Raw genomic sequence first — 72089 nt, forward strand, 5'->3', positions numbered from 1 at the left:
ATGAAAGTGTAGCCTCTATAGATGAAAGTGTAGCCTCTATAGATGATATAAAGTGTAGCCTCTATAGGTGATAGAAAGTGTAGGCTCTATAGGTGATAGTGTAGCCTCTATAGATGATATAAAGTGTAGCCTCTATAGGTGATAGAAAGTGTAGTCTCTATAGATGAAAGTGTAGCCTCTATAGGTGATAGAAAGTGAAGTCTCTATAGGTGATAGTGTAGCCTCTATAGATGATATAAAGTGTAGCCTCTATAGATGATATAAAGTGTAGCCTCTATAGATGATAGAAAGTGTAGCCTCTATAGGTGATAGTGTAGCCTCTATAGATGATATAAAGTGTATCCTCTATAGGTGATAGAAAGTGTAGTCTCTATAGGTGATAGTGTAGTCTCTATAGATGATATAAAGTGTAGCCTCTATAGGTGATAGAAAGTGTAGCCTCTATAGATAATAGAAAGTGTAGCCTCTATAGATGAAAGTGTGGCCTCTATAGATGATAGAAAGTGTAGCCTCTATAGATGAAAGTGTAGCCTCTATAGATGAAAGTGTAGCCTCTATAGATGATATAAAGTGTAGCCTCTATAGGTAATAGAAAGTGTAGGCTCTATAGGTGATAGTGTAGCCTCTATAGATGATATAAAGTGTAGCCTCTATAGGTGATAGAAAGTGTAGCCTCTATAGATAATATAAAGTGTGGCCTCTATAGATGAAAGTGTAGCCTCTATAGATGAAAGTGTAGCCTCTATAGATGATAGAAAGTGTAGCTTCTATAGATGATAGTGTAGCCTCTATAGATGAAAGTGTGGCCTCTATAGATGATAGAAAGTGTAACCTCTATAGGTGATAGAAACGGTAGGCTCTATAGATGAAAGTGTAGCCTCTATAGATGATAGAAAGTGTAGCCTCTATAGGTGATAGAAAGTGTAGGCTCTATAGATGAAAGTGTAGCCTCTATAGGTGATAGAAAGTGTAACCTCTATAGATGATATAAAGTGTAGCCTCTATAGGTGATAGAAAGTGTAGCCTCTATAGATAATAGAAAGTGTGGCCTCTATAGATGAAAGTGTGGCCTCTATAGATGATAGTGTAGCCTCTATAGATGATATAAAGTGTAGCCTCTATAGATGAAAGTGTAGCCTCTATAGATGAAAGTGTGGCCTCTATAGATGAAAGTGTGGCCTCTATAGATGATAGAAAGTGTAACCTCTATAGGTGATAGAAAGTGTAGCCTCTATAGATGAAAGTGTAGTCTCTATAGATGATAGAAAGTGTAGCCTCTAAAGATGATAGTGTAGCCTCTATAGATGATAGAAAGTGTAGGCTCTATAGATGAAAGTGTAGCCTCTATAGATGATAGAAAGTGTAGCTTCTATAGATGATAGTGTAGCCTCTATAGATGAAAGTGTGGCCTCTATAGATGATAGAAAGTGTAGCTTCTATAGATGACAGTGTAGCTTCTATAGATGAAAGTGTGGCCTCTATAGATGATAGAAAGTGTGGCCTCTATAGGTGATAGAAACGGTAGGCTCTATAGATGAAAGTGTAGCCTCTATAGATGATAGAAAGTGTAGCTTCTATAGATTATAGTGTAGGCTCTATAGATGATAGAATGTGTAGCCTCTATAGATGAAAGTGTAGCCTATATAGGTGATAGAATGTGTAACCTCTATAGATGATAGAAAGTGTAGGCTCTATAGGTGATAGAAAGTGTAGACTCTATAGATGAAAGTGTAGTCTCTATAGATGATAGTGTAGTCTCTATAGATGATAGTGTAGCCTCTATAGATGATAGTGTAGCCTCTATAGGTGATAGAAAGTGTAGCTTCTATAGATGATAGTGTAGCCTCTATAGATGAAAGTGTGGCCTCTATAGATGATAGAAAGTGTAGCTTCTATAGATGACAGTGTAGACTCTATAGATGAAAGTGTGGCCTCTATAGATGATAGAAAGTGTAACCTCTATAGGTGATAGAAACGGTAGGCTCTATAGATGAAAGTGTAGCCTCTATAGATGATAGAAAGTGTAGCTTCTATAGATTATAGTGTAGGCTCTATAGATGATAGAATGTGTAGCCTCTATAGATGAAAGTGTAGCCTATATAGGTGATAGAATGTGTAACCTCTATAGATGATAGAAAGTGTAGGCTCTATAGGTGATAGAAAGTGTAGACTCTATAGATGAAAGTGTAGTCTCTATAGATGATAGTGTAGTCTCTATAGATGATAGTGTAGCCTCTATAGATGATAGTGTAGCCTCTATAGGTGATAGTGTAGCCTCTATAGATGAAAGTGTAGCCTCTCTAGGTGATAGTGTAGCCTCTATAGATTATAGTGTAGCCTCTATAGATGGTAGAAAGTGTGGCCTCTATAGATGAAAGTGTATCCTCTATAGGTGATAGTGTAGCCTCTATAGATGATATAAAGTGTGGCCTCTATAGATGATAGTGTAGCCTCTATAGATGATAGTGTAGCCTCTATAGATGAAAGTGTGGCCTCTATAGATGATAGTGTAGCCTCTATAGATGATAGAAAGTGTGGCCTCTATAGATGATATAAAGTGTAGCCTCTATAGGTGATAGTGTAGCCTCTATAGGTGATAGTGTAGCCTCTATAGGTGATATAAAGTGTAGCCTCTATAGATGATATATACTGCTCAAAAAAATAAAGGGAACACTTAAACAACACATTCTAGATCTGAATGAAAGAAACAATCTCATTAAATACTTTTTTCTTTACATAGTTGAATGTGCTGACAACAAAATCACACAAAAATAATGAATGGAAATCCAATTTATCAACCCATGGAGGTCTGGATTTGGAGTCACACTCAAAATTAAAGTGGAAAACCACACTACAGGCTGATCCAACTTTGATGTCCTTAAAACAAGTCAAAATGAGGCCCAGTAGTGTGTGTGGCCTCCACGTGCCTGTATGACCTCCTTACAACGCCTGGACATGCTCCTGATGAGCTGGCGGATGGTCTCCTGAGGGATCTCCTCCCAGACCTGGACTAAAGCATCCGCCAACTCCTGGACAGTCTGTGGTGCAACGTGGCGTTGGTGGATGGAGCGAGACATGATGTCCCAGATGTGCTCAATTGGATTCAGGTCTGGGGAACGGGCGGGCCAGTCCATAGCATCAATGCCTTCCTCTTGCAGGAACTGCTGACACACTCCAGCCACATGAGGTCTAGCATTGTCTTGCATTAGGAGGAACCCAGGGCCAACCGCACCAGCATATGGTCTCACAAGGGGTCTGAGGATCTCATCTCGGTACCTAATGGCAGTCAGGCTACCTCTGGTGAGCACATGGAGGGGTGTGCGGCCCCCCAAAGAAATGCCACCCCACACCATGACTGACCCACCGCCAAACCGGTCATGCTGGAGGATGTTGCAGGCAGCAGAACATTCTCCACGGCGTCTCCAGACTCTGTCACGTCTGTCACGTGCTCAGTGTGAACCTGCTTTCATCTGTGAAGAGCACAGGGCGCCAGTGGCGAATTTGCCAATCTTGGTGTTCTCTGGCAAATGCCAAACGTCCTGCACGGTGTTGGGCTGTAAGCACAACCACCACCTGTGGACGTCGGGCCCTCATACCACCCTCATGGAGTCTGTTTCTGACCGTTTGAGCAGACACATGCACATTTGTGGCATGCTGGAGGTCATTTTGCAGGGCTCTGGCAGTGCTTCTCCTGCTCCTCCTTGCACAAAGGCGGAGGTAGCGGTCCTGCTGCTGGGTTGTTGCCCTCCTACGGCCTCCTCCACGTCTCCTGATGTACTGGCTTGTCTCCTGGTAGCGCCTCCATGCTCTGGACACTACGCTGACAGACACAGCAAACCTTCTTGCCACAGCTCGCATTGATGTGCCATCCTGGATGAGCTGCACTACCTGAGCCACTTGTGTGGGTTGTAGACTCCGTCTCATGCTACCACTAGAGTGAAAGCACCGCCAGCATTCAAAAGTGACCAAAACATCAGCCAGGAAGCATAGGAACTGAGAAGTGGTCTGTGGTCCCCACCTGCAGAACCACTCCTTTATTGGGGGTGTGTTGCTAATTGCCTATAATTTCCACCTGTTGTCTATTCCATTTGCACAACAGCATGTGAAATTTATTGTCAATCAGTGTTGCTTCCTAAATGGACAGTTTGATTTCATAGAAGTGTGATTGACTTGGAGTTACATTGTGTTGTTTAAGTGTTCCCTTTATTTTTTTGAGCAGTGTATATATATATATATTTTTTTACTTATTTATTTGTAATAATGACAATTACAACAATACTGAATGAACACTTTTATTTTAACTTAATATTATACATCAATAAAATCTATTTAGCCTCAAATAAATAATGAAACATGTTCAATTTGGTTTAAATAATGCAAAAACAAAGTGTTGGAGAAAAAAGTAAAAGTGCAATATGTGCCATGTTAGAAAGCTAACGTTTAAGTTCCTTGCTCAGAACATGAGAACATATGAAAGCTGGTGGTTCCTTTTAACATGAGTCTTCAATATTCCCAGGTAAGAAGTTTTAGGTTGTAGTTATTATAGGAATTATAGGACTATTTCTCTCTATACGATTTGTATTTCATATACCTTTGACTATTGGATGTTCTTATAGGCACTATAGTATTGCCAGTGTAACAATATAGCTTCCGTCCCTCTCCTCGCTCCTACCTGGGCTCGAACCAGGGACACATCGACAACAGCCACACTCGAAGCATCATTACCCATCATTACCCTGTCCCAGACCTGCTGTTTTCAACTCTCTAGAGACAGCAGGAGCGGTAGAGATACTCTCAATGATCAGCTATGAAAAGCCAACTGACATTTACTCCTGAGGTGCTGACCTGTTGCACCCTTTCAACAACTACTATGATTATTATTATTTGACCATGCTGGTCATTTATGAACATTTGAACATCTTGGCCATGTTCTGTTATAATCTCCACCCGGCACAGCCAGAAGAGGACTGACCACCCCTCAGAGCCTGGTTCCTCTCTAGGTTTCTTCCAAGGTTCTGGCCTTTCTAGGGAGTTTTTCCTAGCCATCCCTCATAGCCTGGTTCCTCTCTAGGTTTCTTCCTAGGTTTTGGCCTTTCTAGGGAGTTTTTCCTAGCCACCGTGCTTCTACACCTGTATTGCTTGCTGTTTGGGGGTTTTAGGCTGGGTTTCTGTACAACACTTTGAGACATCAGCTGATGTAAGAAGGGCTTTATAAATACATTTGATTTGATACAGAAACAGACTGGCACCCTGTTTGGATAGTAGTTGTAGTAGTAATGTTGTCTTGTCCTGCTTGGTATTGTTGGGTCAAGACAACCATACATTTCGTACCATACACATCGTTTGATCCAAGATGGCGTAGCAGTTCAGACGTCCTGTTGTGTCCCGTGTATATATATATATATATATTTACATATTTTTTCTTCACTTATCTTTTTACATTTTTTTATTCTAAATACTCAACCTCAAAGCACTCTCCTGCAACCCGCCTCATCAATTTAAAAAAAAAAAAAAAAAGTATTATTTACCTCATCTGAATTCCACGACAGAAGCTAGCCAGAGGTTAGCCATTTTCACTGGCTAACGTTGAAGTTCAGCTAGCTACGGTTAGCTGTCCTCAGCTATCCATTAGCTCGAAAAGCTATCGCCAGTTTTTGTACAGCGCGACTCAGACCAGAGCATATCGGACCTATTCTCTCTCCTTTCCTCGATTTCTACCGCAGGCTCTGGACATTTACACCTGGATCTTGCAGCTAACTAGCTGCTACCTGAGTGACTATTGGCAACGTCGGTCTCGGAATTAACACACTATTACGGAGCTAGCTAGCTAGCCAGCTGAAGAATTCCGTCAGCCACTCGTGGGCTACTCCTGAGCTAGCCAGCTGAAGTGTCTCCTGGGCTACAACTCACCTATCCTGACCCGTTTTACTGCCGATGCGGAGCCCCATTGGGTCTTCACGACTGGATCACCGACGTTATCTGCCCGAGGGATTTGTCCAACTGGCCCCTCCGTCGCGACGTAACCTGATCGCCCATCTGCGGCCAGCTAATCGTTAGCTGTCTTTTCGGCTGCGATCTGAATAGGTCTGTCAGACACTTTTCTTGGGCCACTATAACTAACTATTTTGCCAACTTGGACAGGTCCCCCCTTCCACATGGAACCCCACTAACCCACAGACGGAAACGCACGAGGCGGCTAAAAACAGACCTCCCTCCCATCTTCCACCAGCTTGCTACCTATGGCCCGGCTAGCTGTCTGATTCTCACTGGACCCTCTGATCACTCGGCTAAGCATGCCTCTCCTTAATGTCAATATGCCTTGTCCATTGCTGTTCTGGTTAGTGTTTATTGGCTTATTTCACTGTAGAGCCTCTAGCCCTGCTCATTATACCTTATCCAACCTCTCAGTTCCTCCACCCACACATGCTATGACATCTTCTGGTTTCAATGATATTTCTAGAGACAATATCTCTCTCATAATCACTAAATGCCTAGGTTTACCTCCTCTGTACTCACATCCCACCATACCTTTGTCTGTACATTATACCTTGAAGCTATTTTATCGCCCCCAGATACCTGCTCCTTTTTCTCTCTATTCTGGACGTCACAGACGACCAATTCTTATAGCTTTTAGCCGTACCCTCATACTTATCCTTCTCTGCTCCGCTGGGGATGTAGAGGTGAATCCAGGCCCTTCAGTGCCTGGCTCCACACCTACTCCCCAGGCGCTCTCTTTTGATGACTTCTGTAACCGTAATAGCCTTGGTTTCATGCATGTTAACATTAGAAGCCTCCTCCCTAAGTTTGTTTTATTCACAGCTTTAGCACACTCTGCCAACCCGGATGTCCTAGCTGTGTCTGAATCTTGGCTTAGGAAGTCCACCAAAAACTGTGAAATCTTCATCCCTAACTACAACGTTTTCAGACAAGATAGAACGACCAAAGGGGGCGGTGTTGCAATCTACTGCAGAGATAGCTTGCAGAGTTCTGTCCTGCTATCCAGGTCTGTACCCAAACAATTTGAACTTCTACTTTTAAAAATCCACTTCTCCAAAAACAAGTCTCTCACCGTTGCCGCCTGCTATAGACCCCCCTCGGCCCCTAGCTGTGCTCTGGACACCATATGTGAACTGATTGCCCCCCATCTATCTTCAGAGCTCGTGCTACTAGGCGACCTAAACTGGGACATGCTTAACACCCCAGCCATTCTACAATCCAAGCTTGATGCCCTCAATCTCACACAAATTATTAATGAACCCACCAGGTACAACCCCAAAGCCGCAAACACTGGCACCCTCATAGATATCATCCTAACCAATGTGCCCTCTAATTACACCTCTGCTGTTTTCAACCAAGATCTCAGCGATCACTGCCTCTTTGCCTGCACCCGTAATGGGTCAGCGGTCAAACGACCTCCACTCATCACTGTCAAACGCTCCCTGAAACATTTCAACGAGCAAGCCTTTCTAATCGACCTGGCCCTGGTATCCTGGAAGGATATTGACCTCATCCCGTCAGTAGAGGATGCCTGGTTATTTTTTAAAAATGCCTTCCTCTCCATCTTAAATAAGCATGCCCCTTTCAAGAAATTTAGAACCAGGAACAGATATAGCCCTTGGTTCTCCCCAGACCTGACTGCCCTTAACCAACACAAAAATATCCTGTGGCGTTCTGCATTAGCATCGAACTGCCCCCGCGATATGCAACTTTTTAGGGAAGTTAGAAACCAATACACACAGGCAGTTAGAAACGCCAAGGCTAGCTTTTTCAAACAGAGATTTGCTCCGTGCAACTCCAACTCTAAAAAGTTCTGGGACATTGTAAAGTCCATGGAGAATAAGAACACCTCCTCCCAACTGCCCACTGCACTGAGGATAGGAAACTCTGTCACCACCGATAAGCCCACTATAATTGAGAATTTCAATAAGCATTTTTCTACGGCTGGCCATGCTTTCCACCTAACTACCCCTACTGCATTCAACAGCACTGCACCCCCCACAGCTACTCGCCCAAACCTCCCCCATTTCTCCTTCTCCCAAATCCATTCAGCTGATGTTCTGAAAGAGCTGCAAAATCTGGACCCCTACAAATCAGCTGGGCTTGACAATCTGGACCCTTTCTTTCTAAAATTATCTGCCGAAATTATTGCAACCCCTATTACTAGCCTGTTCAACCTCTCTTTCGTGTCGTCTGAGATTCCCATAGATTGGAAAGCAGCTGCTGTCATCCCCCTCTTCAAAGGAGGTGACACTCTTGACCCAAGTTGCTACAGACCTATATCCATCCTACCCTGCCTTTCTAAGGTCTTCGAAAGCCAAGTCAACAAACAGATTACCGACTATTTTGAATCCCACCGCACCCTCTCCGCTATGCAATCTGGTTTCAGAGCTGGTCATGGGTGCACCTCAGCCACGCTCAAGGTCCTAAACGACATCGTAACCGCCATCGATAAGAAACATTACTGTGCTGCCGTATTCATTGACCTGGCCAAAGCTTTTGACTCTGTTAACCTGTCTGGGGTATGTGGGACGATTTCGTCCCACCTACGTAACAGCTACTGATATTCCAGTGGCGCGATTTTTGAATCGTTAGAAATACTATTACTTCAATTTCTCAAACATATGACTATTTTACAGCTATTTAAAGACAAGAATCTCGTTAATCTAACCCCACTGTCCGATTTCAAAAAGGCTTTACAATGAAAGCAAAACATTAGATTATGTCAGCAGAGTGCCCAGCCAGAAAAAATCAGACAGCCATTTTTCAAGCTAGCATATCATGTCACATAAACCCAAACCACAGCTAAATGCAGCACTAACCTTTGATGATCTTCATCAGATGACACACCTAGGACATTGTGTTATACAATACATGCATGTCTGTTCAATCAAGTTCATATTTATATCAAAAAACAGCTTTTTGCATTAGCATGTGACGTTCAGAAAACGCATAACCCCCGGCAAACTTCCGTTGAATTTACTAACAGTTTGCTAAATTACTCACGATAAACGTTCACAAAAAGCATAACAATTATTTTAAGAATTATAGATACATTACTCCTCTATGCACTCGATATGTCCGATTTTAAAATAGCTTTTCGGATGAAGCACATTTTGCAATAATCTAAGTACATAGCCCGGCATTACAGGGCTAGCTATTTAGATACCCACCCAGGTCAGCATCCACCAAAATCACATTTCCTATAAGAAAAATGTTCTTACCTTGCTTGTTCTTCATCAGAATACACTGCCAGGACTTCTACTTCAATAACAAATGTTGGTTTGGTCCCAAATAATCCATCGTTATATCCAAACAGCGACGTTTTGTTCGTGAGTTCTAGAATGCTTCTTCCCGGTTTCGCGCATGGCGCATTGGCGTGTCAAAAATGTCTAAATATTCCATTACCGTACTTCGAAGCATGTCAACCGCTGTTTAAAACCAATTTTTATGCCATTTATGTCGTAGAGAAGTGATAATATTCGGACCGGGAGTATGCATTGAGCCTAAACAGCCGAATAAAATTTCTCCTCAGAAGCGACTCATGCACGCGCATCATTCAAAGGTCCTCGGAGCATCCACTTACAAAAGGCGATAATATGTTTCAACCTGAGGCTCCCTCGTAAACCTTCAGTTATTTCGCGGGTTCTGAGAGCCTATTGGAGCCCTGGGAATTGTCACGTTACAGCTAAGATCCTTACTTTTCAATAAAAAGATGCAAGACGCACGACTCCTTGTCAGACAGGGTACTTCCTGCTTGAAACCTTGTCAGGTTTTTGCCTGCCATAGGAGTTCTGTTATACTCACAGACACCATTCAAACAGTTTTAGAAAATTCAGAGTGTTTTCTATCCAAACCTGAACAATAATATGCATATTCTAGCTTCTGAGTTGGTGTAGGAGGCAGTTAAAAATGGGAACATATTTTTCCAAAATTCTCAATACTGCCCCCTAGCCCAGACAGGTTAATCACCACATCCTCATTCGGCAGACTTAGTAGCCTTGGTTTCTCAAACGATTGCGTCGCCTGGTTCACCAACTACTTCTCTGACAGAGTTCAGTGTGTCAAATCGGAGGGCCTACTGTCTGGACCTCTGGCAGTCTCTATGGGGGTACCACAGGGTTCAATTCTTGGGCCAACTCTTTTCTCTGTATACATAAATGATGTCGCTCTTGCTGCTGGTGAATCTCTGATCCACCTCTACGCAGACGACACCATTCTGTATACTTCTGGCCCTTCTTTGGACACTGTGTTAACAACCCTCCAGACGAGCTTCAATGCCATTCAACTCTCCTTCCGTGGTCTCCAACTGCTCCTAAACACAAGTAAAACTAAATGCATGCTCTTCAACCGATCGCTGCCTTCACCTGCCCGCCCATCCAGCATAACTTCTCTGGACGGTTCTAACTTAGAATTTGTGGACAACTACAAATACCTAGGTGTCTGGTTAGACTGTAAACTCTCCTTCCAGACTCACATCAATCATCTCCAATCCAAAGTGAAATCTAGAATTGGCTTCCTATTTCGCAACAAAGCATCCTTCACTCATGCTGCCAAACATACCCTCGTAAAACTGACCATCCTACCAATCCTCGACTTCGGCGATGTCATTTACAAAATAGCCTCCAATACCCTACTCAACAAGCTGGATGCAGTCTATCACAGTGCCATCCGTTTTGTCACCAAAGCCCCATATACAACCCACCACTGCGACCTGTATGCTCTCGTTGGCTGGCCTTCACTTCATCATCGTCGCCAAACACATTGGCTCCAGGTCATCTACAAGACCCTGCTAGGTAAAGTCCCCCCTTATCTCCGCTCACTGGTCACCATAGCAGCACCCACCTGTAGCACGCGCTCCAGCAGGTATATCTCTCTGGTCACCCCTAAAGCCAACTCCTCCTTTGGTCGTCTCTCCTTCCAGTTCTCAGCTGCCAATGATTGGAACGAACTACAAAAATCTATAAAACTGGAAACACTTATCTCCCTCACTAGCTTTAAGCACCAGCTGTCAGAGCAGCTCACAGATCTCTGCACCTGTACATAGCCCATCTTTAATTGAGCCCAAACTACTACCTTTTCCCCTACTGTATTTATTTATTTTATTTATTTTGCTCCTTTGCACCATATTATTTATATTTTAACTTTTAACTTTCTTCAAACTACAAATCTACCATTCCAGTGTTTTTTCTTGCCATACTTTATTTACTTTGCCACCATGGCATTTTTTTGCCTTTACCTCCATTATCTCACATCATTTGCTCACATTGTATATAGTCTTATTTTTTTTCTACTGCATCATTGATTGTATGTTGTTTTACTCCATGTGTAACTCTGTGTTTTTGTATGTTGTCGAACTGCTTTGCTTTATCTTGGCCAGGTCGCAATTGTAAATGAGAACTTGTTCTCAACTTGCCTACCTGGTTAAATAAAGGTGAAATAAAAATAAATAAATAAAAAACATTGGCTGAAACAGAACCAGACTAGACTGTCTGGTATTGTTGGGTCAAGACAAGCATACATTGTCTGAAACAGAAACAGACTAGACTGTCTGGTATTGTTGGGTCAAGACAACCATAAATGGGCTGAAACAGAAACAGACTGGCACTCTGTCTGGCTAGTAGTTGTAATCAGTCCTAATTGTGTAATGGATTGCATTTACTGTATATAGCTATGAATGTACATAGTATGTTTCCAGTATTTTTGCTAATGCCATGGTTATCTATCTAACAGTATGTAACCTGTTTGCCTGTTCCCAGGACCCTGCGGTCGCAGCAGAGACCAGAGCATGTGTGCATCAACGACTGTAACTGCTACACAGCCTCAGTGAGCCCTGTGTGCGGCTCCGACGGAATCACCTACCTCTCTGCCTGCTTCGCTGGCTGCCTCACACCTGTAAGTCCCTGGTCTCCTGGCAGCTGCTTCGCTGGCTGCCTCACACCTGTAAGTCCCTGGCCTCCTGGCAGCTGCTTCGCTGGCTGTCTCACACCTGTAAGTCCCTGGTCTCCTGGCAGCTGCTTCGCTGGCTGCCTCACACCTGTAAGTCCCTGGTCTCCTGGCAGCTGCTTCGCTGGCTGCCTCACACCTGTAAGTCCCTGGTCTCCTGGCAGCTGCTTCGCTGGCTGCCTCATACCTGTAAGTCCCTGGTCTCCTGGCAGCTGCTTCGCTGGCTGCCTCACACCTGTAAGTCCCTGGTCTCCTGCCAGCTGCTTCGCTGGCTGCCTCACACCTGTAAGTCCCTAGTCTCCTGGCAGGACCTTGACAGCTAGCTGCGTCGTCATCGACATCCGTAGTAGAATAATGTTCTAAAAGTCTCTATGCATTATAGAGTCCTGTACAGCTGCCTCAAGGCTGTCCCATGGATTACTGCATCACCATTCACATGATAGTAGATCACATAAACCCATAGGGTACATCATGTCAGGGTCACCTAAACTGTAGGAGCGAGCTATATTAGTCATGTAGGTGATATATAGAAGTCTGTGTTTGAGTCCCAAATGGCACCCTATTCCCTATATAGTGCACCACTTTTGACCAGGATCCAATGATTCCTATAGTTTATATATTGTATCCACTCCTCCTCCAGAACCAGCTGTCTATCTATAGGTGATATCCTCTCCTGTCCTCCAGAACCAGCTGTCTATCTATAGGTGATGTCCTTTCCTGTCCTCCTCCAGAACCAGCTGTCTATCTATAGGTGATGTCCTTTCCTGTCCTCCTCCAGAACCAGCTGTCTATCTATAGGTGATGTCCTCTCCTGTCCTCCTCCAGAACCAGCTGTCTATCTATAGGTGATGTCCTCTCCTGTCCTCCTCTAGAACCAGCTGTCTATCTATAGGTGATGTCCTCTCCTGTCCTCCAGAACCAGCTGTCTATCTATAGGTGATGTCCTCTCCTGTCCTCCAGAACCAGCTGTCTATCTATAGGTGATGTCCTCTCCTGTCCTCCAGAACCAGCTGTCTATCTATAGGTGATGTCCTCTCCTGTCCTCCTCTAGAACCAGCTGTCTATCTATAGGTGATGTCCTCTCCTGTCCTCCAGAACCAGCTGTTTATCTATAGGTGATGTCCTCTCCTGTCCTCCAGAACCAGCTGTCTATCTATAGGTGATATCCTCTCCTGTCCTCCAGAACCAGCTGTCTATCTATAGGTGATGTCCTCTCCTGTCCTCCAGAACCAGCTGTCTATCTATAGGTGATGTCCTCTCCTGTCCTCCTCCAGAACCAGCTGTCTATCTATAGGTGATATCCTCTCCTGTCCTCCAGAACCAGCTGTCTATCTATAGGTGATGTCCTCTCCTGTCCTCCTCTAGAACCAGCTGTCTATCTATATGTGATGTCCTCTCCTGTCCTCCTCTAGAACCAGCTGTCTATCTATAGGTGATGTCCTCTCCTGTCCTCCAGAACCAGCTGTCTATCTATAGGTGATGTCCTCTCCTGTCCTCCTCTAGAACCAGCTGTCTATCTATAGGTGATGTCCTCTCCTGTCCTCCAGAACCAGCTGTCTATCTATAGGTGATGTCCTCTCCTGTCCTCCAGAACCAGCTGTCTATCTATAGGTGATGTCCTCTCCTGTCCTCCAGAACCAGCTGTCTATCTATAGGTGATGTCCTCTCCTGTCCTCCTCTAGAACCAGCTGTCTATCTATAGGTGATGTCCTCTCCTGTCCTCCAGAACCAGCTGTTTATCTATAGGTGATGTCCTCTCCTGTCCTCCAGAACCAGCTGTCTATCTATAGGTGATATCCTCTCCTGTCCTCCAGAACCAGCTGTCTATCTATAGGTGATGTCCTCTCCTGTCCTCCAGAACCAGCTGTCTATCTATAGGTGATGTCCTCTCCTGTCCTCCTCCAGAACCAGCTGTCTATCTATAGGTGATATCCTCTCCTGTCCTCCAGAACCAGCTGTCTATCTATAGGTGATGTCCTCTCCTGTCCTCCTCTAGAACCAGCTGTCTATCTATAGGTGATGTCCTCTCCTGTCCTCCAGAACCAGCTGTCTATCTATAGGTGATGTCCTCTCCTGTCCTCCAGAACCAGCTGTCTATCTATAGGTGATGTCCTCTCCTGTCCTCCAGAACCAGCTGTCTATCTATAGGTGATGTCCTCTCCTGTCCTCCTCTAGAACCAGCTGTCTATCTATAGGTGATGTCCTCTCCTGTCCTCCAGAACCAGCTGTTTATCTATAGGTGATGTCCTCTCCTGTCCTCCAGAACCAGCTGTCTATCTATAGGTGATATCCTCTCCTGTCCTCCAGAACCAGCTGTCTATCTATAGGTGATGTCCTCTCCTGTCCTCCAGAACCAGCTGTCTATCTATAGGTGATGTCCTCTCCTGTCCTCCTCCAGAACCAGCTGTCTATCTATAGGTGATATCCTCTCCTGTCCTCCAGAACCAGCTGTCTATCTATAGGTGATGTCCTCTCCTGTCCTCCTCCAGAACCAGCTGTCTATCTATAGGTGATGTCCTCTCCTGTCCTCCTCCAGAACCAGCTGTCTATCTATAGGTGATACCCTCTCCTGTCCTCCTCCAGAACCAGCTGTCTATCTATAGGTGATGTCCTCTCCTGTCCTCCAGAACCAGCTGTCTATCTATAGGTGATATCCTCTCCTGTCCTCCTCCAGAACCAGCTGTCTATCTATAGGTGATGTCCTCTCCTGTCCTCCAGAACCAGCTATCTATCTATAGGTGATGTCCTCTCCTGTCCTCCTCCAGAACCAGCTGTCTATCTATAGGTGATGTCCTCTCCTGTCCTCCAGAACCAGCTGTCTATCTATAGGTGATGTCCTCTCCTGTCCTCCTCCAGAACCAGCTGTCTATCTATAGGTGATATCCTCTCCTGTCCTCCAGAACCAGCTGTCTATCTATAGGTGATGTCCTCTCCTGTCCTCCAGAACCAGCTGTCTATCTATAGGTGATGTCCTCTCCTGTCCTCCTCCAGAACCAGCTGTCTATCTATAGGTGATGTCCTCTCCTGTCCTCCTCCAGAACCAGCTGTCTATCTATAGGTGATGTCCTTTCCTGTCCTCCTCCAGAACCAGCTGTCTATCTATAGGTGATGTCCTCTCCTGTCCTCCAGAACCAGCTGTCTATCTATAGGTGATATCCTCTCCTGTCCTCCGGAACCAGATGTCTATCTATAGGTGATGTCCTCTCCTGTCCTCCAGAACCAGCTGTCTATCTATAGGTGATGTCCTCTCCTGTCCTCCAGAACCAGCTGTCTATCTATAGGTGATGTCCTCTCCTGTCCTCCCCCAGAACCAGCTGTCTGTCTATAGGTGATGTCCTCTCCTGTCCTCCTCCAGAACCAGCTGTCTATCTATAGGTGATGTCCTCTCCTGTCCTCCCCCAGAACCTGACCAGCTGTATGTGTATCAGCAGTAAGGAGGAGGAAGCGGTGGCGTTGCCCGGGAAATGCCCCAGTCCAGGCTGCCAACAGGCCTTTCTCACCTTCCTTTGTGTCATCTGTGTGTGCAGCATGATCGGCGCCATGGCCCAGACACCCTCCGTCGTCATCCTTATCAGGTAGGCTCTATCCCTGACCTTTAACCCTGACCTCTATCCCTGACCTCTATCCCTGACCTCTATCCCTGACCTCTATCCCTGACTTCTAACCCTGACCTCTAACCCTGACCTCTATGCCTGACCTCTAACCCTGACCTCTAACCCTGACCTCTAACCCAGACACCCTCCGTCGTCATCCTTATCAGGTAGCCTCTATCCCTGACCTCTATCCCTGACCTTTAACCCTGACCTCTATCCCTGACCTCTAACCCAGACACCCTCCGTCGTCATCCTTATCAGGTAGCTTCTATCCCTGACCTCTATCCCTGACCTCTATCCCCGACCTCTATCCCCGACCTCTATCCCCTGACATCTAACCCTGACCTCTATCCCTGACCTCTAGCCCTAACCTCTAGCCCTGACCTCTATCCCCTGACCTCTATCCCTGATCTCTATCCCTGACCTCTATCCCTGACCTCTATCCCTGACCTCTATCCCTGACCTCTATCCCTGACCTTTAATCCTGACCTCTATCCCTGACCGCTATCCCCTGACCTCTATCCCTGACCTCTACCCTGACCTCTATCCCTGACCTCTAACCCTGACCCCCTCTGTTATCATACTCGTCAGGTAAACTCTAACTCAGACCCCCTCTGTTATCATACTCATCAGGTAACCTCTAACCCTGACCCCCTCTGTTATCATACTCATCAGGTATCCTCTAACCCTGACCCCCTCTGTTATCATACTCATCAGGTAACCTCTAACCCTGACCCCCTCTGTTATCATACTCATCAGGTAACCTCTAACCCTGACCCCCTCTGTTATCATACTCATCAGGTAACCTCTAACCCTGACCCCCTCTGTTATCATACTCATCAGGTAACCTCTAACCCAGACCCCCTCTGTTATCATACTCATCAGGTAACCTCTAACCCTGACCCCCTCTGTTATCATACTCATCAGGTAACCTCTAACCCTGACCCCCTCTGTTATCATACTCATCAGGTAACCTCTAACCCTGACCCCCTCTGTTATCATACTCATCAGGTAACCTCTAACCTAGACCCCCTCTGTTATCATACTCATCAGGTATCCTCTAACCCTGACCCCCTCTGTTATCATACTCATCAGGTAACCTCTAACCCTGACCCCCTCTGTTATCATACTCATCAGGTAACCTCTAACCCTGACCCCCTCTGTTATCATACTCATCAGGTAACCTCTAACCCAGACCCCCTCTGTTATCATACTCATCAGGTAACCTCTAACCCAGACCCCCTCTGTTATCATACTCATCAGGTAACCTCTAACCCAGACCCCCTCTGTTATCATACTCATCAGGTAACCTCTAACCCAGACCCCCTCTGTTATCATACTCATCAGGTAACCTCTAACCCAGACCCCCTCTGTTATCATACTCATCAGGTAACCTCTAACCCTGACCCCCTCTGTTATCATACTCATCAGGTATCCTCTAACCCAGACCCCCTCTGTTATCATACTCATCAGGTAACCTCTAATCCAGACCCCCTCTGTTATCATACTCATCAGGTAACCTCTAACCCAGACCCCCTCTGTTATCATACTCATCAGGTAACCTCTAACCCAGACCCCCTCTGTTATCATACTCATCAGGTAACCTCTAATCCAGACCCCCTCTGTTATCATACTCATCAGGTAACCTCTAACCCTGACCCCCTCTGTTATCATACTCATCAGGTAACCTCTAACCCTGACCCCCTCTGTTATCATACTCATCAGGTAACCTCTAACCCTGACCCCCTCTGTTATCATACTCATCAGGTAACCTCTAACCCAGACCCCTCTCTGTTATCATTCTCATCAGGTAATCTCTAACCATCTGTTACGGCTTGCTGCTGCTGTAACGGCTTGCTGCTGCTGTAACTGCTTGCTGCTGCTGTAACGGCTTTCTGCTGCTGTAAATGCTTGCTGCTGCTGTAACAGCTTGCTGCTGCTGTTACGTCTTTCTGCTGCTGTAACGGCTTGCTGCTGTAACGGCTTGCTGCTGCTGTAACTGCTTGCTGCTGTAACGGCTTGCTGCTGTAACGGCTTGTTGCTGCTGTAACGGCTTGCTGCTGCTGTAACTGCTTGCTGCTGCTGTAATGGCTTTCTGCTGCTGTAACGGCTTGCTGCTGTAACGGCTTGCTGCTGTAACGGCTTGCTGCTGCTGTAACGGCTTGCCTCTGCTGTTACTATGCTGCTGTAACGGCTTGCTGCTGCTGTAACGGCTTGCTGCTGCTGTAACGGCTTGCTGCTGCTGTTACTATGCTGCTGTAACGGCTTGCTGCTGCTGTAACGGCTTGCTGCTGCTGTAACTGCTTGCTGCTGCTGTTACGGCTTGCTGCTGCTGTAACGGCTTGCTGCTGCTGTAACTGCTTGCTGCTGCTGTAACGGCTTGCTGCTGCTGTTACGGCTTGCTGCTGCTGTAACGGTTTGCTGCTGCTGTAACGGCTTGCTGCTGCTGTTACGGCTTGCTGCTGCTGTAACGGCTTGCTGCTGCTGTAACTGCTTGCTGCTGCTGTTACTGTGCTGCTGTAATTGCTTGCTGCTGCTGTAACGGCTTGCTGCTGTTACTATGCTGCTGTTACGGCTTGCTGCTGCTCTAACGGCTTGATGCTGCTGTAACTGCTTGATGCTGCTGTAACTGCTTGCTGCTGCTGTAACGGCTTGCTGCTGCTGTTACGGCTTGCTGCTGCTGTAACGGCTTGCTGCTGCTGTAACGGCTTGCTGCTGCTTTTACGGCTTGCTGCTTCTGTTACGGCTTGCTGCTGCTTTTACGGCTTGCTGCTGCTGTAACGGCTTGCTGCTGCTGTAACGGCTTGCTGCTGCTGTAACGGCTTGCTGCTGCTGTAACTGCTTGCTGCTGCTGTAACGGCTTGCTGCTGCTGTTACTATGCTGCTGTAACGGCTTGCTGCTGCTGTAACGGCTTGCTGCTGCTGTAACCGCTTGCTGCTGCTGTAACCGCTTGCTGCTGCTGTAACGGCTTGCTGCTGCTGTTACTATGCTGCTGTAACGGCTTGCTGCTGCTGTAACGGCTTGGTGCTGCTGTTACTGTGCTGCTGTAACTGCTTGCTGCTGCTGTAACGGCTTGCTGCTGCTGTAACGGCTTTCTGCTGCTGTAATGGCTTGGTGCTGCTGTTACTGTGCTGCTGTAACTGCTTTCTGCTGCTGTAACGGCTTGCTGCTGCTGTAACTGCTTGCTGCTGCTGTAACTGCTTGCTGCTGCTGTTACGGCTTGCTGCTGCTGTAACGGCTTGCTGCTGCTGTAACTGCTTGCTGCTGCTGTAACGGCTTGCTGCTGCTGTAACGGCTTGCTGCTGCTGTTACGGCTTGCTGCTTCTGTTACGGCTTGCTGCTGCTGTAACGGCTTGCTGCTGCTGTAACGGCTTGCTGCTGCTGTAACGGCTTGCTGCTGCTGTAACGGCTTGCTGCTTCTGTTACTGTGCTGCTGTAACTGCTTGCTGCTGCTGTAATGGCTTGCTGCTGCTGTAACGGCTTGCTGCTGCTGTAACGGCTTGCTGCTGCTGTAACGGCTTGCTGCTGCTGTAACGGCTTGTTGCTGCTGTAAAGGCTTGCTGCTGCTGTTACTATGCTGCTGTAATGGCTTGCTACTGCTGTTACGGCTTGCTGCTGCTGTTACTGTGCTACTGTAACTGCTTGCTGCTTGCTGCTGCTGTAACGCTTGCTGCTGCTGTAACGGCTTGCTGCTGCTGTAACTGCTTGCTGCTGCTGTAACGGCTTGCTGCTGCTGTAACTGCTTGCTGCTGCTGTAACTGCTTGCTGCTGCTGTTACGGCTTGATGCTGCAGTTACGCCTTGCTGCTGCTGTTACTGTGCTGCTGTAACTGCTTGCTGCTGCTGTAACGGCTTGCTGCTGCTGTAACGGCTTGCTGCTGCTGTTACTGTGCTGCTGTAATTGCTTGCTGCTGCTGTAACGGCTTGCTGCTGTTACTATGCTGCTGTTACGGCTTGCTGCTGCTCTAACGGCTTGATGCTGCTGTAACTGCTTGATGCTGCTGTAACTGCTTGCTGCTGCTGTAACGGCTTGCTGCTGCTGTTACGGCTTGCTGCTGCTGTAACGGCTTGCTGCTGCTGTAACGGCTTGCTGCTGCTTTTACGGCTTGCTGCTTCTGTTACGGCTTGCTGCTGCTTTTACGGCTTGCTGCTGCTGTAACGGCTTGCTGCTGCTGTAACGGCTTGCTGCTGCTGTAACGGCTTGCTGCTGCTGTAACGGCTTGCTGCTGCTGTAACGGCTTGCTGCTGCTGTAACGGCTTGCTGCTGCTGTTACTATGCTGCTGTAACGGCTTGCTGCTGCTGTAACGGCTTGGTGCTGCTGTTACTGTGCTGCTGTAACTGCTTGCTGCTGCTGTAACGGCTTGCTGCTGCTGTAACGGCTTGCTGCTGCTGTAACGGCTTGCTGCTGCTGTAACGGCTTGCTGCTGCTGTAACGGCTTGTTGCTGCTGTAAAGGCTTGCTGCTGCTGTTACTATGCTGCTGTAATGGCTTGCTACTGCTGTTACGGCTTGCTGCTGCTGTTACTGTGCTACTGTAACTGCTTGCTGCTTGCTGCTGCTGTAACGCTTGCTGCTGCTGTAACGGCTTGCTGCTGCTGTAACTGCTTGCTGCTGCTGTAACGGCTTGCTGCTGCTGTAACTGCTTGCTGCTGCTGTAACTGCTTGCTGCTGCTGTTACGGCTTGATGCTGCAGTTACGCCTTGCTGCTGCTGTTACTGTGCTGCTGTAACTGCTTGCTGCTGCTGTAACGGCTTGCTGCTGCTGTAACGGCTTGCTGCTGCTGTTACTGTGCTGCTGTAATTGCTTGCTGCTGCTGTAACGGCTTGCTGCTGTTACTATGCTGCTGTTACGGCTTGCTGCTGCTCTAACGGCTTGATGCTGCTGTAACTGCTTGATGCTGCTGTAACTGCTTGCTGCTGCTGTAACGGCTTGCTGCTGCTGTTACGGCTTGCTGCTGCTGTAACGGCTTGCTGCTGCTGTAACGGCTTGCTGCTGCTTTTACGGCTTGCTGCTTCTGTTACGGCTTGCTGCTGCTTTTACGGCTTGCTGCTGCTGTAACGGCTTGCTGCTGCTGTAACGGCTTGCTGCTGCTGTAACGGCTTGCTGCTGCTGTAACGGCTTGCTGCTGCTTTTACGGCTTGCTGCTGCTGTAACGGCTTGCTGCTGCTGTAACGGCTTGCTGCTGCTGTTACTATGCTGCTGTAACGGCTTGCTGCTGCTGTAACGGCTTGGTGCTGCTGTTACTGTGCTGCTGTAACTGCTTGCTGCTGCTGTAACGGCTTGCTGCTGCTGTAACGGCTTTCTGCTGCTGTAATGGCTTGGTGCTGCTGTTACTGTGCTGCTGTAACTGCTTTCTGCTGCTGTAACGGCTTGCTGCTGCTGTAACTGCTTGCTGCTGCTGTAACTGCTTGCTGCTTTGCATTTTGACTGTTTTCTATAGTGTGTTTCTTTGTGTTTCAGAACAGTGAGCCCTGAGCTAAAATCCTACGCTCTTGGAGTTCTGTTTCTGGGCCTGAGACTTCTAGGTAGGAGATCACTGTCATCAATAACATGTTTCTGGGCCTGAGACTACTGTCATCAACAACATGTTTCTGGGCCTGAGACTACTAGGTAGGAGAGACTGTCATCAATAACATGTTTCTGGGCCTGAGACTACTAGGTAGGAGATGACTGTCATCAATAACATGTTTCTGGGCCTGAGACTACTAGGTAGGAGATGACTGTCATCAATAACATGTTTCTGGGCCTGAGACTACTAGGTAGGAGATGACTGTCATCAAAAACATGTTTTGGGCCTGAGACTACTAGGTAGGAGATGACTGTCATCAATAACATGGCTTTTATTCCATTGTTTGTGTACAATACAAACCAAGCTGAATCCATTCAAGGTAATGTTAGCTGTACTGTATGTGTTTAAGTATGATGGCTGATCTATTGTTTGCATTTACAAGCCACAATGAACCAAGAAAACCAGACAATCACAGCATCTAAGGTTTGGGTCTAATGTCTGATCTATATTCCCTCTCCTCCCAGGTTTTATTCCTCCTCCTCTGATCTTATGTTATCTATATGGGTTTGGGTCTGATCTATATTCCCTCTCCTCCCAGGTTTTATTCCTCCTCCTCTGATCTTCGGCATGGGCATCGACTCCACCTGCCTGTTCTGGTCCACGGTCTGTGGAGACAAGGGAGCCTGCATGCTCTACGACAACGTGGCCTATCGACACCTCTACGTGAGTATCGCCATCGCTCTCAAGTCCACCGCCTTCATCCTTTACGCCACCACTTGGCAGTGTCTCCGGACCAACTATAAGAAATACATTAAGAACAGTGAAGGCTACCTGACTCCCACCCAGCTGTTTGCCTCCAACGTGACTCTGGACAACCTGGGCAAGGAGATCACCCAGAACCCAGGCAAGCGGACCAAGTTTATATATAACCTGGAGGAACCAGAGATGAGTTATAACATGGAGTCTGTTTTATAGTTTCTCCAAGACCAGGGGTACGACTAACTGGCTCACTGCCTGACTGGCAAGCTGGCTGGCTGCCTGACTGGCAAGCTGGCTGGCTGCCTGACTGGCAAGCTGGCTGGCTGCCTGACTGGCAAGCTGGCTGACTGCCTGCCTGGCAATCTGGCTGTCTGGCTGGCTGACTGGCAAGCTAACTGGCTGCCTGACTGGCAAGCTAACTAACTGGCTGGCTGCCTGACTGGCAAGCTAACTGGCTGGCTGGCTGACTGGCAAGATAACTAACTGTCTGGCTGGCTGACTGGCAAGCTAACTGTCTGGCTGGCTGACTGGCAAGCTAACTGTCTGGCTGGCTGACTGGCAAGCTAACTGTCTGGCTGCCTGACTGGCAAGCTACCTGTCTGGCTGGCTGACTGGCAAGCTAACTGGCTGGCTTGCTGGCTGACTGGCAAGCTAACTAACTGGCTGGCTGCCTGACTGGCAGGCTAACTGTCTGGCTGCCTGACTGGCAGGCTAACTGGCTGGCTGCCTGACTGGTAAGCTAACTGGCTGGCTGGCTGGCTGGCAAGCTAACTGGCTGGCTGACTGGCAAGCTAACTGGCTGGCTGACTGGCAAGCTAACTGGCTGGCTGGCTGGCTGGCTGACTGGCTGGCTGGTTGGCAAGCTAACTGGCTGGCTGACTGGCTGGCTGGCTGGCAAGCTAACTGGCTGGCTGACTGGCAAGCTAACTGGCTGGCTGGTTGGCAAGCTAACTGGCTGGCTGACTGGCTGGCTGGCTGGCAAGCTAACTGGCTGGCTGGCTGGCAAGCTAACTGGCTGGCTGACTGGCAAGCTAACTGGCTGGCTGGCTGGCTGACTGGCTGGCTGGTTGGCAAGCTAACTGGCTGGCTGGCTGGCTGACTGGCTGGCTGGTTGGCAAGCTAACTGGCTGGCTGGCTGGCTGGCTGGCTGACTGCTGTTGTCGTCACAACACACTACTATTCACTCTTTATTCTGGTCTTTAATAGACATTTCTGATCAGTTTTATCCACATTAACAGGTCTCCTCCAGCCTGGGATGATTGTTCTGAGCCAGACAACACAGTGGTAGTACTGGCTGGGTAGAATTCAGGGGTTTTGGTCAGGACCACAGGAGGTGGAGTTGTTGTCGTCCGTCATGTGTCGTCCTCTCTGGGTGCAGATAGACAGGGTCAGACCTGACCTGATCCACCTCAGACTGTCTGTCTGTCTGTTCTCCTCAGCTCTACATCTCATAGGAAATCTCTTTCAGTTCCAACCAGTCCCAATCAACATATGAAAGCATCCCCGCTAGATCATCTGAATGATTTAGGCTTATGATTGTCTTTAGATTCTGACTGGTTGTTTGGTCCTAGTCCATCCTCTTAAAGGAGGGGCTAGTTGAACCTGCCATTAAACCAATGTTTCATTTGATAGACAGGTTTACCAGCAGGCTAGTGGATTAGCATGTTAGAGTTCCACCACAGATGATAGACAGGTTTACCTGCAGGCTAGTGGGTTAGCAGGTTAGAGTTCCACCACAGATGATAGACAGGTTTACCAGCAGGCTAGTGGGTTAGCAGGTTAGAGTTCCACCACAGATGATAGACAGGTTTACCAGCAGGCTAGTGGGTTAGCAGGTTAGAGTTCCACCACAGATGATAGACAGGTTTACCAGCAGGCTAGTGGGTTAGCAGGTTAGAGTTCCACCACAGATGATAGACAGGTTTACCAGCAGGCTAGTGGGTTGGCAGGTTAGAGTTCCACCACAGATGATAGACAGGTTTACCAGCAGGCTAGTGGGTTAGCAGGTTAGAGTTCCACCACAGATGATAGACAGGTTTACCAGCAGGCTAGTGGGTTAGCAGGTTAGAGTTCCACCACAGATGATAGACAGGTTTACCAGCAGGCTAGTGGGTTAGCAGGTTAGAGTTCCACCACAGATGAGTTGGAGATAGGGTTGCAAAATTCCAGTAAACCTAGTTAGAGTTAAAGATATATTGAAGATAGTGATAACACCCATAGAGAGATCATGTCTAGATCATGTTTTAATGTCTAGAATGTTCTGGCACTACATATCGCTGGTTGTCAGTTCAACTGTATCTCTGGCTGTTTGGCAACGATATTGTTCTGCTTATAATATGAATGTATTTTATTTGTTAATTTAGAATGTTTTTCCTTGATAGACTTTCATAAATTGCCATCAAGAGAAAGCTATAACCTCCAAAAGCATATTTTTAAAAAACTTGCTGATTTATGCATGTAAAATATATTCAGTATGTCACTTGCACGGACATGGGAGTGGCTGATGACTTACCATGGGTTAAATCTATATTGAGCAGTTATTAGCCTTCAGTTCCAGATTGTTCCAGAAGACTTTATCAAAACGCATTGTGACCAAGACTAAACAGTTCAGGGTACCAAGGGATGTAGGACCAGGTTATGGTAGGACCAGGTTATAGTAGGACCAGGTTATAGTAGGTCCAGGTTATAGTAGGACCAGGTTATAGTAGGACCAGGTTATAGTAGGACAAGGTTATAGTAGGACAAGGTTATAGTAGAACCAGGTTATAGTAGGACCAGGTTATAGTTGGACCAGGTTATAGTAGGACCATGTTATAGTAGGACCAGGTTATAGTAGGTCAGAGGGATGTAGGACCAGGTTATAGTAGGACCAGGTTATAATAGGTCCAGGTTATAGTAGGACCAGGTTATAGTAGGACCAGGTTATGGTAGGACCAGGTTATAGTAGGTCCAGGTTATAGTAGGACCAGGTTATGGTAGGACCAGGTTATAGTAGGACCAGGTTATAGTAGGACCAGGTTATAGTTGGACCAGGTTATAGTTGGACCAGGTTATAGTAGGACCAGGTTATAGTAGGACCAGGTTATAGTTGGACCAGGTTATAGTTGGACCAGGTTATAGTAGGACCAGGTTATAGGAGGACCAGGTTATAGTAGGACCAGGTTATAGTTGGACCAGGTTATAGTAGGTCCAGGTTATAGTAGGTCAGAGGGATGTAGGACCAGGTTATAGTAGGACCAGGTTATAGTAGGACCAGGTTATAGTAGGTCCAGGTAATAGTAGGACCAGGTTATAGTAGGTCAGAGGGATGTAGGACCAGGTTATAGTAGGACCAGGTTATAGTAGGTCCAGGTTATAGTAGGACCAGGTTATAGTAGGACCAGGTTATAGGAGGACCAGGTTATAGGAGGACCAGGTTATAGTTGGACCAGGTTATAGTAGGTCAGTGTACCAAGAGATGTAGGACCAGGTAATAGTAGGTCAGGGTACTAAGGGATGTAGGACCAGGTTATAGTAGGACCAGGTTATAGTTGGACCAGGTTATAGTAGGATCAGGTTATAGTAGGACCAGGTTATAGTAGGACCAGGTTATAGTAGAACCAGGTTATAGTAGGACCAGGTTATAGTCAGACCAGGTTAACCAGGTTAACCAGTAACCAGTAGGAGCAGGTTATAGTAGGACAGGGTACCAAGGCCCAACTCAGGCCTACATTCAATCAGATCAGCGTTAAAGCGATCCTGCCAATTTCTGGTTATAGTAGGACCAGGTTATAATAGGTCCAGGTTATAGTAGGACCAGGTTATAGTAGGACTAGGTTATAGTTGGACCAGGTTATAGTAGGACCAGGTTATAGTAGGACCAGGTTATAGTAGGACCAGGTTATAGTAGGACCAGGTTATAGTAGGTCCAGGTTATAGTAGGACCAGGTTATAGTAGAACCAGGTTATAGTAGGACCAGGTTATAGTAGGACCAGGTTATAGTAGGACGAGGTTATAGTAGGATCAGGTTATAGTAGGACCAGGTTATAGTAGGACCAGGTTATAGTAGGTCAGAGGGATGTAGGACCAGGTTATAGTAGGACCAGGTTATAGTAGGTCAGTGTACCAAGGGGTGTAGGACCAGGTTATAGTAGGACCAGGTTATAGTAGGTCCAGGTTATAGTCAGACCAGGTTATAGTAGGACCAGGTTATAGTAGGACCAGGTTATAGGAGGACCAGGTTATAGTAGGACCAGGTTATAGTTGGACCAGGTTATAGTAGGACCAGGTTATAGTAGGACCAGGTTATAGTCAGACCAGGTTAACCAGTAACCAGTAGGACCAGGTTATAGTTGGACCAGGTTATAGTCAGACCAGGTTATAGTAGGAACAGGTTATAGTCAGACCAGGTTAACCAGGTTAACCAGTAACCAGTAGGACCAGGTTATAGTAGGACCAGGTTATAGTTGGACCAGGTTATAGTCAGACCAGGTTATAGTAGGACCAGGTTATAGTAGGTCCAGGTTATAGTAGGACCAGGTTATAGTCAGACCAGGTTAACCAGGTTAACCAGTAACCAGTAGGACCAGGTTATAGTAGGACAGGGTACCAAGGCCCAACTCAGGCCTACATCCAATCAGATCAGCGTTAAAGTGATCCTGCCAATTCTTCTGCTTCCCCAGAGTCAGATTAACTTGTGGAAACCATTTCTCTGTCTCTGCAGTATGGAGGAAGTTGGAGATCTTTTTACGAGCCAATGCTAACTAGCGTTAACAAAATAACTGGAACTCTACAGGTGCATTAGCGTATGGTACTGTTGTTGTAGTCTTCCAGTCATTGGAAGAATCGGTGCATTCAATGGCAATGTCTGTGATAGGTATAACGCTGGGAGCCGCTTGTGGATGTGACTGTTCCAATGCACACCTCAAACATCGCCTAAACAAAAACAATGATGAACTCTGTTACTGTGGGTTAACACTGATCTGATATAATCTAGGGCTCAGTGTAGTGACCTGGGGCCTCATTTAGATGGTGAACTCTGTGGGTTAACACTGATCTGATAGAATCTGGGGCTCAGTGTAGTGACCTGGGGCCTCATTTAGATGGTGAACTCTGTGGGTTAACACTGATCTGATATAATCTAGGGCTCAGTGTAGTGACCTGGGGTCTCATTTAGATGGTGAACTCTGTTACTGTGGGTTAACACTGATCTGATATAATATAGGGCTCAGTGTAGTGACCTGGGGCCTCATTTAGATGGTGAACTCTGTGGGTTAACACTGATCTGATAGAATCTGGGGCTCAGTGTAGTGACCTGGGGCCTCATTTAGATGGTGAACTCTGTGGGTTAACACTGATCTGATATAATCTAGGGCTCAGTGTAGTGACCTGGGGCTTCATTTAGATGGTGAACTCTGTTACTGTGGGTTAACACTGATCTGATATAATCTAGGGCTCAGTGTAGTGACCTGGGGCCTCATTTAGATGGTGAACTCTGTGGGTTAACACTGATCTGATAGAATCTGGGGCTCAGTGTAGTGACCTGGGGCCTCATTTAGATGGTGAACTCTGTGGGTTAACACTGATCTGATAGAATCTAGGGCTCAGTGTAGTGACCTGGGGCCTCATTTAGATGGTGAACTCTGTGGGTTAACACTGATCTGATAGAATCTGGGGCTCAGTGTAGTGACCTGGGGTCTCATTTAGATGGTGAACTCTGTGGGTTAACACTGATCTGATATAATCTAGGGCTCAGTGTAGTGACCTGGGGCCTCATTTAGATGGTGAACTCTGTGGGTTAACACTGATCTGATAGAATCTGGGGCTCAGTGTAGTGACCTGGGGCCTCATTTAGATGGTGAACTCTGTGGGTTAACACTGATCTGATATAATCTAGGGCTCAGTGTAGTGACCTGGGGCTTCATTTAGATGGTGAACTCTGTTACTGTGGGTTAACACTGATCTGATATAATCTAGGGCTCAGTGTAGTGACCTGGGGCCTCATTTAGATGGGGAAATCTGTGGGTTAACACTGATCTGATAGAATCTAGGGCTCAGTGTAGTGACCTGGGGCCTCATTTAGATGGTGAACTCTGTGGGTTAACACTGATCTGATATAATCTAGGGCTCAGTGTAGTGACCTGGGGCCTCATTTAGATGGTGAACTCTGTTAACACTGATCTGATAGAATCTGGGGCTCAGTGTAGTGACCTGGGGTCTCATTTAGATGGTGAACTCTGTGGGTTAACACTGATCTGATATAATCTAGGGCTCAGTGTAGTGACCTGGGGCCTCATTTAGATGGGGAACTCTGTGGGTTAACACTGATCTGATAGAATCTGGGGCTCAGTGTAGTGACCTGGGGTCTCATTTAGATGGTGAACTCTGTGGGTTAACACTGATCTGATATAATCTAGGGCTCAGTGTAGTGACCTGGGGCCTCATTTAGATGGTGAACTCTGTTACTGTGGGTTAACACTGATCTGATAGAATCTAGGGCTCAGTGTAGTGACCTGGGGCCTCATTTAGATGGTGAACTCTGTGGGTTAACACTGATCTGATATAATCTGGGGCTCAGTGTAGTGACCTGGGGCCTCATTTAGATGGTGAACTCTGTTACTGTGGGTTAACACTGATCTGATATAATCTAGGGCTCAGTGTAGTGACCTGGGGCCTCATTTAGATGGTGAACTCTGTGGGTTAACACTGATCAAATCAAATTGTATTTGTCACATGCGCCGAATACAAGTGTAGACCTTACTGTGAAATGTTTACTTACAAGCCCTTAACAAACAGTGCAGTTCAAGAAGAGTTAAGAAAATATTTAACAAATTAACTAAAGTAAAAAATAGTAAAAAGCAACACAATAACATAACAATAACGAGGCTATATTTATTTTATTTATTTTTTATTTCACCTTTATTTAACCAGGTAGGCAAGTTGAGAACAAGTTCTCATTTACAATTGCGACCTGGCCAAGATAAAGCAAAGCAGTTCGACACATACAACAACACAGAGTTACACATGGAGTAAAATAAACATACAGTCAATAATACAGTACAAAAATAAGTCTATATACAATGTGAGCAAATGAGGTGAGATAAGGGAGGTAAAGGCAAAAAAGGCCATGGTGGTGAAGCAAATACAATGTAGCAAGTAAAACACTGGAATGGTAGATTTGTAGTAGAAGAAAGTGCAAAGTAGAAATACAAATAATGCGGTGCAAAGGAGCAAAATAAATAAATAAATAAATACAGTAGGGGAAGAGGTAGTAGTTTGGGCTAAATTATAGATGGGCTATGTAAAGGTGCAGTAATCTGTGAGCTGCTCTGACAGCTGGTGCTTAAAGCTAATGAGGGAGATGTGTTTTCAGTTTCAGAGATGTTTGTAGTTCGTTCCAGTCATTGGCAGCAGAGAACTGGACAGAGAGGCGGCCAAATGAGGAATTGGCTTTGGGGGTGACCAGAGAGATATACCTGCTGGAGCGCGTGCTACAGGTAGGTGCTGCTATGGTGACCAGCAAGCTGAGATAAGGGGGGACTTTACCTTGCAGGGTCTTGTAGATGACCAGGAGCCAGTGGGTTTGGCGACGAGTATGAAGCGAGGGCCAGCCAACGAGAGCGTACAGGTCGCAGTGGTGGGTAGTATATGGGGCTTTGGTGACAAAACGGATGGCACTGTAATAGACTGCATCCAATTTATTGAGTAGGGTATTGGAGGCTATTTTGTAAATGACATCGCCGAAGTCGAGGATTGGTAGGATGGTCAGTTTTACAAGGGTATGTTTGGCGGCATGAGTGAAGGATGCTTTGTTGTGAAATAGGAAGCCGATTCTAGATTTAATTTTGGATTGGAGATGTTTAATGTGAGTCTGGAAGGAGAGTTTACAGTCTAGCCAGACACCTAGGTATTTGTAGTTGTCCACATTTTCTAAGTCAGAACTGTCCAGAGTAGTGATGCTGGACGGGCGGGCAGGTGCAGGCAGCGATCGGTTGAAGAGCATGCATTTAGTTTTACTTGTATTTAAGAGCAGTTGAAGGCCACGGAAGGAGAGTTGTATGGCATTGAAGCTCATCTGGAGGGTTGTTAACACAGTGTCCAAAGAAGGCCCAGAAGTATACAGAATGGTGTCGTCTGCGTAGAGGTGGATCAGAGACTCACCAGCAGCAAGAGCGACATCATTGATGTATACGGAGAAGAGAGTCGGCCCAAGAATTGAACCCTGTGGCACCCCCATAGAGACTGCCAGAGGTCCGGACAACAGGCCCTCCGATTTGACACACTGAACTCTATCAAAGAAGTAGTTGGTGAACCAGGCGAAGCAATCATTTGAGAAACCAAGGTTATTGAGTCTGCCGATGAGGATGTGGTGATTGGCAGAGTTGAAAGCCTTGGCCAGGTCAATGAATACAGCTGCACAGTATTGTCTCTTATCGATGGCGGTTATGATATAGTTTAGGACCTTGAGCGTGGCTGAGGTGCACCCATGACCTGCTCTGAAACCAGATTGCATAGCGGAGAAGGTGCGGTGGGATTCGAAATGGTCGGTAATCTGTTTGTTGACTTGGCTTTCGAAGACCTTAGATAGGCAGGGTAGAATAGATATAGGTCTGTAGCAGTTTGGGTCAAGAGTGTCCCCCCCTTTGAAGAGGGGGATGATCGCAGCTGCATTCCAATCTATGGGAATCTCAGATGACACGAAAGAGAGGTTGAACAGGCTAGTAATAGGGGTTGCAACAATTTCGGCAGATAATTTTAGAAAGAAAGGGTCCAGATTGTCTAGCCCAGCTGATTTGTAGGGGTCCAGATTTTGCAGCTCTTTCAGAACATCAGCTGACTGGATTTGGGAGAAGGAGAAATGGGGAAGGCTTGGGCGAGTTGCTGTGGGGGGTGCAGTGCTGTTGACCGGGGTACGGGTAGCCAGGTGGAAAGCATGGCCAGCCGTAGAAAAATGCATATAGTGGATTTATCGGTGGTGACAGAGTTTCCTATCCTCAGTGCAGTGGGCAGCTGGGAGGAGGTGCTCTTATTCTCCAAGGACTTTACAGTGTCTCAGAACTTTTTTGAGTTTGTGTTGCAGGAAGCAAATTTCTGCTTGAAAAAGCTAGCCTTGGCTTTTCTAACTGCCTGTGTATATTGGTTTCTAACTTCCCTGAAAAGTTGCATATCACGGGGGCTATTCGATGCTAATGCAGAACGCCACAGGATGTTTTTGTGTTGGTTAAGGGCAGTCAGGTCTGGAGAGAACCAAGGGCTATATCTGTTCCTGGTTCTAAATTTCTTGAATGGGGCATGCTTATTTAAGATGATGAGGAAGGCATTTTAAAAAATAACCAGGCATCCTCTACTGACGGGATGAGGTCAATATCCTTCCAGGATACCCGGTCCAGGTCGATTTGAAAGGCCTGCTCGCTGAAGTGTTTCAGGGAGCGTTTGACAGTGATGAGTGGAGGTCGTTTGACCGCTGACCCATTACAGATGCAGGCAATGAGGCAGTGATCGCTGAGATCTTGGTTGAAGACAGCAGAGGTGTATTTAGAGGGCAAGTTGGTCAGGATGATATCTATGAGGGTGCCCGTGTTTACGGCTTTGGGGTGGTACTTGGTGGGTTCATTGATAATTTGTGTGAGATTGAGGGCATCAAGCTTAGATTGTAGGATGGCCGGGGTGTTAAGCATGTCCCAGTTTAGGTCACCTAGCAGCACGAGCTCTGAAGATAGATGGGGGGCAATCAGTTCACATATGGTGTCCAGAGCAAAGCTGGGGGCAGAGGGTGGTCTATAGCAGGCGGCAACGGTGAGAGACTTGTTTTTAGAGAGGTGGATTTTTAAAAGTAGAAGTTCAAATTGTTTGGGTACAGACCTGGATAGTAGGACAGAACTCTGCAGGCTATCTCTGCAGTAGATTGCAACACCGCCCCCTTTGGCCGTTCTATCTTGTCTGAAAATGTTGTAGTTAGGATGGAGATTTCAGAGTTTTTGGTGGTCTTCCTAAGCCAGGATTCAGACACGGCTAGGGCATCCGGGTTGGCAGAGTGTGCTAAAGCAGTGAATAAAACAAACTTAACATGCATGAAACCAAGGCTATTACGGTTACAGAAGTCATCAAAAGAGAGCGCCTGGGGAATAGGAGTGGCGCTAGGCACTGCAGGGCCTGGATTCACCTCTACATCGCCAGAGGAACAGAGGGTGAGTAGGATAAGGGTACGGCTAAAAGCTATGAGAATTTGTCGTCTAGGATGTCCGGAACAGAGAGTTCCGGACATCCGGAACTCTCTTCAAGGTATAATGTACAGACAAAGGTATGGTAGGATACAGTGGAGGTAAACCTAGACATTGAGTGATGATGAGAGAGATATTGTCTCTAGAAACATCATTGAAACCAGGTGATGTCATCGCATGTGTGGGTGGTGGAACTGAAAGGTTGGATAAGGTATAATGAGCAGGGCTAGAGGCTCTACAGTGAAATAAACCAATAAACACTAACCAGAACAGCAATGGACAAGGCATATTGACATTAAGGAGAGACATGCTTAGCTGAGTGATCATAAGGGTCCAGTGAGTAGTGAGGTTGGTTGGGGTCACGGCGATTCAGACAGCTAGCCGGGCCATTGGTAGCGAGCTGGCAGAAGATGGACTGTTTTTAGCCACCTCGTGCGTTTTCGTCGGTAGATTAGTGTGGTTCCGTGTGGTAGAGGGGACCAATCCAATTGGCAAAATAGTTATAGTTGCCCAAGAAAATTGTCCAATAGACCTATTCAGATAGCAGCCGATAAGACAGCTAACGATTAGCGGGCCGCAGATGGGCGTTCAGGTTACGATGCGACGGAGGGGCCAGTTGGATAACTCCCTCAGGCAGATAACGTCGGTAGTCCAGTCGTGAAGGCCCGGTGGGGCTCCGCATCGGCAGTAAAACGGGTCCAGACAGGTGATTGTAGCCCAGGAGTGGTTGATGGAACTCTTCAGCTTGCTAGCTCCGGAATAACTGATGTTTGCTCCGGGACTGACGTTAGCCTATAGACACTCGGATAGCAGCTAGCTAGCTGCAAGATACAGGTGTAAATGTCCAGAGCTTGCGGTAGAAATCTGGGGATATGGAGAGAAAATAGGTCCTGATGGAGGGACAATAGAGCCCTGAGTACCAGGCCATTAGGACCTGATGGAGGGACGATAGAGCCCTGAGTACCAGGCCATTAGGTCCTGATGGAGGGACAATAGAGCCCTGAGTACCAGGCCATTAGGACCTGATGGAGGGATGATAGAGCCCTGAGTACCAGGCCATTAGGACCTGATGGAGGGACGATAGAGCCCTGAGTACCAGGCCATTAGGACCTGATGGAGGGACGATAGAGCCCTGACTACCAGGCCATTAGGTCCTGATGGAGGGACAATAGAGCCCTGAGTACCAGGCCATTAGGTCCTGATGGAGGGACAATAGAGCCCTGAGTACCAGGCCATTAGGTCCTGATGGAGGGACAATAGAGCCCTGAGTACCAGGCCATTAGGACCTGATGGTAGTTAGGTAGTTTTTTGTGTACTACATAATCCATTTAGTATGATATGTTTCGTCCTGCAATTCTTTTTTGTTGTTGTGCAATTCGATCCCGGACTGCATCTTCAAGGAAGTACAGTGAAATTCCAATGATCTACTATGCTTTTTAATAAGGACAATTTGGAATTGGAATTTGGTTTACTTTTTGAATTGCCTGGAATTGAAATGTAATGGACACCAACCCTGTGGTGAACACAGCTCTGGTTTGAAGGGGAACCCTGGGCTGACCAGGTTCATAAAGGTTGAAGGGGAACCCTGGGCTGACCAGGTTCATAAAGGTTGAAGGGGGCAGTGGGGTGTTGGTTCATAAAGGTTGAAGGGAGCAGTGGGGTGTTGGTTTATAAAGGTTGAACGGAGCAGTGGGGTGTTGGTTCATAAAGGTTGAACGGAGCAGTGGGGTGTTGGTTCTTAAAGGTTGAAGGGAGCAGTGGGGTGTTGGTTCATAAAGGTTGAAGGGAGCAGTGGGGTGTTGGTTCATAAAGGTTGAACGGGGCAGTGGGGTGTTGGTTCATAAAGGTTGAACGGAGCAGTGGGGTGTTGGTTCATAAAGGTTGAACGGAGCAGTGGGGTGTTGGTTCATAAAGGTTGAATGGAGCAGTGGGGTGTTGGTTCATAAAGGTTGAACGGGGCAGTGGGGTGTTGGTTCATAAAGGTTGAAGGGAGCAGTGGGGTGTTGGTTCATAAAGGTTGAACGGGGCAGTGGGGTGTTGGTTCATAAAGGTTGAAGGGAGCAGTGGGGTGTTGGTTCATAAAGGTTGAAGGGAGCAGTGGGGTGTTGGTTCATAAAGGTTGAACGGAGCAGTGGGGTGTTGGTTCATAAAGGTTGAACGGAGCAGTGGGGTGTTGGTTCATAAAGGTTGAACGGAGCAGTGGGGTGTTGGTTCGCGTTAGAAGGTGATAAATACACCAAGCTCATGGCACTTTGCAGGAAATCTGTTAAAACAAAAAAGGCATTGAAATATGAAAATATCCTCTACCTGTATTTTAAACATGTCAGACTTTTAGATGTTTTCCAAATGCTTCAACTTATTTGATCTTTTTTCAGAATGCATACATTTATATTTAACAATGTTAAGTTCTGTATATGACTTGTAAAATATGACATGATTGTATGTTCATTGTAGATACATTAAATACTATTTTAGTTTTTACAATACATTGTTGGTCCTCCTTACTGCAACACAGTATTTATAGGCTACTGTCTGTTGATGTCCTATTACAGTATTATACTAGTAATAATATATTAAGTTCCTGTTGAAAAATATTTAATTTTGAACAATATATTGTTATTGTTCAATAAAAAGAGAAGTTTCTGTTTATGACAGAGAGTATTTTCCCTCCCTGTCCAGCAGATGGCATTGTTGAGCATATGAAAGGAGCTCTTCCATCCATCCCCTCTTACAGTCATACAGCCCAATGACTAAGGCCGGGATTCAATGCCAATGCCCCTTTTCGGCTATGCACCATTTAAAAGCAATGTTACCACGGTAACATTACCATGATTACATTCAAAGCAAACACTGCAGACGTTGGCTCAACCAGACAAGATAGATAATGACATTATAATAACATATATAGATAATGGCATAGATAGATAATGACATAACAACATAGATAGATAATGTCATAATAACATAGATAGATAATGACATTATAATAACACATATAGATGATGACATTATAATGACATAGATAGATAATGACATTATAATAACAGATAGATAATGACATTATAATAACATAGATAGATAATGACATAATAACAGATAGATAGATAATGACAAAATAATAACATAGATAGATAATGACATTATAATAACAGATTGATAAGGACATTATAATAACAGATAGATAATGACATTATAATAACAGATAGATAATGACATTATAATAACATAGATAATGACATTATAATAACATAGATAATGACATTATAATAACATAGATAAATAATGACATTATAATAATATAGATAGATAATGACATTATAATAACATAGATAGATAATGACATTATAATGACATAGATAGATAATGACATTATAATAATATAGATAGATAATGACATTATAATAACATAAATAGATAATGACATAATAACATCACCACATTGTGTAGACTATAACCAGTTCCTGGTCTGAAAACATCACCACATTGTGTAGACTATAACCAGTTCCTAGTCTGAAAACATCACCACATTGTGTAGACTATAACCAGTTTCTGGTCTGAAAACATCACCACATTGTGTAGACTATAACCAGTTCCTGGTCTGAAAACATCACCACATTGTGTAGACTATAACCAGTTCCTAGTCTGAAAACATCACCACATTGTGTAGACTATAACCAGTTCCTGGTCTGAAAACATCACCACATTGTGTAGACTATAACCAGTTCCTGGTCTGAAATCATCACCACATTGTGTAGACTGTAACCAGTTCCTGGTCTGAAAACATCACCACATTGTGTAGACTATAACCAGTTCCTGGTCTGAAAACATCACCACATTGGTAAGACTATAACCAGTTCCTGGTCTGAAAACATCACCACATTGGTAAGACTATAACCAGTTCATGGTATGGAAACATCACCACATTGTGTAGACTATAACCAGTTCCTGGTCTGAAAACATCACCACATTGGTAAGACTATAACCAGTTCCTGGTCTGAAAACATCACCACATTGATAAGACTATAACCAGTTCCTGGTATGGAAACATCACCACATTGTGTAGACTATAACCAGTTCCTGGTCTGAAAACATCACCACATTGTGTAGACTGTAACCAGTTCCTGGTCTGAAAACATCACCACATTGTGTAGACTATAACCAGTTCCTGGTATGGAAACATCACCACATTGTGTAGACTATAACCAGTACCTGGTCTGAAAACATCACCACATTGTGTAGACTATAACCAGTTCCTGGTCTGAATACATCACCACATTGTGTAGACTATAACCAGTTCCTGGTATGGAAACATCACCACATTGTGTAGACTATAACCAGTTCCTGGTATGGAAACATCACCACATTGTGTAGACTATAACCAGTTCCTGGTCTGAAAACATCACCACATTGGTAAGACTATAACCAGTTCCTGGTCTGAAAACATCACCACATTGGTAAGACTATAACCAGTTCGTGGTATGGAAACATCACCACATTGTGTAGACTATAACCAGTTCCTGGTCTGAAAACATCACCACATTGGTAAGACTATAACCAGTTCCTGGTCTGAAAACATCACCACATTGATAAGACTATAACCAGTTCCTGGTATGGAAACATCACCACATTGTGTAGACTATAACCAGTTCCTGGTCTGAAAACATCACCACATTGTGTAGACTGTAACCAGTTCCTGGTCTGAAAACATCACCACATTGTGTAGACTATAACCAGTTCCTGGTATGGAAACATCACCACATTGTGTAGACTATAACCAGTTCCTGGTCTGAAAACATCACCACATTGTGTAGACTATAACCAGTTCCTGGTCTGAATACATCACCACATTGTGTAGACTATAACCAGTTCCTGGTATGGAAACATCACCACATTGTGTAGACTATAACCAGTTCCTGGTATGGAAACATCACCACATTGTGTAGACTGTAACCAGTTCCTGGTCTGAAAACATCACCACATTTTATTGAACCCTTTTTTTACCAGGTAAGTTAACTGAAAACAGAGATGAGGAGGGGGCTAATTGGAAACTGGGGATTGTATTAGGGACAGATTGGGAATTTAGTCAGGACACCCTTTTAAAGTCCGATCCGAAAGACAGCACCCTACACAGGGCAATGTCCCCAATCACTGCCCTGGGGCATTGGGATATTTTTTTTAGACCGGAGGAAAGGCTGCCTCCTACTGTCTCCCATCCAGGGACCAACCAGGACCGAGTAAAGAACAAGAAGGCCCGCAACATCTGGTCTCCCATTAAGGGACCAACCAGGACCGAGTAAAGAACAGGAAGGCCTGCAGCATCTGGTCTCCCATCCAGGGACCAACCAGGACCGAGTAAAGAACAAGAAGGCCTGCAGCATCTGGTCTCCCATCCAGGGACCAACCAGGACCGAGTAAAGAACAAGAAGGCCTGCAGCATCTGGTCTCCCATCCAGGGACCAACCAGGACAGAGTAAAGAAGAAGAAGGCCTGCAGCATCTGGTCTCCCATCCAGGGACCAACCAGGACCGAGTAAAGAAGAAGAAGGCCCGCACACTGTGAAAGCTCCCAATTCCCTGCTTTATTGACAACGTTTCCATCCGAAAAGGATCTTCGACAGGTCAAACAAACCAACCAGGACCGACCCTGCTTAGCGTCAGAGGCAAGCCAGCAGTGGGACGCAATAAATCACTATTTACAAATACTTTATTTCCAACTGTATTTCACAGGCAAACCCATCATAGAAAACATCACAGACGCCACCTATGGGAGCAGAAAGACTATCTGTGTGATCAGCCGTCGATACCAGGGTATTAACAGTACTCCTGAGGTGCTGACCTGTTGAACCCTCTACAACCACTGGGATTATTATTATTTGACCCTGCTGGTCAGCTATGAACGTTTGTAACAGTACATGGCCAAGATGTTCAATCTCTACCCGGCACAGCCAGAAGAGGATTGGCCACACCTCAGAGCCTGGTTCCTCTCTACCCGGCACAGCCAGAAGAGGACTGGCCACCCCTCAGAGCCTGGTTCCTCTCTACCCAGTACAGCCAGTAGAGGACTGGCCACCCCTCAGAGCCTGGTTCCTCTCTACCCAGTACAGCCAGTAGAGGACTGGTCACCCCTCAGAGCCTGGTTCCTCTGGTCTACCCAGTACAGCCAGTAGAGGACTGGCCACCCCTCAGAGCCTGGTTCCTCTCTACCCAGTACAGCCAGTAGAGGACTGGCCACCTCTCAGAGCCTGGTTCCTCTCTACCCAGTACAGCCAGTAGAGGACTGGTCACCCCTCAGAGCCTGGTTCCTCTCTACCCAGTACAGCCAGTAGAGGACTGGTCACCCCTCAGAGCCTGGTTCCTCTGGTCTACCCAGTACAGCCAGTAGAGGACTGGTCACCCCTCAGAGCCTGGTTCCTCTCTACTCAGTAAAGCCAGTAGAGGACTGGTCACCCCTCAGAGCCTGGTTCCTCTCTACTCAGTAAAGCCAGTAGAGGACTGGTCACCCCTCAGAGCCTGGTTCCTCTTCTTTTGGGGAATAACAAACTACTTCTGTTGCAAACGGTTGCTAAAAGAAAAGTCTTACTGCTTGGCAGACAGTGTCTCTTTGCAAACATTACCAATAAACAAATTACACCCGTTGGGGCTTTTAAGAAAAAAATATGTTGGAGCTTTTGGGGTTCATTTAAACGTTAAAAAAAAAACGATGTAGCAATCGCAGACTGTGCCTTGAAGAATGGCTCTAAAACTATTAGAACGATGTGATATACAACATAATCTGAATACTACACCATTGTATTTGGTACAAATCATTCCCTAAGTGCTAGACCTCAACTGAATCTGGTAATGAATGGTGTGGCTGTTGAACAAGTTGAGGAGACTAAATTACTTGGCGTTACCTTAGATGGTAAACTGTCACGGTCAAAACATATAGATTCAATGGTTGACGGGGAGAGGTCTGTCCGTAATAATGAGATGCTCTGCTTTTTTTTTGACACCACACTCCACAAAGCAAGTCATGCAGCCTCAAGATTTGTCTAATCTTGATTATTGTCCAGTCGTGTGGTCCAGTGCTGTAAGGAAAGACCTAGTTAAGCTGCAGCTGTCCCAGAACAGAGCGGCACGTTCTGCTCTTCATTGTAATCAGAGTGCTGATATAAATACTATGCATGCTAGTCTCTCTTGGCTAAGAGTTGAGGAAAGACTGACTGCATCACTTATTCTTTCTATAAGAAACATTTTGTTGAAAATCCCAAATTGTTTGCATAGTCAACTTACACACAGCTCTGACACACACACTTACCCCACAGACATGCCACCAGGGGTCTTTTCACAGTCCCCAAATTCAGAACAAATTCCAGAAAACGTACAGTATTATATAGAGCCATTACTGCATGGAACTCCCATCTTATATTGCTCTAATTAACAGCAAACCTGGTTTCATAAAACAGATAAAGCAACACCTCACTGCACAACACCTCTCCCCTATTTGACCTAGATAGTTTGTGTGTATACACTGATATGTAGGCTACGTGTGCCTTTTAAAATGTATGTAGTTCTGTTTTTGAGCTGTTCTTGTCTAATGATGTTCTGTATTATGTCATTCTGTATTATGTCATTCTGTATTATGTCATTCTGTATTATGTAAATCTGTATTATGTTTCATGTTTTGTGTGGACCCCAGGAAGAGTAGCTGCTGCCTTGACAGGAACTAATGGGGATCCATAATAAACCCCAGGAAGAGTAGCTGCTGCCTTGACAGGAACTAATGGGGATCCATAATAAACCCCAGGAAGAGTAGCCGCTGCCTTGGCAGGAACTAATGGGGATCCATAATAAACCCCAGGAGGAGTAACTGCTGCCTTGACAGGAACTAATGGGGATCCATAATAAACCCCAGGAGGAGTAGCTGCTGCCTTGACAGGAACTAATGGGGATCCATAATAAACCCCAGGAAGAGTAGCTCCTGCCTTGGCAGGAACTAATGGGGATCCATAATAAACCCCAGGAAGAGTAGCTGCTGCCTTGGCAGGAACTAATGGGGATCCATAATAAATACAACACATCACTGAGTACCACTCTTCATATTTTCAAGCATGGTGGTGGCTGCATTATGTTATGGGTATGCTTGTCATCGGCAAGGGAGGTTTTGTTTATCATAAAAAGAAACGGAATGGAGCTAAGCACAGGAAAAATCCTAGACAAAAACCTGGTTCAGTCTGCTTTCCAACAGTTCATCTTCCAGCGTGACAGTAACCTAAAACACGAGGCCAAATATAGATTGGAGTTGCTTACCAAGACGACATTGAATGTTCCTCAGTGGCCTAGTTCCAGTTTTGACATAAATCGACTTGAAAATCTATGGCAAAACTTGAAAATGGCTGTCTAGCAATGATCAACAACCAACTTGACAGAGCTTGAAGAATTACAAAAAAATTATAATGTGGAAATATCATGCAATCCAAGTGTGCAATGCTCTTAAACTCACAGCTGTAATCGCTGCCAAAGGTGATTCTAACATCTGTTGACTCAGGGGGTTAAATACTTATCTAATCAAGATATATTACTGTTTTATTTTTCATATTTCTTTTACAAATGTTAGAATTTTTCTTCTTCTAGAATTTTTCTTCCACTTTGACATTACAGAGTATTTTGTGTAGATCGTTGACCACAACACAACAAAATGTGGGAAAAGTATGTCACGTCCTGACCATAGTAAGACGTTATTTTCTATGGTAGAGTAGGTCAGGGCGTGACAGGGGGGTTCTATGTTTTCTATTTCTATGTTCATGTTCTAGTTTTGTATTTCTATGTTGGTTTTGTTTGGGATTATCTCCAATTAGAGTCAGCTGGTCCTCGTTGTCTCTAATTGGAGATCATACTTAAGTAGGGTTTTTTTTTTCCACCTGGGTTTGTGAGAGATTACCTTTGAGTACGCGTATGTTCACTCTGCGGCACGGTTTGTTGTTTTTGTTATTCAGTTTAATTATATGTATTGCATAGTTTCACAGTGTAAATAAAATGTGGAACGACACACACGCTGCACTTTGGTCCACTCCTCCTTTCGACAGCCGTGACAAAGTAAAGAGGTGTGAATACTTTCTGAAGGCTCCGTATCTAACAAATAATGACAAAGCTGTAAAATATGATCCTAGATATAAATACCGTCGGTGTTTAATATGAGGGTTTCAAGTATAAAATATCCTTTATGTATTTTTTTTACACACTTTCATTTATCTTACTACGTCAACATGTCTTTGTTGTAAATGTTTTGCCGCTAAATTGTTGGCAGTTGTGAAAAAAGCCAATAGTTGGAAGAATTGCAGAGTTAATTGAAAATAAAATGCCGTTGATAAGATTTTTTTTCATTAATTAGCCTATTTTCTCTAACATATAGACTATCTACTAAAAACTCATGGACAATATGGATACAGATATACAAAATGAATACTATATATGAATGACCAAAGTTAACCATAGATTGCCTGTTAATTACCAAAACGACAGAATTTTCCGGTAACTTTGGTAAATCACTGGTAGATTTGAAACCCTTCATGTGTTACTTTATCCTGAAAGCTTTCCACAAAACACCTCGAATCTGCTGTGTTCTTCTCTCTGTGTGTGTATGTGTGTGTGTGTGTGTCTGTCTGTGTGTGAGAGAGAGATCTGCTGTGTTTATTACTGTCAGTCCGGTAATGAGTGTGTATGTGGGGTAATCCTTCATAGGGATGATGACTCTGGCTTTAGGGTTAAAGGTTAAATAGGACGTTGTACTGGGTCTAATGAGGGTGTGTTGGCCCTGCTTGGAGAGAGTTCACCATGCTACATGTTTTCTAGTAGTAGTAGCCAGTGGAGACAAATACTACATGTTTACTAGTAGTAGTTATATTAATACCATTAGTAGTAGTATTATTGTATATGTCTATGTTAGTTTGTAAATATGTCTTAAACTCTGCCACAATGCGTCTGTTTAGTGTGCTTTGTAATTGTATCTTGCCATGTAACTAAAATGCAGTTACATGTTTTCCACTAGATAGAGAGAGAGAGAGCCTTGGGGTTGTGGGACATGTTATTGTCCCATCTCCAGTCATTCGCTCATACAGTAAAGGTTACATGATATTGTCCTATCTCCAGTCATTTACTCATGCAGAAAAGGTTACTCTTACAGCTTTGTCATGTTTTATGTGTTATTAGAACTTGTGCCATACAGAAAATAACTTCTAAAAACATACTAAATTGACATGGAAAATGGTGTAAAGACAGAAATGGTCTGTTTTGGTAAACTCTGGTGAATAGTAAGGGCAGTACGGAGTGATTCTGTTTTGGTAAACTCCAGGTCTATAGTAAGGGCAGTAGGGAGTGATTGTTGGAATGGTTGATGCTGTAGCTGAAGTGCAGTAAGCTTGACTATTGTTGCCAAGGATTTGCCCTGCTTAACTTGGCTAACTGGATTTACTATTAGCTCCAATGGCAGCCAAGGTTGAGGATCATCAGATCACCTTCCTACTGATGCTAGAGCTGTGATCTCTTACAGACTAACTCTGTCTGTCTGTCTGCAGTCTGCCGGTCTGTCTCTCTGTCTGCAGCCTATCTGTCTGTCTGCAGTCTGTCTGTCTGTAGCCTGTCTGGATTACAGTAACAAGAGGCAGTCACATAGACCTACTACTACAGTTAGAGTCATCAGACAGTATTCATACCCCTTGATTTATTCCACATGTTGTTACAGCCTGAATTCAAAATGGATTAAATATATTTTTTCCCCTCATACATCTACACACAATACCCCATAATGACATCACAATACCCCATAATGACATCACAATACCCCATAATGACAAGGTGGAATCGTTTTTAGAAATGTTAGCACATTTATTGAAAATGAAATACAGAAATATCTCATTAATGTAAGCATTCACACCCCTCATTCAATATGTTAGAATCACCTTTGGCAGTGTTTACAGCTCAAATCAAATCAAAGTTTATTTGTCACGTGCGCCGAATACAACAGGTGTAGTAGACCTTACAGTGAAATGCTGAATACAACAGGTGTAGTAGACCTCACAGTGAAATGCTGAATACAACAGGTGTAGTAGACCTTACAGTGAAATGCTGAATACAACAGGTGTAGTAGACCTCACAGTGAAATGCTGAATACAACAGGTGTAGTAGACCTCACAGTGAAATGCTGAATACAACAGGTGTAGTAGACCTCACAGTGAAATGCTGAATACAACAGGTGTAGTAGACCTCACAGTGAAATGCTGAATACAACAGGTGTAGTAGACCTCACAGTGAAATGCTGAATACAACAGGTGTAGTAGACCTCACAGTGAAATGCTGAATACAACAGGTGTAGTAGACCTCACAGTGAAATGCTGAATACAACAGGTGTAGTAGACCTCACAGTGAAATGCTGAATACAACAGGTGTAGTAGACCTTACAGTGAAATGCTGAATACAACAGGTGTAGACCTCACAGTGAAATGCTGAATACAACAGGTGTAGTAGACCTCACAGTGAAATGCTGAATACAACAGGTGTAGTAGACCTCACAGTGAAATGCTGAATACAACAGGTGTAGTAGACCTTACAGTAAAATCTCTAACCAATAGTGTGAAAAAAAAGTGTGTGTGTGTGTGTAGGTAAGTAAAGAAATAAAACAACAGTAAAAAGACATTTGAAAATAACAGTAGCGAGGCTACATACAGACACCGGTTAGTCAGGCTGATTGAGGTAGTATGTACATGTAGATATGTTTAAAGTGACTATGCATATATGATGAACAGAGAGTAGCAGTAGCGTAAAAGAGGGGTTGGGGGGGCACACAATGCAGATAGCCCGGTTAGCCAATGTGTAGGAGCACTGGTTGGTCGGCTCAATTGAGGTAGTATGTACATGAATGTATAGTTAAAGTGACTATGCATATATGATAAACAGAGAGTAGCAGCAGCGTAAAAGAGGGGTTGGGGGGGGCACAATGCAACTAGAATGCTATTTGGCCCTAAACAGAGAGTGCACAGTGGCAGAATACCTGACCACTGTGACTGACCCAAACTTAAGGAAAGCTTTGACTATGTACAGACTCAGTGAGCATAGCCTTGCTATTGAGAAAGGCCGCCGTAGGCAGACCTGGCTCTCGAGAGATGAGGTTGAAACTGAGCTGCACTTCCTAACCTCCTGCCCAATGTATGACCATATTAGAGACACATATTTCCCTCAGATTACACAGATACACAAAGAATTCGAAAACAAACCCAATTTTGATAAACTCCCATATCTACTGGGTTAAATACCACAGTGTTCCATCACAGCAACAAGATTTGTGACATGTTGCCACAAGAAAAGGGCAACCAGTGAAGAACAAACACCATTGTAAATACAACCCATATTTATGCTTATTTATTTTCCATTTTGTACTTTAACCATTTGTACATTGTTACAACACTGTACATATACATATGACATTTGTAATGTCTTTATTCTTTTGAAACTTCTGTATGTGTAATGTTTACTGTTAATTTGTTATTGTTTATTTCACTTTTGTATATTATCTACCTCACTTGCTTTGGCAATGTTAACACATGTTTCCCATGCCAGTAAAGCCCCTTGAAATTAATTGAATTGAGCGACAGAGAGAGATTCTGACTGACTGACTGTACTGTAGTGCATCTGATCTGGTCCTGTTCTTGAGCACTCAGTGGATTTATCTGATGACCATATGGTGCAGCTGAGGGGCTGCAGGGTGGAAGGATTAGTTGCCATGATGTGATGCTGGACTTGTTGCTGCAGACTTCCAGCAGGAGGCCAGATCATAACATGTTAACTACTGTAGAGAGAAAGGGATTCCCATAGAGAGATAACACCACACAACAAGAACATGGAGGGAGAGAGATGGGGACAGAGAGATAACACCACACAACAAGAACATGGAGGGAGAGAGATGGGAGATGAAGACATAGAGAGATAGAGATGGGGGGAGAGAGAGAGAGAGAGAGAGTGTTTACTGTTCAGTTCTGAATTTTTATTTCCCTTGTTTATTGTCTATTCCATTTGCTTTGGCAATGCCAACATATTTTTCCCATGCCAATAAAGTCCTTTCAATTGAATTGAAAATAGAGAGATTTAAGCTGCTGCTACCATAACCTCTCTAGGGTACCCTAACCCTAACCCTTAAAGGGAAGGCAGTCATCTTCATACCAATGGAACATGTGATGTTAAACCTCCCTTTGATTGGTCAGGGACATCTGCCTGGTGCTCTCTCAGCAAGTAGAGACCCTGATTGGTCTGGGACATCTGCCTGGTGCTCTCTCAGCAAGTAGAGACCCTGATTGGTCTGGGACATCTGCCTGGTGCTCTCTCAGCAAGTAGAGCCCCTGATTGGTCTGGGACATCTGCCTGGTGCTCTCTCAGCAAGTAGAGCCCCTGATTGGTCTGGGACATCTGCCTGGTGCTCTCTCAGCAAGTAGAGCCCCTGATTGGTCTGGGACATCTGCCTGGTGCTCTCTCAGCAAGTAGAGCACCTGATTGGTCTGGGACATCTGCCTGGTGCTCTCTCAGCAAGTAGAGCCCCTGATTGGTCTGGGACATCTGCCTGGTGCTCTCTCAGCAAGCAGAGCCCCTGATTGGTCTGGGACATCTGCCTGGTGCTCTCTCAGCAAGTAGAGACCCTGATTGGTCTGGGACATCTGCCTGGTGCTTTCTCAGCAAGTAGAGCCCCTGATTGGTCTGGGACATCTGCCTGGTGCTCTCTCAGCAAGTAGAGCCCCTGATTGGTCTGGGACATCTGCCTGGTGCTCTCTCAGCAAGTAGAGCACCTGATTGGTCTGGGACATCTGCCTGGTGCTCTCTCAGCAAGTAGAGCCCCTGATTGGTCTGGGACATCTGCCTGGTGCTCTCTCAGCAAGCAGAGCCCCTGATTGGTCTGGGACATCTGCCTGGTGCTCTCTCAGCAAGTAGAGACCCTGATTGGTCTGGGACATCTGCCTGGTGCTCTCTCAGCAAGTAGAGCACCTGATTGGTCTGGGACATCTGCCTGGTGCTCTCTCAGCAAGTAGAGCCCCTGATTGGTCTGGGACATCTGCCTGGTGCTCTCTCAGCAAGCAGAGCCCCTGATTGGTCTGGGACATCTGCCTGGTGCTCTCTCAGCAAGTAGAGACCCTGATTGGTCTGGGACATCTGCCTGGTGCTTTCTCAGCAAGTAGAGCTCCTGATTGGTCTGGGACATCTGCCTGGTGCTCTCTCAGCAAGTAGAGCCCCTGATTGGTCTGGGACATCTGCCTGGTGCTCTCTCAGCAAGTAGAGCACCTGATTGGTCTGGGACATCTGCCTGGTGCTCTCTCAGCAAGTAGAGCCCCTGATTGGTCTGGGACATCTGCCTGGTGCTCTCTCAGCAAGCAGAGCCCCTGATTGGTCTGGGACATCTGCCTGGTGCTCTCTCAGCAAGTAGAGACCCTGATTGGTCTGGGACATCTGCCTGGTGCTCTCTCAGCAAGTAGAGCCCATGATTGGTCTGGGACATCTGCCTGGTGCTCTCTCAGCAAGTAGAGCCCCTGATTGGTCTGGGACATCTGCCTGGTGCTCTCTCAGCAAGCAGAGCCCCTGATTGGTCTGGGACATGTAGTTACTGTGTGTAGTTAACTACAGTTAACACCAGTAGCGTTGAGCCACAACAGAGAAACGCCATTCACATCTTGAAGGATGCTTTCTCATACAGTAGGCTGCGCTGCTGAAGGACGAGCAGTGCTTTCTCATACAGTAGGCTGGGCTGCTGAAGGACGAGCAGTGCTTTCTCATACAGTAGGCTGGGCTGCTGAAGGACGAGCAGTGCTTTCTCATACAGTAGGCTGGGCTGGTGAAGGACGAGCAGTGCTTTCTCATACAGTAGGCTGGGCTGCTGAAGGACGAGCAGTGCTTTCTCATACAGTAGGCTGGGCTGGTGAAGGACGAGCAGTGCTTTCTCATACAGTAGGCTGGGCTGCTGAAGGACGAGCAGTGCTTTCTCATACAGTAGGCTGCGCTGCTGAAGGACTAGCAGTGCTTTCTCATACAGTAGGCTGCGCTGTTGAAGGACGAGCAGTGCTTTCTCATACAGTAGGCTGGGCTGGTGAAGCACGAGCAGTGCTTTCTCATACAGTAGGCTGGGCTGGTGAAGGACGAGCAGTGCTTTCTCATACAGTAGGCTGGGCTGCTGAAGGACGAGCAGTGCTTTCTCATACAGTAGGCTGGGCTGGTGAAGGACGAGCAGTGCTTTCTCATACAGTAGGCTGGGCTGCTGAAGGACGAGCAGTGCTTTCTCATACAGTAGGCTGGGCTGGTGAAAGACGAGCAGTGCTTTCTCATACAGTAGGCTGGGCTGGTGAAGGACGAGCAGTGCTTTCTCATACAGTAGGCTGGGCTGGTGAAGGACGAGCAGTGCTTTCTCATACAGTAGGCTGGGCTGCTGAAGGACGAGCAGTGCTTTCTCATACAGTAGGCTGGGCTGGTGAAGGACGAGCAGTGCTTTCTCATACAGTAGGCTGGGCTGCTGAAGGACGAGCAGTGCTTTCTCATACAGTAGGCTGGGCTGGTGAAAGACGAGCAGTGCTTTCTCATACAGTAGGCTGGGCTGCTGAAGGACGAGCAGTGCTTTCTCATACAGTAGGCTGGGCTGGTGAAGGACGAGCAGTGCTTTCTCATACAGTAGGCTGGGCTGCTGAAGGACGAGCAGTGCTTTCTCATACAGTAGGCTGCGCTGCTGAAGGACGAGCAGTGCTTTCTCATACAGTAGGCTGGGCTGCTGAAGGACGAGCAGTGCTTTCTCATACAGTAGGCTGGGCTGCTGAAGGACGAGCAGTGCTTTCTCATACAGTAGGCTGCGCTGTTGAAGGACGAGCAGTGCTTTCTCATACAGTAGGCTGCGCTGCTGAAGGACGAGCAGTGCTTTCTCATACAGTAGGCTGGGCTGCCGAAGGACGAGCAGTGCTTTCTCATACAGTAGGCTGGGCTGCTGAAGGACGAGCAGTGCTTTCTCATACAGTAGGCTGGGCTGGTGAAGGACGAGCAGTGCTTTCTCATACAGTAGGCTGGGCTGGTGAAGGACGAGCAGTGCTTTCTCATACAGTAGGCTGGGCTGCTGAAGGACGAGCAGTGCTTTCTCATACAGTAGGCTGGGCTGCTGAAGGACGAGCAGTGCTTTCTCATACAGTAGGCTGCGCTGCTGAAGGACGAGCAGTGCTTTCTCATACAGTAGGCTGGGCTAATGAAGGAAGGTCTGCCACTGGGGGGCATCAGATTACCGACCAACACATCCGGTCTGCCACTAGGGGGGGCATCAGATTACCGACCAACACACCCGGTCTGCCACTAGGGGGCATCAGATTACCGACCAACACACCCGGTCTGCCACTAGGGGGGGCATCAGATTACCGACCAACACACCCGGTCTGCCACTAGGGGCATCAGATTACCGACCAACACACACGGTCTGCCACTAGGGGCATCAGATTACCGACCAACACACCCGGTCTGCCACTAGGGGGCATCAGATTACCGACCAACACACCCGGTCTGCCACTAGGGGCATCAGATTACCGACCAACACACCCGGTCTGCCACTAGGGGCATCAGATTACCGACCAACACACCCGGTCTGCCACTAGGGGGGGCATCAGATTACCGACCAACACACCCGGTCTGCCACTAGGGGGGCATCAGATTACTGACCAACACACCCGGTCTGCCTCTAGGGGGGGCATCAGATTACCGACCAACACACCCGGTCTGCCACTAGGGGCATCAGATTACCGACCAACACACCCAGTCTGCCACTAGGGGGCATCAGATTACCGAAAAACACACCCGGTCTGCCACTAGGGGGGGCAACAGATTACCGACCAACACACCCGGTCTGCCACTAGGGGGCATCAGATTACCGACCAACACACCCGGTCTGCCACTAGGGGCATCAGATTACCGACCAACACACCCGGTCTGCCACTAGGGGGGGGCATCAGATTACCAACCAACACACCCGGTCTGCCACTAGGGGCATCAGATTACCGACCAACACACCCGGTCTGCCACTAGGGGCATCAGATTACCGACCAACACACCCGGTCTGCCACTAGGGGCATCAGATTACCGACCAACACACCCGGTCTGCCACTAGGGGGCATCAGATTACCGACCAACACACCCGGTCTGCCACTAGGGGGCATCAGATTACCAACCAACACACCCAGTCTGCCACTAGGGGGCATCAGATTACCGACCAACACACCCGGTCTGCCACTACGGGGAGCATCAGATTACCGACCAACACACCCGGTCTGCCACTAGGGGGGGCATCAGATTAACGACCAACACACACGGTCTGCCACTAGGGGGGGCATCAGATTACCGACCAACACACCCAGTCTGCCACTAGGGGGGTCATCAGATTACCAACCAACACACCCGGTATGCCACGAGGGGCATCAGATTACCGACCAACACACCCGGTCTGCCACTAGGGGCATCAGATTACCGACCAACACACCCGGTCTGCCACTAGGGGCATCAGATTACCGACCAACACACCCGGTCTGCCACTAGGGGGGGCATCAGATTACCGACCAACACACCCGGTCTGCCACTATGGGGGGCATCAGATTACCGACCAACACACCCGGTCTGCCACTAGGGGGGGCATCAGATTTCCGACCAACACACCCGGTCTGCCACTGGGGGGGCATCAGATTACCGACCAACACACCCGGTCTGCCACTAGGGGGCATCAGATTACCAACCAACACACCCGGTCTGCCACTAGGGGGGGCATCAGATTACCGACCAACACACCCGGTCTGCCACTAGGGGGCATCAGATTACCGACCAACACACCCGGGCTGCCACTAGGGGGGGCATCAGATTACCGACCAACACACCCGGTCTGCCACTAGGGGGCATCAGATTACCGACCAACACACCCGGTCTGCCACTAGGGGGGGCATCAGATTATCGACCAACACCCCCGTTCTACCACTAGGGGCATCAGATTACCGACCAACACACCCGGTCTGCCACTAGGGGGCATCAGATTACCGACCAACACACCCGGTCTGCCACTAGGGGCATCAGATTACCGACCAACACACCCGGTCTGCCACTAGGGGGGGGCATCAGATTACCAACCAACACACCCGGTCTGCCACTAGGGGCATCAGATTACCGACCAACACACCCGGTCTGCCACTAGGGGCATCAGATTACCGACCAACACACCCGGTCTGCCACTAGGGGGCATCAGATTACCGACCAACACACCCGGTCTGCCACTAGGGGGCATCAGATTACCAACCAACACACCCAGTCTGCCACTAGGGGGCATCAGATTACCGACCAACACACCCGGTCTGCCACTACGGGGAGCATCAGATTACCGACCAACACACCCGGTCTGCCACTAGGGGGGGCATCAGATTAACGACCAACACACACGGTCTGCCACTAGGGGGGGCATCAGATTACCGACCAACACACCCAGTCTGCCACTAGGGGGGTCATCAGATTACCAACCAACACACCCGGTATGCCACGAGGGGCATCAGATTACCGACCAACACACCCGGTCTGCCACTAGGGGCATCAGATTACCGACCAACACACCCGGTCTGCCACTAGGGGCATCAGATTACCGACCAACACACCCGGTCTGCCACTAGGGGGGGCATCAGATTACCGACCAACACACCCGGTCTGCCACTATGGGGGGCATCAGATTTCCGACCAACACACCCGGTCTGCCACTAGGGGGGGCATCAGATTTCCGACCAACACACCCGGTCTGCCACTGGGGGGGCATCAGATTACCGACCAACACACCCGGTCTGCCACTAGGGGGCATCAGATTACCAACCAACACACCCGGTCTGCCACTAGGGGGGGCATCAGATTACCGACCAACACACCCGGTCTGCCACTAGGGGGCATCAGATTACCGACCAACACACCCGGGCTGCAACTAGGGGGGGCATCAGATTACCGACCAACACACCCGGTCTGCCACTAGGGGGCATCAGATTACCGACCAACACACCCGGTCTGCCACTAGGGGGGGCATCAGATTATCGACCAACACCCCCGTTCTACCACTAGGGGCATCAGATTACCGACCAACACACCCGGTCTGCCACTAGTGGGCATCAGATTACCGACCAACACACCCGGTCTGCCACTAGTGGGCATCAGATTACCGACCAACACACCCGGTCTGCCACTAGAGGGGGCATCAGATTACCGACCAACACACCCGGTCTGCCACTAGTGGGCATCAGATTACCGACCAACACACCCGGTCTGCCACTAGGGGGGCATCAGATTACCGACCAACACACCCGGTCTGCCACTAGGGGGGGCATCAGATTACCGACCAACACACCCAGTCTGCCACTAGGGGGCATCAGATTACCGACCAACACACCCGGTCTGCCACTAGGGGGCATCAGATTACCGACCAACACACCCGGTCTGCCACTAGGGGGGGCATCAGATTACCGACCAACACACCCGGTCTGCCACTAGGGGGCATCAGATTACCGACCAACACACCCGGTCTGCCACTAGGGGGGGCATCAGATTACCGACCAACACACCCGGTCTGCCACTAGGGGGCATCAGATTACCGACCAACACACCCGGTCTGCCACTAGGGGGGGCATCAGATTACCGACCAACACACCCGGTCTGCCACTAGGGGGCATCAGATTACCGACCAACACACCCTGTCTGCCACTAGGGGGGGCATCAGTTTACCGACTAACACACCCAGTCTGCCACTAGGGGGCATCAGATTACCGACCAACACACCCGGTCTGCCACTAGGGGGGGCATCAGATTACCGACCAACACACCCGGTCTGCCACTAGGGGGGGCATCAGATTACCGACCAACACACCCGGTCTGCCACTAGGGGGCATCAGATTACCGACCAACACACCCGGTCTGCCACTAGGGGGGCATTAGATTACCGACCAACACACCCGGTCTGCCACTAGGGGGCATCAGTTTACCGACCAACACACCCGGTCTGCCACTAGGGGGGGCATCAGATTACCGACCAACACACCCAGTGTGCCACTAGGGGGCATCAGATTACCGACCAACACACCCGGTCTGCCACTAGGGGGCATCAGATTACCGAAAAACACACCCGGTCTGCCACTAGGGGGGTCATCAGATTACCAACCAACACACCCGGTCTGCCACGAGGGGCATCAGATTACCGACCAACACACCCGGTCTGCCACTAGGGGCATCAGAATACCGACCAACACACCCGGTCTGCCACGAGCGGCATCAGATTACCGACCAACACACCCTGTCTGCCACTAGGGGGGGCATCAGTTTACCGACTAACACACCCAGTCTGCCACTAGGGGGCATCAGATTACCGACCAACACACCCGGTCTGCCACTAGGGGGGGCATCAGATTACCGACCAACACACCCGGTCTGCCACTAGGGGGGGCATCAGATTACCGACCAACACACCCGGTCTGCCACTAGGGGGCATCAGATTACCGACCAACACACCCGGTCTGCCACTAGGGGGGGCATTAGATTACCGACCAACACACCCGGTCTGCCACTAGGGGGCATCAGTTTACCGACCAACACACCCGGTCTGCCACTAGGGGGGGCATCAGATTACCGACCAACACACCCAGTGTGCCACTAGGGGGCATCAGATTACCGACCAACACACCCGGTCTGCCACTAGGGGGCATCAGATTACCGAAAAACACACCCGGTCTGCCACTAGGGGGGGCATCAGATTACCAACCAACACACCCGGTCTGCCACTAGGGGCATCAGATTACCGACCAACACACCCGGTCTGCCACTAGGGGCATCAGATTACCGACCAACACACCCGGTCTGCCACTAGGGGCATCAGATTACCGACCAACACACCCGGTCTGCCACTAGGGGGGGCATCAGATTACCGACCAACACACCCGGTCTGCCACTAGGGGGCATCAGATTACCAACCAACACACCCGGTCTGCCACTAGGGGGGGCATCAGATTACCGACCAACACACCCGGTCTGCCACTAGGGGGGTCATCAGATTACCAACCAACACACCCGGTCTGCCACGAGGGGCATCAGATTACCAACCAACACACCCGGTCTGCCACTAGGGGGGGCATCAGATTACCGACCAACACACCCGGTCTGCCACTAGGGGGGTCATCAGATTACCAACCAACACACCCGGTCTGCCACGAGGGGCATCAGATTACCGACCAACACACCCGGTCTGCCACTAGGGGCATCAGATTACCGACCAACACACCCGGTCTGCCACGAGCGGCATCAGATTACCGACCAACACACCCGGTCTGCCACTAGGGGGGTCATCAGATTACCAACCAACACACCCGGTCTGCCACGAGGGGCATCACATTACCGACCAACACACCCGGTCTGCCACTAGGGGGGTCATCAGATTACCAACCAACACACCCGGTCTGCCACGAGGGGCATCAGATTACCGACCAACACACCCGGTCTGCCACTAGGGGCATCAGATTACCAACCAACACACCCGGTCTGCCACTAGGGGCATCAGATTACCGACCAACACACCCGGTCTGCCACTAGGGGGCATCAGATTACCGACCAACACACCCGGTCTGCCACTAGGGGGGGCATCAGATTACCGACCAACACACCCGGACTGCCAGTAGGGGGCATCAGATTACCGACCAACACACCCGGTCTGCCACTAGGGGGGGCATGAGATTACCGACCAACACACCCGGTCTGCCACTAGGGGGGGCATCAGATTACTGACCAACACACCCGGTCTGCCACTAGGGGCATCAGATTACCGACCAACACACCCAGTCTGCCACTAGGGGGCATCAGATTACCGAAAAACACACCCGGTCTGCCACTAGGGGGGGCATCAGAATACCGACCAACACACCCGGTCTGCCACTAGGGGGCATCAGATTACCGACCAACACACCCGGTCTGCCACTAGGGGCATCAGATTACCGACCAACACACCCGGTCTGCCACTAGGGGGGGCATCAGATTACCAACCAACACACCCGGTCTGCCACTAGGGGCATCAGATTACCGACCAACACACCCGGTCTGCCACTAGGGGCATCAGATTACCGACCAACACACCCGGTCTGCCACTAGGGGGGGCATCAGATTACCGACCAACACACCCGGTCTGCCACTAGGGGGCATCAGATTACCGACCAACACACCCGGTCTGCCACTAGGGGGCATCAGATTACCAACCAACACACCCGGTCTGCCACTAGGGGGCATCAGATTACCGACCAACACACCCGGTCTGCCACTAGGGGGAGCATCAGATTACCGACCAACACACCCGGTCTGCCACTAGGGGGGGCATCAGATTACCGACCAACACACCCGGTCTGCCACTAGGGGGGGCATCAGATTACCGACCAACACACCCAGTCTGCCACTAGGGGGGTCATCAGATTACCAACCAACACACCCGGTCTGCCACGAGGGGCATCAGATTACCGACCAACACAGCCGGTCTGCCACTAGGGGCATCAGATTACCGACCAACACACCCGGTCTGCCACTAGGGGCATCAGATTACTGACCAACACACCCGGTCTGCCACTAGGGGGGGCATCAGATTACCGACCAACACACCCGGTCTGCCACTATGGGGGGCATCAGATTACCGACCAACAAACCGGGTCTGCCACTAGGGGGCATCAGATTACCGACCAACACACCCGGTCTGCCACTAGTGGGCATCAGATTACCGACCAACACACCCGGTCTACCACTAGGGGCATCAGATTACCGACCAACACACCCGGTCTGCCACTAGTGGGCATCAGATTACCGACCAACACACCCGGTCTGCCACTAGGGGCATCAGATTACCGACCAACACACCCGGTCTGCCACTAGGGGCATCAGATTACCGACCAACACACCCGGTCTGCCACTAGGGGGGGCATCAGATTACCGACCAACACACCCGGTCTGCCACTAGGGGGGCATCAGATTACCGACCAACACACCCGGTCTGCCACTAGGGGGCATCAGATTACCAACCAACACACCCGGTCTGCCACTAGGGGGCATCAGATTACCGACCAACACAACCGGTCTGCCACAAGGGGGGGCATCAGATTACCGACCAACACACCCGGTCTGCCACTAGGGGGGGCATCAGATTACCGACCAACACACCCGGTCTGCCACTAGGGGGGTCATCAGATTACCGACCAACACACCCGGTCTGCCACTAGGGGGGGCATCAGATTACCGACCAACACACCCGGTCTGCCACTAGGGGGGTCATCAGATTACCAACCAACACACCCGGTCTGCCACGAGGGGAATCAGATTACCGACCAACACACCTGGTCTGCCACTAGGGGCATCAGATTACCGACCAACACACCCGGTCTGCCATGAGCGGCATCAGATTACCGACCAACACACCCGGTCTGCCACTAGGGGGGTCATCAGATTACCAACCAACACACCCGGTCTGCCACGAGGGGAATCAGATTACCGACCAACACACCTGGTCTGCCACTAGGGGCATCAGATTACCGACCAACACACCAGGTCTGCCACGAGCGGCATCAGATTACCAACCAACACACCCGGTCTGCCACGAGGGGCATCACATTACCGACCAACACACCCGGTCTGCCACTAAGGGGGTCATCAGATTACCAACCAACACACCCGGTCTGCCACGAGGGGCATCAGATTACCGACCAACACACCCGGTCTGCCACTAGGGGCATCAGATTACCGACCAACACACCCGGTCTGCCACTAGGGGCATCAGATTACCGACCAACACACCCGGTCTGCCACTAGGGGGCATCAGATTACCGACCAACACACCCGGTCTGCCACTAGGGGGGCATCAGATTACCGACCAACACACCCGGTCTGCCACTAGGGGGCATCAGATTACCGACCAACACACCCGGTCTGCCACTAGGGGGGGCATCAGATTACCGACCAACACCCCCGGTCTACCACTAGGGGCATCAGATTACCGACCAACACACCCGGTCTGCCACTAGTGGGCATCAGATTACCGACCAACACACCCGGTCTGCCACTAGTGGGCATCAGATTACCGACCAACACACCCGGTCTGCCACTAGGGGGGCATCAGATTACCGACCAACACACCCGGTCTGCCACTAGTGGGCATCAGATTACCGACCAACACACCCGGTCTACCACTAGGGGGGGCATCAGATTACCGACCAACACACCCGGTCTGCCACTAGGGGGGGCATCAGATTACCGACCAACACACCCGGACTGCCAGTAGGGGGCATCAGATTACCGACCAACACACCCGGTCTGCCACTAGGGGGGGCATGAGATTACCGACCAACACACCCGGTCTGCCACTAGGGGGGGCATCAGATTACTGACCAACACACCCGGTCTGCCACTAGGGGCATCAGATTACCGACCAACACACCCAGTCTGCCACTAGGGGGCATCAGATTACCGAAAAACACACCCGGTCTGCCACTAGGGGGGGCATCAGAATACCGACCAACACACCCGGTCTGCCACTAGGGGGCATCAGATTACCGACCAACACACCCGGTCTGCCACTAGGGGCATCAGATTACCGACCAACACACCCGGTCTGCCACTAGGGGGGGCATCAGATTACCAACCAACACACCCGGTCTGCCACTAGGGGCATCAGATTACCGACCAACACACCCGGTCTGCCACTAGGGGCATCAGATTACCGACCAACACACCCGGTCTGCCACTAGGGGGGGCATCAGATTACCGACCAACACACCCGGTCTGCCACTAGGGGGCATCAGATTACCGACCAACACACCCGGTCTGCCACTAGGGGGCATCAGATTACCAACCAACACACCCGGTCTGCCACTAGGGGGCATCAGATTACCGACCAACACACCCGGTCTGCCACTAGGGGGAGCATCAGATTACCGACCAACACACCCGGTCTGCCACTAGGGGGGGCATCAGATTACCGACCAACACACCCGGTCTGCCACTAGGGGGGGCATCAGATTACGACCAACACACCCAGTCTGCCACTAGGGGGGTCATCAGATTACCAACCAACACACCCGGTCTGCCACGAGGGGCATCAGATTACCGACCAACACAGCCGGTCTGCCACTAGGGGCATCAGATACCGACCAACACACCCGGTCTGCCACTAGGGGCATCAGATTACTGACCAACACACCCGGTCTGCCACTAGGGGGGCATCAGATTACCGACCAACACACCCGGTCTGGCCACTATGGGGGGCATCAGATTACCGACCAACAACCGGGTCTGCCACTAGGGGGCATCAGATTACCGACCAACACACCCGGTCTGCCACTAGTGGGCATCAGATTACCGACCAACACCCCGGTCTACCACTAGGGGCATCAGATTACCGACCAACACACCCGGTCTGCCACTAGTGGGCATCAGATTACCGACCAACACACCCGGTCTGCCACTAGGGGCATCAGATTACCGACCAACACACCCGGTCTGCCACTAGGGGCATCAGATTACCGACCAACACCCGGTCTGCCACTAGGGGCATCAGATTACCGACCAACACACCCGGTCTGCCACTAGGGGGGGCATCAGATTACCGACCAACACACCCGGTCTGCCACTAGGGGGGCATCAGATTACCGACCAACACACCCGGTCTGCCACTAGGGGGCATCAGATTACCAACCAACACACCCGGTCTGCCACTAGGGGGCATCAGATTACCGACCAACACAACCGGTCTGCCACAAGGGGGGGCATCAGATTACCGACCAACACACCCGGTCTGCCACTAGGGGGGGCATCAGATTACCGACCAACACACCCGGTCTGCCACTAGGGGGGTCATCAGATTACCGACCAACACACCCGGTCTGCCACTAGGGGGGGCATCAGATTACCGACCAACACACCCGGTCTGCCACTAGGGGGGTCATCAGATTACCAACCAACACACCCGGTCTGCCACGAGGGGAATCAGATTACCGACCAACACACCTGGTCTGCCACTAGGGGCATCAGATTACCGACCAACACACCCGGTCTGCCATGAGCGGCATCAGATTACCGACCAACACACCCGGTCTGCCACTAGGGGGGTCATCAGATTACCAACCAACACACCCGGTCTGCCACGAGGGGAATCAGATTACCGACCAACACACCCGGTCTGCCACTAGGGCATCAGATTACCGACCAACACACCAGGTCTGCCACGAGCGGCATCAGATTACCAACCAACACACCCGGTCTGCCACGAGGGGCATCACATTACCGACCAACACACCCGGTCTGCCACTAAGGGGGTCATCAGATTACCAACCAACACACCCGGTCTGCCACGAGGGGCATCAGATTACCGACCAACACACCCGGTCTGCCACTAGGGGCATCAGATTACCGACCAACACACCCGGTCTGCCACTAGGGGCATCAGATTACCGACCAACACACCCGGTCTGCCACTAGGGGCATCAGATTACCGACCAACACACCCGGTCTGCCACTAGGGGGGCATCAGATTACCGACCAACACACCCGGTCTGCCACTAGGGGGCATCAGATTACCGACCAACACACCCGGTCTGCCACTAGGGGGGCATCAGATTACCGACCAACACACCGGTCCCCGGTCTACCACCCCCGGTCTACCACTAGGGGCATCAGATTACCGACCAACACACCCGGTCTGCCACTAGTGGGCATCAGATTACCGACCAACACACCCGGTCTGCCACTAGTGGGCATCAGATTACCGACCAACACACCCGGTCTGCCACTAGGGGGGCATCAGATTACCGACCAACACACCCGGTCTGCCACTAGTGGGCATCAGATTACCGACCAACACACCCGGTCTACCACTAGGGGGGGCATCAGATTACCGACCAACACACCCGGTCTGCCACTAGGGGGGGCATCAGATTACCGACCAACACACCCAGTCTGCCACTAGGGGGCATCAGATTACCGACCAACACACCCGGTCTGCCACTAGGGGGGCTTCAGATTACCGACCAACACACCCAGTCTGCCACTAGGGGGCATCAGATTACCAACCAACACACCCGGTCTGCCACTAGGGGCATCAGATTACCGACCAACACACCCGGTCTGCCACTAGGGGGGCATCAGATTACCGACCAACCCACCCGGTCTGCCACTAAGGGGGGCATCAGATTACCGACCAACACACCCGGTCTGCCACTAGGGGGGCATCAGATTACCGACCAACACACCCGGTCTGCCACTATGGGAGGCATCAGATTACCGACCAACACACCCGGTCTGCCACTAAGGGGCATCAGATTACCGACCAACACACCCGGTCTGCCACTAGGGGGGTCATCAGATTACCAACCAACACACCCGGTCTGCCACGAGGGGAATCAGATTACCGACCAACACACCCGGTCTGCCACTAGGGAGCATCAGATTACCTACCAACACACCCGGTCTGCCACTAGGGGGCATCAGATTACCGACCAACACACCCGGTCTGCCACTAGGGGGGGCATCAGATTACCGACCAACACACCCGGTCTGCCACTAGGGGGGGCATCAGATTACCGACCAACACACCCGGTCTGCCACTAGGGGGGGCATCAGATTACCGACCAACACACCCGGTCTGCCACTAGGGGGGGCATCAGATTACCGACCAACACACCCGGTCTGCCACTAGGGGGGTCATCAGATTACCAACCAACACACCTTGTCTGCCACGAGGGGCATCAGATTACCGACCAACACACCCGGTCTGCCACTAGGGGCATCAGATTACCGACCAACACACCCGGTCTGCCACGAGCGGCATCAGATTACCGACCAACACACCCGGTCTGCCACTAGGGGGGTCATCAGATTACCAACCAACACACCCGGTCTGCCACGAGGGGCATCACATTACCGACCAACACACCCGGTCTGCCACTAGGGGGGTCATCAGATTACCAACCAACACACCCGGTCTGCCACGAGGGGCATCAGATTACCGACCAACACACCCGGTCTGCCACTAGGGGCATCAGATTACCAACCAACACACCCGGTCTGCCACTAGGGGCATCAGATTACCGACCAACACACCCGGTCTGCCACTAGGGGGCATCAGATTACTGACCAACACACCCGGTCTGCCACTAGGGGGGGCATCAGATTACCGACCAACACACCCGGACTGCCACTAGGGGGCATCAGATTACCGACCAACACACCCGGTCTGCCACTAGGGGGGGCATCAGATTACCGACCAACACACCCGGTCTGCCACTAGGGGGGGCATCAGATTACCGACCAACACCCCCGGTCTACCACTAGGGGCATCAGATTACCGACCAACACACCCGGTCTGCCACTAGTGGGCATCAGATTACCGACCAACACACCCGGTCTGCCACTAGTGGGCATCAGATTACCGACCAACACACCCGGTCTGCCACTAGGGGGGGCATCAGATTACCGACCAACACACCCGGTCTGCCACTAGTGGGCATCAGATTACCGACCAACACACCCGGTCTAACACTAGGGGGGGCATCAGATTACCGACCAACACACCCGGTCTGCCACTAGGGGGGGCATCAGATTACCGACCAACACACCCAGTCTGCCACTAGGGGGCATCAGATTACCGACCAACACACCCGGTCTGCCACTAGGGGGGCTTCAGATTACCGACCAACACACCCAGTCTGCCACTAGGGGGCATCAGATTACCAACCAACACACCCGGTCTGCCACTAGGGGCATCAGATTACCGACCAACACACCCGGTCTGCCACTAGGGGGGCATCAGATTACCGACCAACACACCCGGTCTGCCACTAAGGGGGGCATCAGATTACCGACCAACACACCCGGTCTGCCACTAGGGGGGCATCAGATTACCGACCAACACACCCGGTCTGCCACTATGGGAGGCATCAGATTACCGACCAACACACCCGGTCTGCCACTAAGGGGCATCAGATTACCGACCAACACACCCGGTCTGCCACTAGGGGGGTCATCAGATTACCAACCAACACACCCGGTCTGCAACGAGGGGAATCAGATTACCGACCAACACACCCGGTCTGCCACTAGGGAGCATCAGATTACCTACCAACACACCCGGTCTGCCACTAGGGGGCATCAGATTACCGACCAACACACCCGGTCTGCCACTAGGGGCATCAGATTACCGACCAACACACCCGGTCTGCCACTAGGGGGCATCAGATTACTGACCAACACACCCGGTCTGCCACTAGGGGGGGCATCAGATTACCGACCAACACACCCGGACTGCCACTAGGGGGCATCAGATTACCGACCAACACACCCGGTCTGCCACTAGGGGGGGCATCAGATTACCGACCAACACACCCGGTCTGCCACTAGGGGGGGCATCAGATTACCGACCAACACCCCCGGTCTACCACTAGGGGCATCAGATTACCGACCAACACACCCGGTCTGCCACTAGTGGGCATCAGATTACCGACCAACACACCCGGTCTGCCACTAGTGGGCATCAGATTACCGACCAACACACCCGGTCTGCCACTAGGGGGGGATCAGATTACCGACCAACACACCCGGTCTGCCACTAGTGGGCATCAGATTACCGACCAACACACCCGGTCTAACACTAGGGGGGGCATCAGATTACCGACCAACACACCCGGTCTGCCACTAGGGGGGGCATCAGATTACCGACCAACACACCCAGTCTGCCACTAGGGGGCATCAGATTACCGACCAACACACCCGGTCTGCCACTAGGGGGGCTTCAGATTACCGACCAACACACCCAGTCTGCCACTAGGGGGCATCAGATTACCAACCAACACACCCGGTCTGCCACTAGGGGCATCAGATTACCGACCAACACACCCGGTCTGCCACTAGGGGGGCATCAGATTACCGACCAACACACCCGGTCTGCCACTAAGGGGGGCATCAGATTACCGACCAACACACCCGGTCTGCCACTAGGGGGCATCAGATTACCGACCAACACACCCGGTCTGCCACTATGGGAGGCATCAGATTACCGACCAACACACCCGGTCTGCCACTAAGGGGCATCAGATTACCGACCAACACACCCGGTCTGCCACTAGGGGGGTCATCAGATTACCAACCAACACACCCGGTCTGCAACGAGGGGAATCAGATTACCGACCAACACACCCGGTCTGCCACTAGGGAGCATCAGATTACCTACCAACACACCCGGTCTGCCACTAGGGGGCATCAGATTACCGACCAACACACCCGGTCTGCCACTAGGGGGGGCATCAGATTACCGACCAACACACCCGGTCTGCCACTAGGGGGGGCATCAGAATACCGACCAACACACCCGGTCTGCCACTAGGGGGGGCATCAGATTACCGACCAACACACCCGGTCTGCCACTAGGGGGGGCATCAGATTACCGACCAACACACCCGGTCTGCCACTAGGGGGGTCATCAGATTACCAACCAACACACCCGGTCTACCACGAGGGGCATCAGATTACCGACCAACACACCCGGTCTGCCACTAGGGGCATCAGATTACCGACCAACACACCCGGTCTGCCACGAGCGGCATCAGATTACCGACCAACACACCCGGTCTGCCACTAGGGGGGTCATCAGATTACCAACCAACACACCCGGTCTGCCACGAGGGGCATCAGATTACCGACCAACACACCCGGTCTGCCACTAGGGGCATCAGATTACCAACCAACACACCCGGTCTGCCACTAGGGGCATCAGATTACCGACCAACACACCCGGTCTGCCACTAGGGGGCATCAGATTACTGACCAACACACCCGGTCTGCCACTAGGGGGGGCATCAGATTACCGACCAACACACCCGGACTGCCACTAGGGGGCATCAGATTACCGACCAACACACCCGGTCTGCCACTAGGGGGGGCATCAGATTACCGACCAACACACCCGGTCTGCCACTAGGGGGGGCATCAGATTACCGACCAACACCCCCGGTCTACCACTAGGGGCATCAGATTACCGACCAACACACCCGGTCTGCCACTAGTGGGCATCAGATTACCGACCAACACACCCGGTCTGCCACTAGTGGGCATCAGATTACCGACCAACACACCCGGTCTGCCACTAGGGGGGGCATCAGATTACCGACCAACACACCCGGTCTGCCACTAGTGGGCATCAGATTACCGACCAACACACCCGGTCTAACACTAGGGGGGGCATCAGATTACCGACCAACACACCCGGTCTGCCACTAGGGGGGGCATCAGATTACCGACCAACACACCCAGTCTGCCACTAGGGGGCATCAGATTACCGACCAACACACCCGGTCTGCCACTAGGGGGGCTTCAGATTACCGACCAACACACCCAGTCTGCCACTAGGGGGCATCAGATTACCAACCAACACACCCGGTCTGCCACTAGGGGCATCAGATTACCGACCAACACACCCGGTCTGCCACTAGGGGGCATCAGATTACCGACCAACACACCCGGTCTGCCACTAGGGGGGTCATCAGATTACCAACCAACACACCCGGTCTGCCACGAGGGGAATCAGATTACCGACCAACACACCCGGTCTGCCACTAGGGAGCATCAGATTACCTACCAACACACCCGGTCTGCCACTAGGGGGCATCAGATTACCGACCAACACACCCGGTCTGCCACTAGGGGGGGCATCAGATTACCGACCAACACACCCGGTCTGCCACTAGGGGGGGCATCAGATTACCGACCAACACACCCGGTCTGCCACTAGGGGGGGCATCAGATTACCAACCAACACACCTTGTCTGCCACGAGGGGCATCAGATTACCGACCAACACACCCGGTCTGCCACTAGGGGCATCAGATTACCGACCAACACACCCAGTCTGCCACGAGCGGCATCAGATTACCGACCAACACACCCGGTCTGCCACTAGGGGGGTCATCAGATTACCAACCAACACACCCGGTCTGCCACGAGGGGCATCACATTACCGACCAACACACCCGGTCTGCCACTAGGGGGGTCATCAGATTACCAACCAACACACCCGGTCTGCCACGAGGGGCATCAGATTACCGACCAACACACCCGGTCTGCCACTAGGGGCATCAGATTACCAACCAACACACCCGGTCTGCCACTAGGGGGCATCAGATTACCGACCAACACACCCGGTCTGCCACTAGGGGGGGCATCAGATTACCGACCAACACACCCGGTCTGCCACTAGGGGGGGCATCAGATTACCGACCAACACACCCGGTCTGCCACTAGGGGGGGCATCAGATTACCGACCAACACACCCGGTCTGCCACTAGGGGGGGCATCAGATTACCGACCAACACACCCGGTCTGCCACTAGGGGGGTCATCAGATTACCAACCAACACACCTTGTCTGCCACGAGGGGCATCAGATTACCGACCAACACACCCGGTCTGCCACTAGGGGCATCAGATTACCGACCAACACACCCAGTCTGCCACGAGCGGCATCAGATTACCGACCAACACACCCGGTCTGCCACTAGGGGGGTCATCAGATTACCAACCAACACACCCGGTCTGCCACGAGGGGCATCACATTACCGACCAACACACCCGGTCTGCCACTAGGGGGGTCATCAGATTACCAACCAACACACCCGGTCTGCCACGAGGGGCATCAGATTACCGACCAACACACCCGGTCTGCCACTAGGGGCATCAGATTACCAACCAACACACCCGGTCTGCCACTAGGGGCATCAGATTACCGACCAACACACCCGGTCTGCCACTAGGGGGCATCAGATTACTGACCAACACACCCGGTCTGCCACTAGGGGGGGCATCAGATTACCGACCAACACACCCGGACTGCCACTAGGGGGCATCAGATTACCGACCAACACACCCGGTCTGCCACTAGGGGGGGCATCAGATTACCGACCAACACACCCGGTCTGCCACTAGGGGGGGCATCAGATTACCGACCAACACCCCCGGTCTACCACTAGGGGCATCAGATTACCGACCAACACACCCGGTCTGCCACTAGTGGGCATCAGATTACCGACCAACACACCCGGTCTGCCACTAGTGGGCATCAGATTACCGACCAACACACCCGGTCTGCCACTAGGGGGGGCATCAGATTACCGACCAACACACCCGGTCTGCCACTAGTGGGCATCAGATTACCGACCAACACACCCGGTCTAACACTAGGGGGGGCATCAGATTACCGACCAACACACCCGGTCTGCCACTAGGGGGGGCATCAGATTACCGACCAACACACCCAGTCTGCCACTAGGGGGCATCAGATTACCGACCAACACACCCGGTCTGCCACTAGGGGGCATCAGATTACCAACCAACACACCCGGTCTGCCACTAGGGGCATCAGATTACCGACCAACACACCCGGTCAGCCACTAGGGGGGCATCAGATTACCGACCAACACACCCGGTCTGCCAATTAGGGGGGCATCAGATTACCGACCAACACACCCGGTCTGCCACTAGGGGGGCATCAGATTACCGACCAACACACCCGGTCTGCCACTATGGGAGGCATCAGATTACCGACCAACACACCCGGTCTGCCACTAAGGGGCATCAGATTACCGACCAACACACCCGGTCTGCCACTAGGGGGGTCATCAGATTACCAACCAACACACCCGGTCTGCCACGAGGGGAATCAGATTACCGAACAACACACCCGGTCTGCCACTAGGGAGCATCAGATTACCTACCAACACACCCGGTCTGCCACTAGGGGGCATCAGATTACCGACCAACACACCCGGTCTGCCACTAGGGGGGGCATCAGATTACCGACCAACACACCCGGTCTGCCACTAGGGGGGGCATCAGAATACCGACCAACACACCCGGTCTGCCACTAGGGGGGGCATCAGATTACCGACCAACACACCCGGTCTGCCACTAGGGGGGGCATCAGATTACCGACCAACACACCCGGTCTGCCACTAGGGGGGTCATCAGATTACCAACCAACACACCCGGTCTGCCACGAGGGGCATCAGATTACCGACCAACACACCCGGTCTGCCACTAGGGGCATCAGATTACCGACCAACACACCCGGTCTGCCACGAGCGGCATCAGATTACCGACCAACACACCCGGTCTGCCACTAGGGGGGTCATCAGATTACCAACCAACACACCCGGTCTGCCACGAGGGGCATCACATTACCGACCAACACACCCGGTCTGCCACTAGGGGGGGCATCAGATTACCGACCAACACACCCGGTCTGCCACTAGGGGGGGCATCAGATTACCGACCAACACACCCGGTCTGCCACTAGGGGGCATCAGATTACCGACCAACACACCCGGTCTGCCACTAGGGGGGGCATCAGATTACCGACCAACACACCCGGACTGCCACTAGGGGGCATCAGATTACCGACCAACACACCCGGTCTGCCACTAGGGGGGGCATCAGATTACCGACCAACACACCCGGTCTGCCACTAGGGGGGGCATCAGATTACCGACCAACACACCCGGTCTGCCACTAGGGGCATCAGATTACCGACCAACACACCCAGTCTGCCACTAGGGGGCATCAGATTACCGAAAAACACACCCGGTCTGCCACAAGGGGGGCATCAGATTACCGACCAACACACCCGGTCTGCCACTAGGGGCATCAGATTACCGACCAACACACCCGGTCTGCCACTAGGGGGGGCATCAGATTACCAACTAACACACCCGGTCTGCCACTAGGGGCATCAGATTACCGACCAACACAACCGGTCTGCCACTAGGGGCATCAGATTACCGACCAACACACCCGGTCTGCCACTAGGGGGGGAATCAGATTACCGACCAACACACCCGGTCTGCCACTAGGGGGCATCAGATTACCAACCAACACACCCGGTCTGCCACTAGGGGGCATCAGATTACCGACCAACACACCCGGTCTGCCACTAGGGGGAGCATCAGATTACCGACCAACACACCCGGTCTGCGACTAGGGGGCATCAGATTACCGACCAACACACCCGGTCTGCCACTAGGGGGAGCATCAGATTACCGACCAACACACCCGGTCTGCCACTAGGGGGGGCATCAGATTACCGACCAACACACCCGGTCTGCCACTAGGGGGGGCATCAGATTACCGACCAACACACCCAGTCTGCCACTAGGGGGGTCATCAGATTACCAACCAACACACCCGGTCTGCCACGAGGGGCATCAGATTACCGACCAACACACCCGGTCTGCCACTAGGGGCATCAGATTACCGACCAACACACCCGGTCTGCCACTAGGGGCATCAGATTACCGACCAACACACCCGGTCTGCCACTAGGGGGGGCATCAGATTACCGACCAACACACCCGGTCTGCCACTATGGGGGGCATCAGATTACCGACCAACACACCGGGTCTGCCACTAGGGGGCATCAGATTACCGACCAACACACCCGGTCTGCCACTAGTGGGCATCAGATTACCGACCAACACACCCGGTCTGCCACTAGGGGCATCAGATTACCGACCAACACACCCGGTCTGCCACTAGGGGCATCAGATTACCGACCAACACACCCGGTCTGCCACTAGGGGGGGCATCAGATTACCGACCAACACACCCGGTCTGCCACTAGGGGGGCATCAGATTACCGACCAACACACCCGGTCTGCCACTAGGGGGCATCAGATTACCAACCAACACACCCGGTCTGCCACTAGGGGGCATCAGATTACCGACCAACACACCCGGTCTGCCACTAGGGGGGGCATCAGATTACCGACCAACACACCCGGTCTGCCACTAGGGGGGGCATCAGATTACCGACCAACACACCCGGTCTGCCACTAGGGGGGTCATCAGATTACCGACCAACACACCCGGTCTGCCACTAGGGGGGGCATCAGATTACCGACCAACACACCCGGTCTGCCACTAGGGGGGTCATCAGATTACCGACCAACACACCCGGTCTGCCACGAGGGGAATCAGATTACCGACCAACACACCTGGTCTGCCACTAGGGGCATCAGATTACCGACCAACACACCCGGTCTGCCACGAGCGGCATCAGATTACCGACCAACACACCCGGTCTGCCACTATGGGGGTCATCAGATTACCAACCAACACACCCGGTCTGCCACGAGGGGCATCAGATTACCGACCAACACACCCGGTCTGCCACTAGGGGCATCAGATTACCGACCAACACACCCGGTCTGCCACTAGGGGCATCAGATTACCGACCAACACACCCGGTCTGCCACTAGGGGGCATCAGATTACCGACCAACACACCCGGTCTGCCACTAGGGGGGGCATCAGATTACCGACCAACACACCCGGTCTGCCACTAGGGGGCATCAGATTACCGACCAACACACCCGGTCTGCCACTAGGGGGGGCATCAGATTACCGACCAACACCCCCGGTCTACCACTAGGGGCATCAGATTACCGACCAACACACCCGGTCTGCCACTAGTGGGCATCAGATTACCGACCAACACACCCGGTCTGCCACTAGTGGGCATCAGATTACCGACCAACACACCCGGTCTGCCACTAGGGGGGGCATCAGATTACCGACCAACACACCCGGTCTGCCACTAGTGGGCATCAGATTACCGACCAACACACCCGGTCTGCCACTAGGGGGGGCATCAGATTACCGACCAACACACCCGGTCTGCCACTAGGGGGCATCAGATTACCGACCAACACACCCAGTCTGCCACTAGGGGGCATCAGATTACCGACCAACACACCCGGTCTGCCACTAGGGGGGCTTCAGATTACCGACCAACACACCCAGTCTGCCACTAGGGGGCATCAGATTACCAACCAACACACCCGGTCTGCCACTAGGGGCATCAGATTACCGACCAACACACCCGGTCTGCCACTAGGGGGGCATCAGATTACCGACCAACACACCCGGTCTGCCACTAAGGGGGGCATCAGATTACCGACCAACACACCCGGTCTGCCACTAGGGGGGCATCAGATTACCGACCAACACACCCGGTCTGCCACTATGGGAGGCATCAGATTACCGACCAACACACCCGGTCTGCCACTAAGGGGCATCAGATTACCGACCAACACACCCGGTCTGCCACTAGGGGGGTCATCAGATTACCAACCAACACACCCGGTCTGCCACGAGGGGAATCAGATTACCGACCAACACACCCGGTCTGCCACTAGGGAGCATCAGATTACCTACCAACACACCCGGTCTGCCACTAGGGGGGGCATCAGATTACCGACCAACACACCCGGTCTGCCACTAGGGGGCATCAGATTACCGACCAACACACCCAGTCTGCCACTAGGGGGCATCAGATTACCGACCAACACACCCGGTCTGCCACTAGGGGGGCTTCAGATTACCGACCAACACACCCGGTCTGCCACTAGGGTCATCAGATTACCGACCAACACACCCGGTCTGCCACTAGGGGGGGCATCAGATTACCGACCAACACACCCGGTCTGCCACTAGGGGGGTCATCAGATTACCGACCAACACACCCGGTCTGCCACGAGGGGAATCAGATTACCGACCAACACACCTGGTCTGCCACTAGGGGCATCAGATTACCGACCAACACACCCGGTCTGCCACGAGCGGCATCAGATTACCGACCAACACACCCGGTCTGCCACTATGGGGGTCATCAGATTACCAACCAACACACCCGGTCTGCCACGAGGGGCATCAGATTACCGACCAACACACCCGGTCTGCCACTAGGGGCATCAGATTACCGACCAACACACCCGGTCTGCCACTAGGGGCATCAGATTACCGACCAACACACCCGGTCTGCCACTAGGGGGCATCAGATTACCGACCAACACACCCGGTCTGCCACTAGGGGGGGCATCAGATTACCGACCAACACACCCGGTCTGCCACTAGGGGGCATCAGATTACCGACCAACACACCCGGTCTGCCACTAGGGGGGGCATCAGATTACCGACCAACACCCCCGGTCTACCACTAGGGGCATCAGATTACCGACCAACACACCCGGTCTGCCACTAGTGGGCATCAGATTACCGACCAACACACCCGGTCTGCCACTAGTGGGCATCAGATTACCGACCAACACACCCGGTCTGCCACTAGGGGGGGCATCAGATTACCGACCAACACACCCGGTCTGCCACTAGTGGGCATCAGATTACCGACCAACACACCCGGTCTGCCACTAGGGGGGGCATCAGATTACCGACCAACACACCCGGTCTGCCACTAGGGGGCATCAGATTACCGACCAACACACCCAGTCTGCCACTAGGGGGCATCAGATTACCGACCAACACACCCGGTCTGCCACTAGGGGGGCTTCAGATTACCGACCAACACACCCAGTCTGCCACTAGGGGGCATCAGATTACCAACCAACACACCCGGTCTGCCACTAGGGGCATCAGATTACCGACCAACACACCCGGTCTGCCACTAGGGGGGCATCAGATTACCGACCAACACACCCGGTCTGCCACTAAGGGGGGCATCAGATTACCGACCAACACACCCGGTCTGCCACTAGGGGGGCATCAGATTACCGACCAACACACCCGGTCTGCCACTATGGGAGGCATCAGATTACCGACCAACACACCCGGTCTGCCACTAAGGGGCATCAGATTACCGACCAACACACCCGGTCTGCCACTAGGGGGGTCATCAGATTACCAACCAACACACCCGGTCTGCCACGAGGGGAATCAGATTACCGACCAACACACCCGGTCTGCCACTAGGGAGCATCAGATTACCTACCAACACACCCGGTCTGCCACTAGGGGGGGCATCAGATTACCGACCAACACACCCGGTCTGCCACTAGGGGGCATCAGATTACCGACCAACACACCCAGTCTGCCACTAGGGGGCATCAGATTACCGACCAACACACCCGGTCTGCCACTAGGGGGGCTTCAGATTACCGACCAACACACCCAGTCTGCCACTAGGGGGCATCAGATTACCAACCAACACACCCGGTCTGCCACTAGGGGCATCAGATTACCGACCAACACACCCGGTCTGCCACTAGGGGGGCATCAGATTACCGACCAACACACCCGGTCTGCCACTAAGGGGGGCATCAGATTACCGACCAACACACCCGGTCTGCCACTAGGGGGGCATCAGATTACCGACCAACACACCCGGTCTGCCACTAGGGGGGGCATTAGATTACCGACCAACACTCCCGGTCTGCCACTAGGGGGGGCATCAGATTACCGACCAACACACCCGGTCTGCCACTAGGGGGGGCATCAGATTACCGACCAACACAACCGGTCTGCCACTAGGGGCATCAGATTACCAACCAACACACCCGATCTGCCACTAGGGGCATCAGATTACCGACCAACACACCCGGTCTGCCACTAGGGGCATCAGATTACCGACCAACACACCCGGTCTGCCACTAGGGGGCATCAGATTACCGACCAACACACCCAGTCTGCCACTAGGGGGGGCATCAGATTACCGACCAACACACCCGGTCTGCCACTAGGGGGCATCAGATTACCGACCAACACACCCGGTCTGCCACTAATGGGGGCATCAGATTACTGCGATATCTCATTATACGCTCTCATTGGTGCTTAAAAGCGTTTCCATTTATCACTGTTACAACCTAATAGAGGAGGAAACTACATGTATTACAACCAGTATGCTGTCGAAATGTAATATTACAATAAACAACGAATAAATCACATAAATCCAATGCATCCATTTGTATGGAAGCATGTAATCCCCAGTGGTAGGCTATATATACAGGCACACAGGGAGATACAGAGCTGTGTGATCAGAAATACACCAATGAATGTGCGGCATGATCGTTCAATCTCTCTAAACCCCGATCTCTCCAAAACCAATCAGAGCTCTAACAAAGCATCACTCCGGTAAACCACTGGGCCTAGTTTCTACCTGGTACTTGGCCTAGTTTCCACCTGGTACTTGGCCTAGTTTCCACCTGGT

General features: G+C 50.0%; 1 protein-coding gene across 1 annotated transcript; it reads left to right on the plus strand.

Annotated features, from left to right (window-relative positions):
- Nucleotides 1-11756: 11756 nt before the first annotated feature.
- LOC115185195 (solute carrier organic anion transporter family member 3A1-like) lies at nt 11757-22042 on the plus strand (the record flags this gene model as incomplete). The annotated part of the gene is made up of 4 exons (XM_029745704.1): nt 11757-11892; nt 15346-15518; nt 20997-21061; nt 21644-22042. Coding segments are annotated over 4 exons (751 nt in total), but the record flags the coding sequence as incomplete, so codon positions are not given.
- Between the last annotated feature and the right edge of the window lie 50047 nt (nt 22043-72089).

Source organism: Salmo trutta, unplaced genomic scaffold (genome assembly GCF_901001165.1).
Source record: "Salmo trutta unplaced genomic scaffold, fSalTru1.1, whole genome shotgun sequence".
Lineage (NCBI taxonomy): Eukaryota > Metazoa > Chordata > Actinopteri > Salmoniformes > Salmonidae > Salmo > Salmo trutta.